Raw genomic sequence first — 72089 nt, 5'->3', positions numbered from 1 at the left:
ACCAACTGTCTCACGGTACCAAGAAACATGCCTACCAAGTTTCATAAAGATATCTCAATTTTTACTCAAGTTAGACCTTGCACGGACGGACAGACAGTCACCCGGATTTCAACTCGCCTCTTCATCCTGATCATTTATATGTATATAACGCTTTATATAACTCGATTAGTTTTAGGTGATACAAACAACCGTAAGTGAACAAAACTATTATACTCTGTAGCAATAGGTTGCGAGAGTATAAAAAAAATAAAAAAATGTTTAATATAAAAGTGAAAAAACACGAAATAAGCGAAATTTATTCATTTAATTGGAAATAAAAACTCTTATTATCTTAAAAGAGTTCAGTTACCCATAGGAGTTTGAATACGTCATTGACTTATTAATTTTTTCAAGAAAAAAACTCTTCTTTTCATAAAAGAGTTTTCAAACATATACTTGTACATATATTTCTTACATTGAAAATGTTTTTGTTAATTTCGGTACATCTTTTAAACGAGCCCAGACTCGAAAGATTCTAAAACCCCTCAGTTGCTAAAAGTTCCAAAAATGATTTCTGACGAAAAAAGTCCATGTACACCTGAGAAGCTACACGCTTAAAGCAAGGTGCTACAAAGCAAAAGAGGGGTAAAGACATTTCATACTATAAATTCATTGCTGAGAGTGACAGTCTAATACGATACTGCACTCGATTTTCATCTTCGTCGATTCAGGAGAATTCTGAATCCGTATTAGAAATCAAAAAAGACAATCTTGACAATTTTTGGTCACGTCTCTAAGCTACATATTGCGCAATTGTAGAATCTGACGACTCAGAGCTACCAGAAAATTTCAAATCTTCGGATTACACCAAATAAGAAAACTGCTTAGACGAGTTCGAAGAAACTAAGCAATGATTTCGATCAACTTAAGCTATATTAAAGCAATTGCTCCACATCAGCGAGTAGAGCTGCCACAAGTACAAAGTCAAGAGGCATGTTCAGGCATCCACCTCAAGGTGCTCGCATGTGACACAGAAATATTTCATGGTGGTTATGAACAATGGCCGTCCTTCCGGGACATGTTTACAGTCGTTTACATGAACCACCCAAAATTATCAAATGCACAAAAATTGTATCACCTTCGATACAAAAAAAAGGTCAAGCAGGCATAATAGTCAAACAGTTCGCACTAAATGACGATAATTTCAATTTGGCTTGGAAAGCTAGATATGAAAATTAAACAATAAGAAGAAAAGGTCGATAAGCAAGTAACGATACTAATGAACTTGCCTAAGATTCAAAAGAAAACAAGTGAAGAGTTTATAAAACTGCAATCCACTGTTTCTAATTGCTTGTCGGTTCTATCAACACAAAATATTCCAGACAGCTGGGACCCAATACTGGTAAATATATGCACCACCGCTTTACCAGAAAAACCATTACTTTTGTGCGAGCAATCGCTATCATCTCGAAAAAATGCCCAACGTGGCAACAGATGAAAGACTTTTTAATAACCCAATACGAAATCGCAGAAAGGGTAGATAAAAAAATGGTCAGAACGAAAACCGTTCACCACGACCTAAATACAAGCTTCCACAGACCACAAGCCAGTAGCAACAACAATTTAAATCGAAGCTTCTTTAGAAATCAAACGTTCACATCCGAACAGTACAAACAAACGTCATGCGAACTATGTACAGGGGGGCATAAGCTCAAAACTTGCGAGAAATTCAAAAAAATGACCAAATGAGTTAAAATTCCCGCCCCGAAGAAGTCAGACACACCATACACAAGACAACACTGGCACCCACCATACCTGGAAACAGCAAAACACCCACACACCACACAAGACAACACTGGCACACATACCACACACAACACCCACACACCACACAAGGATCTTTACACAACACACCGAACAAAACATCTGTCCTCGAAGCGGACAGCCCTCTTCTCTCAGCGACTGTCGAGTACGAAACACCATTTCTTTGGCGCGCGTGTCAATTTATCCCGGCTATCAACCACATTTTATTACCTCTCCACTGAATAAAGTTTGTGAATAATTTTGAAACGAAGAAACATACGCTAAAGTTAAGGTATCTTTTAAAAATCTGATATGTCTTAATCACTATTTTATCCCTATTTGAAGCTTATAAACTGAAAGATCGAAATAAAGTGCTTGTATGGAAACCTTTTTCATTTGACAAAGTATCTTGCCGAAATTTGGCATGGGGTATTGCCCAAGGCAAATCTACGAGAAAATTGTTTAGATCGAGTCACTATAGTAATCACAGTCCTTAAAAGGAGAGTTTGTGACGGGTATTAAAGTTTCGGAGCCACCGAAGTAAACGTTTTTTCTTGTTTGTTTCTCTTTTTTACATAACATGTTTTTTTTTATTAAGTTCATGCTAATTAAGACTTTACTCGGGCATAAAAATTGAGATTCAAGAACAAATTTCTAAGCGGAAGTACTCGGAATTGAGGGACTTTGCAAAGCTTGTACCTGTTTGTGAGCTCTAAAGGGATTTTTGTGATAGATTTAGGCCCAAAACTGTTCACTGATAGTACCCTGGATACCTACGCAACTCACGCACATACATATGCATATAAATTTATGGCAATAATTATACAAGCTCCAAGAAATAATTACAACTGAATATGTTTGTGAACATAATTAATCCAAAATAAGCCAATTTGTGGCAAATAAAAATTAAGGAAATTATTTTAGTACTCATTTCCTAAAAATACACATCTACAAATACATATACTCACATATAGTTGAGTTAGTTGCGTGGCTTGCGGTTCGCCGATTGCAGCTGTTGCGATCGAGCCTGCAGGAAATTTTCGAATTACAGAATTACGAATTCTGGACCCTCATACCAGCAATAAATGCATTTAAATGTGCACTAAATAAGAGTATTTGCACTGTATTGCATGCAAACGCAATAAAGACGAGTGAAAAATTAAATAAAGTATAAAAATAAATACAAAATAAAATTATTAAAAACAAAAAGAAGTGTTAAAATACACAAATCTCCGTGGGAAATAAATTTTTATTTGTTTGCTTGTGTGTGTGCGTTTTGATTACTTGTTATCTTTGAAACTTAACTGTTATTTATTTTGTTTTTGTTATATCCTGACCCCAGGGTATATTAAGTTTGCTCGTTTGTCGCAATGGCCGATATCGGACCATTATAACATATATATAGCTGTCATACAAATTGAACAATCGAGATCAAGTACGGGTATGGGAACCTTTTTTTTTTTGACGTAATATCTTCACGAAATTTGGCATGAGTAATATGTATGTAAGTGCAACCGTAGCTAACGTTTTTTGTTGTTTTTAATTCTTTTTGTATCTTTATATTTTGTCTAAGTACGTGTCTGTTGTTGCATAAACGCATATCATTTTTGACTTTTTTTTGTTGACTGTGGCACGTGGTATGACCTTGAAGTACGGAAACGTATTTTCTGTTTACAAATGCGATGTGTGTAAGCTTAGTTTTTGTTGTTGAGACATTTTCGGCATTTAACTACTGCAGTACAAAAGACTTAAGCAACGAACTCGGTCATAAACTGTACTCTAATGTAATGCAGAGGAAGTAAGTTATTCTTTTGTAAAAATTTAAGTTATTTAATATCGAAAGACCAAAATTTATAAACTCAATGAAGATTCTTTAGACTCTTACTGCTGGGGGGGGAAGATTTTCATTGACTGAGAAGTATTTCATTCTGGGTTTTTGACCGCTTTATATACAATTTTTAAAACTATCTTAACTAACTAAATATATGTGTATGTGTGTATATGAATATGTATGTTACTCATTGTTTATGTTACGTGATAGGGGTTGTTTTCTGATCACCAAAACACCACATCAACACAATCCACAAGAAGACTCCATCCACTAACATACATGACCCCTGCAGACATCACACCACTCAGACCACCCACACAACCCAACACTCAAAAGGGACTAACACAGGACCAGAGGCGTTTTTTTCGTTCGCAATTCGAACCAGCAAGACGTCCGCAAGTTTCTGCCCGCATTTTTATGAGCATTTTTCCGCCGATTGAAAGCCGTTTATATTTTTTGTAAAAACCTTTTATATTTTTCAAAAAATAAATATATTCCATATTTATTATACCGGTAGTATCCATGGTGTATCAAATTTTGGCCGGATTGTGTAAAATAAGCAAACGCAAATAATAAAAAAATGAGCGATAACTTACAAGATAAATTTAATCATACATACATAAAGGCCAATCCAATTTATAATACATATACAATATTATATTCAACATACATAAATATATACATTCTATATTAGGAGAAAACCTCCGTTTGCAGCATTAAAGTAAACATAATACTATACTTATTAATAATCGCTATATATACACATATTCCGCCCAACTATATTACGTGATATCTATACATATATACATAAATATTAAAAGGATTTCTGCGGTGAATTTTTTCCTTTTCGCGGTCTTTTCACGCTGCGTACATTTATACACGCTCAGGTATACAAACATACTTAAGTACTTCGCTTCAAAGTCCACATTGGCAAATATTCCGCAATACCCCTTGTTCTTTGTTAAAAAAAACAAGTAGAATTGCATATATTCATATAATATTCTAAGTCCACATTGGTACATATTCGCAATACCCTTTGTTCTTTGACCAAAAAAAACAAGCAGGATTGCGCAAAACATATTAAAACATAATATAATACATTGACCTCTAAGACGAGCTCTCAATTGCGCATAACGACAAGTACATATGTATCAGCTGATCCGCGTATAAGTATACCCTATAGGAGTTACGGGCGCATAATACGTACAAATACAATTAAAAATAAAAAAATATTTGCGTTTATTAATAATCGATTAAATAATATTAAATTAAACAAGAAAGGAAGGCTAAGTTCGGATGTAACCGAACATTTTATACTCTTGCAAAGTCAAATGGTATACTCGTTTGAGATTTCTTTGTGGATTGACTGATATTTTTGGTAGAAGGTCAACTATAGGCATTGGGTTCCACATATTTAGTACTTAGAGGCTTGAACAGTTTTGGTTCGATTTAGACAATTTTTGGTCACAAGGTGGCATACTTTAAACGTATAATTCACGCAAAGTTTTACCCCGATATAATCATTGTTGCTTGATATGGATAGTGGAAAGTAAAAGAATCAGATGGAACTGAAAATGGTGTTATATGGGAAATAGGCGTGGTTGTAGTCTTATTTCGCCCATTTTCACACTATAACATAAAAATATGAAAAGAACGTTATGCACCGAATTTGGTTGAAATCGGTTAAGCGGATCCCAAGATATGGGTTTTCACCTAAAAGTGGGCGGTGCCACGCCCACTGACTAATTTTGAACGCGGTTCCCATAAAGTCATCTCATACCATCCCAGAGATAAAATTTAATGTCTCTGGCGTGTTTAGTGCTTGATTTATCGAATTTTTAGTATTTTTTAACAGTGCCGTTATATGGGGAGTGGGCGAAGTTGCCACTCGATTTCAACTATTTTCACACTGTAGGTAGAGGTAATTATTTGCTTGCAGTGAATTTTGTTAATATAGCATTAGCGGTTTAGGAGATATGCACATTAAACCTATTAGGGGCGGGACCACGCCCACTTTTAACTGCAGATGCCCCTCCCTAATGTGATCCTGTGTACCAAATAACAGTCTTGTATCTTATTGCGGAGCTTAGTTATGGCAATTTATTTGTTTTTGATTAATGGCGTTTTATGAGCGTGGTCCGATTACGCCCATCTGCAATACCAACTGTCTCACGGTACCAAGAAACATGCCTACCAAGTTTCATAAAGATATCTCAATTTTTACTCAAGTTAGACCTTGCACGGACGGACAGACAGTCACCCGGATTTCAACTCGCCTCTTCATCCTGATCATTTATATGTATATAACGCTTTATATAACTCGATTAGTTTTAGGTGATACAAACAACCGTAAGTGAACAAAACTATTATACTCTGTAGCAATAGGTTGCGAGAGTATAAAAAAAATAAAAAAATGTTTAATATAAAAGTGAAAAAACACGAAATACGCGAAATTTATTCATTTAATTGGAAATAAAAACTCTTATTATCTTAAAAGAGTTCAGTTACCCATAGGAGTTTGAATACGTCATTGACTTATTAATTTTTTCAAGAAAAAAACTCTTCTTTTCATAAAAGAGTTTTCAAACATATACTTGTACATATATTTCTTACATTGAAAATGTTTTTGTTAATTTCGGTACATCTTTTAAACGAGCCCAGACTCGAAAGATTCTAAAACCCCTCAGTTGCTAAAAGTTCCAAAAATGATTTCTGACGAAAAAAGTCCATGTACACCTGAGAAGCTACACGCTTAAAGCAAGGTGCTACAAAGCAAAAGAGGGGTAAAGACATTTCATACTATAAATTCATTGCTGAGAGTGACAGTCTAATACGATACTGCACTCGATTTTCATCTTCGTCGATTCAGGAGAATTCTGAATCCGTATTAGAAATCAAAAAAGACAATCTTGACAATTTTTGGTCACGTCTCTAAGCTACATATTGCGCAATTGTAGAATCTGACGACTCAGAGCTACCAGAAAATTTCAAATCTTCGGATTACACCAAATAAAAAAACTGCTTAGACGAGTTCGAAGAAACTAAGCAATGATTTCGATCAACTTAAGCTATATTAAAGCAATTGCTCCACATCAGCGAGTAGAGCTGCCACAAGTACAAAGTCAAGAGGCATGTTCAGGCATCCACCTCAAGGTGCTCGCATGTGACACAGAAATATTTCATGGTGGTTATGAACAATGGCCGTCCTTCCGGGACATGTTTACAGTCGTTTACATGAACCACCCAAAATTATCAAATGCACAAAAATTGTATCACCTTCGATACAAAAAAAAGGTCAAGCAGGCATAATAGTCAAACAGTTCGCACTAAATGACGATAATTTCAATTTGGCTTGGAAAGCTAGATATGAAAATTAAACAATAAGAAGAAAAGGTCGATAAGCAAGTAACGATACTAATGAACTTGCCTAAGATTCAAAAGAAAACAAGTGAAGAGTTTATAAAACTGCAATCCACTGTTTCTAATTGCTTGTCGGTTCTATCAACACAAAATATTCCAGACAGCTGGGACCCAATACTGGTAAATATATGCACCACCGCTTTACCAGAAAAACCATTACTTTTGTGCGAGCAATCGCTATCATCTCGAAAAAATGCCCAACGTGGCAACAGATGAAAGACTTTTTAATAACCCAATACGAAATCGCAGAAAGGGTAGATAAAAAAATGGTCAGAACGAAAACCGTTCACCACGACCTAAATACAAGCTTCCACAGACCACAAGCCAGTAGCAACAACAATTTAAATCGAAGCTTCTTTAGAAATCAAACGTTCACATCCGAACAGTACAAACAAACGTCATGCGAACTATGTACAGGGGGGCATAAGCTCAAAACTTGCGAGAAATTCAAAAAAATGACCAAATGAGTTAAAATTCCCGCCCCGAAGAAGTCAGACACACCATACACAAGACAACACTGGCACCCACCATACCTGGAAACAGCAAAACACCCACACACCACACAAGACAACACTGGCACACATACCACACACAACACCCACACACCACACAAGGATCTTTACACAACACACCGAACAAAACATCTGTCCTCGAAGCGGACAGCCCTCTTCTCTCAGCGACTGTCGAGTACGAAACACCATTTCTTTGGCGTGCGTGTCAATTTATCCCGGCTATCAACCACATTTTATTACCTCTCCACTGAATAAAGTTTGTGAATAATTTTGAAACGAAGAAACATACGCTTCTCATTTGCGGAATAAAGTGACAAGTAAGTGGTGATGTTAACACCGATCGAAACAGATTTGTAAGAACAAAAAGACTTGGTACAAACAGTATGTCACATGCGCATTCACTCAAAGATTGCCAAAGAAAGTTCAATTGCGTTTATTTTCACAAACGACATCATTCTATGTTTCATATAAATAATTTTTCCAGTTCACCCCCAAACAAAGCAAATATGAAAAGAGCTACGGGTTTAGTTGCAACAACAAATCCCGAAGTGCGAAATTCCGAAAATTTCCAAAAAGCACCATGCTGCTCAAAGGCATTAAAAACTCAAACGCTACACAGCGAAAACCAAAGTAGGGTACTACTACCCACAGCAGGCGTCTCCATCCAACACCGAGGAGAACTGTTTAAACTTAGGGCCTTAATAGACTAAGGATCACAACGATCTTTCATAGCGGCTAGGGCACAAAATAGGCTACAACTGCCAACAAAACAATTCAATTTTGAAATTACAGGAATGGGCGGAAGAGTAGTTCAAAACTCTAATCAAAATCTGCCCTATTACCCTAATTTCCCCCCAATCAGATAAACACATTCAAGCAGAAGCCATAGTTTTACCGCAACTTACAAATATGCTTCTAAGCTATCATACAAATAGCAAGCATTGGCAAAAGGTTTCACACCTGAAGCTAGCAGATTCCAACTGAAATACCCCCGCTCAAATAGATATAATAGTGGGCAGCGACCTTATACCGGGTTGAAAAAATTTTACCGACCCTTCTAGCCCAAAATACTGTGTTCGGTTGGATTCTAAGTGAACAAGTTACAGAACCAGTTTTCACATCAACAACTCAAGTTGACGAAAATTCAAAAGAATATCTTAATTCACAATTAAGGAAATTTTGGGAGTTAGAAAAACGCCCCCTCATGTCAATTACAACCCCAAAAGATCAGTATTGTGAAGACTTCCACAAAGCCACAGCTACTCGATAAAATAACGGCCGGTACGTCGTACGACTACCACTAAAGCCACACTTTACCAACACTCCACAAATTGACACCAAAGACCAAGTTAGAGCTTCTTCTGACAACACCAGTGTTAAAAGCGCAAATATATATAATTCAACCAAATCATCTAGATATATTACTAAATATTCCAAAAGAAATATCTGACCAGTTTTCATATTTCACTGAGCCAATATTCGCATAATCCGCAATAACAATTTTGACCCCGCAGGATGGCTTTGGTCAACTATGATACAATCGAAAATCCTAATTCTTCTTCACTTAGCAAAATGGTCACAATCCTCAAACAATCTTAACGATATCCGAATCTACCGATTACATAATATCGTCCGCAACATACGAGTAATTGTCCTAGAAAGTCCAGAAATCGAAACCTCTCTTACTAAAGTGCCTCATAGTTGCCTAAATTTTCATAATCAAATACAATTTAAAATTAAAGTTAGGGGTTCACCATACTTCCAATGTGATACAGTGACGCACTTGTCGCATCTATCTAAGCGCTCATCATATGGGTAGATTATGGGAAACACTTATGAAAGTTGCAAATCTCACTTCAAAAAATCACAAATCTCACTCTCGCAAGATCCCTCTTCAAAAGTTTCAAAGGAGCACTCATTCTGGCCATATCTGAGCCAGGCGTGGAGTCGCTAACCGTAATAAACCGGTGGTAAAGAAATTTTAAACAAACAATACAAATAATAAAATTATAAAAGAAACAACCGCAAATACAATAAGTACGAAAAGCAAATACAACCTCAAAACCCGCAAAGTAAAGTTACATATCTTTTGACACTAAGACACCTAACAAAAAGGACGGGAACATCGCTAAATCATAATTCGCTATATACAATTGGACAGCGCAATCATTTCGGCTCGACACCACTCCACGCATCTTAAACATTCGTTTTGTTTACGGGCCTGAGCGCCAGATTAACTTCTCGATACGAAAGCGATCCTGCGCGCAACACCCAATCGATTCGTCAACTGTTTTTGGATCTACACATTTATTTTTAGATAACACCGATCCGATAATATAATATATAAACTTAAATTTAAGGAATTTGATTGTGCAATATTTAATAATAAAATTCGGATTGTAATCTAAATTGCGCATTTTAATTACTTATAATTATTTAAGTGATAGTGCTGCTAAAGTTGGATGTGCTCCCTAATATATTATATTAAATACAAATCTGTTCAAATATATAAATTTTGAAAATTATTTTTCCAACCAATTTATTTAGTCAAGAAATATTTTTTAGATCGAACAAAACAAAAAATTACTTTCTCACTCTATTTTCAATACAAAGAAATCATCAATCAAAGTTGACTATTTTATCATATACACGTACATTCCTTTAACCTCAAATATACTTCCAATAGCTCAAGAAAATCAGTTCAAATAGTCTTATAATTGACATTAAAGAATTCTAAATGTATGTAGATTTGAAATTAAAATTATACCAAGACAATTATTGAATAATATAATAATTAGTTGATTACCTGTTTCTCAGAACTTCAATCGTCTGAAGTTGATGTACCTATATTCATTCGATCCACTCATACAACGGACTAAATAGGCTAATTTTACCAGATTTAAGGAGTTCCATTAGTTGCTTTGGGTGATATTGAGGAAGTACCGGGCATGCGATGCGAGAGGCTTGAAACAATCCAAAGTCAGGCATATAATCATCATTTGTTAATTCGCAACCTGCTGGAACGCTTGCGCTTGAATTTCCATACCTTTAACGTTTTTCATTGGAAAGTAACTGGAGGTTAGCAGTGCTCATTGTTCTTATTAATGGTATGGATGATGCAGTTTTTAATCGTATTTGCGTAGATTCGTTAGCCAAAGATCTTAAATCTTCGTCACGTAAATTTCTTGAATCGAAAAGAGCTGTGCTGTTCACTAAAACGAGGCTTCATTGTGAGTACACATGCATTTCAGAATCCATTGCTACTACCAATATTCCATCCCGAACCCATGAAATGTGCATAGGTAGTGGCGGTAAACCATCTGCGGTATGCAAATCAATTTGACGAAGTTTCATCCAACGAATTTCGTCATTAAAATGTGGCTGAGCTAAGGAGCTAGCTTTTCGCAATATAGGTCGATTTGCTGACCTTGATACTTTGATAGCTTTAATATTGGCCTGGGCAATGTCAGACGAAACCGCAGTATACAAAAGTATTTTACTCCCTAAAGCCACTGTTAATATATGGGAACCGTCTTCTTTGGCACCCAATCCAACTGAACAAGATGTTTTTGAGTTAATGGACAAGTATTTCCATTTTCAGCGTTGCTTTTCCTTAGCGATTGTAAGGTACTAAAACTGGGTACCGCTAATAGACCAGATGTAGAAGATGGTTTTGTTGTAAGCTCCGGGGTTGTATCGCCACTTCGTGGAGATCTACCGTCTTCTTGCGTAAATGTTTGAAAAACTTGATTAAGACGTTACTTTTTTTGCAATAATCGGTTATCATGTAAATAGCTAAGATCAATCCCATGATCAATATTCATCCGAGGCAAATGTACATTTTTTAAGTGAATCGTATCTTCTAGTACCCATTCGCTTCCACCAGAACTTTCATATTTATAAATCGCTACACAAAGATTTATATACCTAGAGTCTGGATCACCTTTATATGGTCGTGTAAAGCTTTTTCCATATTTATAAGCACAAGCAACTCTACCCGAATAAGCAGCACAAAGGCTGGCCAGGAATTTCTATTGCAGAATCTTGTATTCTACTGAACATTTTCTATTCTACCCATTTATATGTCTTTACGGATAGATCATCGTCCGAACCTATTTCACATTTCCAAAAACGAGAAATTGAATCTGAACATGCTGTGACTATTATATAAGGAGCATAACAAGCTGGGTAAATTGATGACGAGCTTAAATGACCAGCAGCTGGTGAAGCGTGAACGACATCAACACCTTCCGACATCGGTAGCTCCTGTGGGCAGACTTTTTCTGTTTTTATAGTCATGTGTGAAGTGTCATTACCTGGATCATCACAATTATTATTAGCAACCGACATCCTGCGGGCGGCTAAATCTGAGTCGTCGATGTCTTGAACAATGTTGCTATCAGGAACATACATTGCTGTATCAGATAGAAAAGTTTTTTGCTCTTTTGATGACATAATAATGCGCCACATATGAATTGTACTGCCCTTTATAGTCTTTTCAATTATAACAATATAAAATGGTTCCTTAAATACATAATTTTGTTGTAAATTAACGATTGCATCTAAATCAGTTCCATTCGGTGCCCCCCATCTATTAACTCAGCTTGAAATACATTACGTTTGGCTTCAGATATCGGGTCAAGTTGAATTATACATCCAGGACATGCGGTGGACTGCTGTGATATCACTTTTAATTTTTCATGAAAATTTGTTATTCGAGTTTTAAATGCTGACGAAGCATTCGAACAAATTGATGGCAATGCCATTTTCTGATGAAGATATCTCTGCAAGTTACGTGCGAGCATCAGTTACTGCTTGATAAACACGTAGATTCTCTCCATCACTGGCAATAAAACAAGCTGATGGTGAATTACTGCTGCTTCCCAAAAATGTACTTGGAAGTAAAGTAGGAATCCATGCTACATTGCTAAATGCTGAAATTTCAAGTGAATTGATACGTGCCAATTGACTTACTCCCCCTGAATAACCTATTCATTCTCATCTTCGCCGATTCAGGACAATTCTGAATCGGTATCAGAAATCAAAAAAGACAGTCTTGACAATTTTTGGTCACGTCTCCAAGCTGCATATGACGCAATAGTAGAATCTAAGGACTCAGATCTACCTGAAAATTTTAAATTCTCGGCTTACGTCAAGTACGAAAACTGTTTAGACCAGTTTGAAGAAACAAAAGCAATGATTTCTGATCAATTAAAATTAATTAAAGCAATTGCCCCTACTCCTCAGCCGAGAGTAGAGCTGCCACAAATATAAAGTCAAGAGGCAAGTTCAGGCATCCATCTCAAGGTGCCCGCATGTGACGCAGAAATTTTTCATGGTGTTTATGAACAATGGCCGTCCTTCCGGGACATTTTACAGCCGTTTACATCAACCATCACAAATTATCAAATGCGCAAAAATTGTATCACCTCCGATACAAAACAAAAGGTCAAGCAGGCGTAATAGTCAGACAGTTTGCACTAAATGACGATAATTTCAATTTGGTTTGGGAAGCTCTTAAATCAAGATACGAAAACGAAAGAATATTGGTCAATAAACAAATATCGATATTAATGAACTTGCCAAAAATTCAAAAAGAAACAAGGAGGAATTTATCAAACTTCAATCCACTGTTTCGAATTGTTTGTCGATTTAATCAACACAAAATATTCCCACAGACAGCTGGGACCCTATGGTACTGGTAAACATATGCACCGCCGCATTACCAGAAAAATCATTACTTCTACCCAACGTGGCAACAAATGAAAGATTTCTTAACTACCCAGTACGAAATCGCAGAGAGGGTAGACAAAAAAATAGTCAGAACGAAAAGCGTTCAACACGACTTAAACATACATAACAAAACGCTAGATACAAATCCCACGATGGGTAAACTATTTCCCCGAACACAAAGTCGAATTACACGGCTTCTGTGATGCCTCTGAGAAGGCATACTGTGCCACTATCTATGTGCGCATACAAAGCGATACCGCGACCACAAGCCACTTATTAGTAGCAAAAACAAAGGTGGCTCCTCTAAAAACGCTAAGTCTACCTACCTTGAGCTCTGTGACCCGCTACTACTCGCAAAATTAGCTTCCATGGTGCAGACCCATTTAAACGTGAAGAAATATAGATTGTATCTCTGGTCCGATTCTGAAATTGTTCTAGCCTGGTTGGAAAAACCAACACATGCATGGAAGACGTACATTGCTTATTGAACGTCTCAAATACTTGACCTAGAGGAATCAGCCACTTGGTGACACGTAGCCAGTGCTGACAATCCTGCCGATCTAGGTACAAGAGGGTGCAAACAGCTGCACCTTACCATCACCACCCTCTGGTGAAATGGTTACCGATAGTTAACAGAATCTCCCGGTTCTTGGCCACATTCGCCCATGCGTAATATAATAGTCCCAGAAAGTCGAAAAATCGACTCCTTTCACTCAGCAGTGGAGGATACTGACATCCTTGAGCGATTTTCATCGTTCTCCCGAGTCCTCAGAGTAATCGCCTATATATTAAAGTTCATAGAGCGACTTAAAATTAAAGTTAAGGGAGTTCCTTCAGAATACGCCCAATGCGATACACTGATACACCTAGAATTGCAAAAGGCAAAGGGCGTTCTAATCGCATCAACTCAAATGCGCTACTTCAGCCGCGATATAACACTATTAAGAGAATCAAACCCCATTGACCAAAAGAGTTCACTCTTAGTTCTTAACTCATTCCTAGACACGAAAGGTCTGCTTCGTGCGAATGGTCGGCTTGCCAATTCAAGCCTCACGTATAACGAACGACCCTTTAATCATACCAGAGAAATCTCGACTTGCCACTTTACTCCTCAATTACATCCACTTACTTATGCTCCACGCACAACATTGCCTATTGCAACATATAGTCCGCCAAGAGTTTTATATTCCCCGACTTAAGTCCGAAAAAAAAAAATGCATTTTCATGTGCAAGATCTGCACTCTGCATAAGCAGAAGCTGCGAACGCAGATTACAGGTGTCGATTTTGCTGAAATTGTTCAGAAGTATGCTCCCCAAGGCATTAATTGGCAGTTTATCCCCCCAAGCGCTCCTCATATAGCTGGAAATTATAAATTCACTTATGAAGAATTACTACCTTATTAATCCGAATTGAAGCCGTTCTCAATTCACGGCCACTCACAACACTCCCACAAGATCCCTCCGACTTCACAGCCCTAACTCCAGGGCATTTTCTCAAAGGAGCACCCATTCTGGCCATACCTGAGCCAGGCGTGGGGTCGCTATCCTTATTACATCGAAAAATTCTTCATCATGATTTCAGCCGCCGATGGAAGGAAGAATACATCAAGGACCTTCATAAAAAGTACCGATGGCAACTCCAGAAAAGGCCCCAAAGCTTAGAGACTGTATCATCATACGCGACGATTGTCTACCCCCCACAGAATGGCGGCTTGGCCACATAGAAAAACTATATTACGGTTCCGACGATCATATACGAGTAGTTGATCTCTGTACTCAAAGCAGAACGCTAACAAGACGGCTCGTAAAATTATGTTTTCTGCCAACCGCATCTAATGATGAAACCCAAATAACGAACAAACTGATAAGCCCGCAAATGACAAAACCGTTGTAAATGCTAACCGCAATGATCGATCAAGTTGGCGATCCACATACAGTGGCACATTCGCCATCAATTTACATGCCATAAATGTAAACCATTCTAACTTATTCATACAGATAAATATGGATGTAGATATGTCAGCAACACCAACGCCAGCTGTGAGGTCCGCCATCAATGTGCCGCGCCCTGGGGCAACTCCAGCACCAGGAACCGCAGTGGCAATCGTTCCTGCAACCCCTCCCCGTAGTGGCCCGCGACTCTAACACCTTCATCAGCACCAGCAACGGTTCCTCAACGCAGCCGATGCCCATTGTGTCGACGCACACACCGGCTGCAACACTGCCGAGACATGCAGCTCATGCAACGTCAGCAGGTTGCCCAAGCCCATGGGCACTGCCTCAATTGTTTGGCTACGGCACACGCTACTCCGGAGTGTACGTCCGTAACGCTTGGCCAACTGTGCAATAGACCGCACCACACCATGCTGCACCGCATCCCAAAGCGGGGCGTCGGGCGACAACTCGCCCCAAGCCGCCATGCCGTGAGCAGATCGCAGCAGAGCAGCCATCCAGATCGCCTGCGGAGACCAGCAGCTCCACCTCCATCCAGACCGAGGTGACAGGAGACATCAACGCAGCGTCGGCAGCCCAGGTTATCATACCGCCACTTCACTGGTCTCAGCAGCGTTGTTGCCACGCTGCAGCAACTACAGTGATTGCTAGGCTAGAATTCACCTAGGGGGGCTCGGATGGCTAGATGCGCCACTGAGCGCCAACTCACCACATCAACACAATCCACAAGAAGACTCTACTCATTAACACACACCACCCCTGCAGACATCACACAATTCAGACCACCCACACAACCCAACACTCAAAAGGGACTAACACAGGACCAGAGGCGCTTTTTTCGTTCGCAATTCGAACCAGCAAGACGTCCGCAAGTTTCCGCCCGCATTTTTAAAAGCATTTTTTCGCCGATTGAAAGCCGTTTATATTTTTTGTAAAAACCTTTTATATTTTTCAAAAAAATAAATATATTCCATGTATATTATACCCGTCGTATCCATGGTATATCAAATTTTGATTTTTTGTTTCTCTCTAAGACCAGAAAAAGGTGAGTGCGCAGGTGAAACAAATATTCACAAGCAATTGCCTAATTGTATTTTTAGAACCAATTGGGTACAATGAGTACATATAAACATGTTCATGTTCTTATCTTAAATCAATAGGTTTTTACTACCGACTATTGAATGGAATGCTTACTTATTGCATGTGTATTGCATGTTGATGCATTTTATGTGATTTTATTTGTTCAAAGATATATGAACACTTTGCCAAAGAAAATCAAATCAGATTGACAAGTGACAAGTGTCAGAAACAACAAAGTTGTTAGTTGAGTTTGAGCTTAAATTGGTGAAAGATATCATAGATTGATTTGAAAGCAAATGGAGACCGGTACTTCTTATTCGCATGGGTTGAAATTATATGTATATATGGATTAGGGTGGGGCGATTAGTGAGCTGTAATTTCCAGGAAAATATATAATTGGGAGAATAATTTTTCATACACTGTGGTATCTATGTCTTATATATTAATTTTTTTAGAGATGGTTTTGGGTATATGTTTATTTCATTTTAACACTTTGTAGGATGTTTCTAGTAGAATATTTACTTTTGGATGTTTAATTTGAATTATTTTGGGTGATCATAATGTTTTTGAGTGCGATAATGAATGTAGTATTACTTTAGTTTATATTTTTAATAAGTCGTTTAGTATATACTAGTTTTTTACCTCATCTTTATATTTCTGAAAAACCCATAATAATTGTCGGACATATGTACGTAAAAACTTTTCTACTCGTCTCAAAGGCCTTATATAAAATCACATCATATCTGAAACGGAAATAGGTGCGAGCTTTATTTTTACCTGGAGTTCTAAATCAGATATATCCATTTCTTAATTTTCTTAAAGATGTATTTCTGAAGGCAGTAAATGTAGAACAGAAACCAAAAAATTAATCGAATCCTTGATATATTACATTATATTTTTTAAAGTGTTCGGCGGAGTTCACCTCGAACAACGTATTTATTTCTACACTCAACAACTTTCGTGACTTTGTCAAAGCACGATCGCATCTCAAAGCAACTTCGGAAATGTTTCCCTTATTCGCTTCACTGTTTGTGTTAGTTGAACTCTGCTACCCGATTGAATTATAGACCCTGACTAAGGTGGTAATCGATTCTAATATACCTCATGACCAGAGAGATTCCGGTAATTGTCATTTAAACTGCCCGCGCTGAAAATTCTTTTTGTCAAGTTGGTAGCACTGTCCTTAATTACTGTGCCAAAAATGAGCGCGAACTGTCAACCAGTTTGTATACAGCTGCTGTTGAAATCAGTCGACCGCAGTAGTTTTTTGCAATTTTTACAATGGAAAAAATATTGCGAAGTTTTATGAAGAAGAATGATGGACAAATAAAATTTCTGAATTTTTTCCAATATATTTTTCACAATTCTACGTCGCCGTAACTACGTCAGAGCTCATTCGTCAATGCGTACTACAATTAAACCTTTTCTTGCTTGGAATGAGGTCGTTCAGGAATTCCGTTAGAAAATAGTAAAGTGAAGCAGTGACCATCGTTTCAGAAAATTTTACAATACCCCGGAGACTTTTGTGAAGGCACAGTTGAACTTGCTTGTTGTTGCTAGGAAAGTGCTAGTGTTTTTTTGTAATAGAATAAGGTGACGAAGATTTGTTCAGTCTTTATTTTGATTGTCACCCTAAGTTGCATGTTTGTATAGTATGTGTTTTTGTAAGGATGTATATACTATTATTACAAACTCAATTGTCTAGTTAGTTTAAGTGAACAGACCTGCAAGCGGTGTAATTAACAGCAGTTTGGCAATTTCTAAAATCTTAATCACGGTAGCTCCGCCGTCTTAGTAGCTGGAAGCGTCTCTGAAAACTCGACAGTTAACTAATAGAGCAAGTACTCTGCCGTTTGCGGGTTCCAATTGACAACTTCTTATTTCTAAATGTCACAATTTCGAAAATTATTTGTACACCTCGATCAACTGGATCTGCAGGGTCTGCACTGCGTGCCAAACTGACTAATTGACTTTGCATGATATGGCGACGGCGAAATGACGCGGTAATGTACTCCCTTCAATATGAGTATCAATTAATATATATATATATATATATATGTGTGTGTTTGTCATGTCCGCACATAATACATGTTCATTTTTTAAATGTTTAATAACATTACATTAACATTAACATTTCATTAACATTAACATTAACCTTAACATTAACATTAACATCAATATTAACATTAATATTAGGATTAACATTAAGATTAACATTAACATTATTATAGCTTTGAATATGTAGTGGTGTAAGAAGTGAAACTGTACAGTGCGGTAGTGAATTCGTTACTTCCGTCTTGTAGGGTTTGTATATCAATGCTTCATTTTAAATTCAAGAAGATGAAAAACTCTTCAATTTTTCTTTTTACTTTTAGTTCTTGTTTTCTTCTGGTCCAATATAATTACGGTTAATGCTGGTTCTATAGCTTCAAAATCTGCAGACATTAGCCTTCAATTTTGTTAGGAAAACTTGTTAGACACATCAAGCTAATAAATACAATAGAGTCGACTGTTGATAGAGTACATCTATTGGGGGATTAAATAAAATGTATTGAATTTTTTTTGCCAATCTTCCGAACGCACACTCCGACTGTAGGCGGAATACGTCAGCACCTATAAAAAATATGACAATTTGCTTCTTTCAATGAGCTTACTAGTTATAGGCATTTTTATTTCTCCTTTCTCTAAATCATTATATAAAAATTCATCATGGTAAACGAAACGGCCGTATGCATTAATAACTTCGAAAGGAATAATGCTGAAGAAGCCTTCCACTGTACTTCTATGTCTGGGACCTATAGAAATTAGAACTTTAGCTTTCAACTTTTGCCTTATTGAATTATATTATTTAATAATATTACTATTTTTGTTTTTAACTAACGATTGTAATGATCAAAAATACAATAACATTTTTCTTTTTAACTAACATTTATAAGCACTACATCATTTTTCAACGCAAGTTTCAGAATGCGTCAAAAGCTTGAAAACCAAACTAAGTTTGACCCAGCTCTTGATAAACTCAGAAACATCAATGAGAGCAAACAAAATGAGTTTACAGCATTTTATGTGAGTATTGAACATCAGCTTCAAAAATTGCCGGATGAAGCAGTCAATCCACTAATAAATCGTCATCATATTCCGTCACTCGAATATCACTAACACATTTATCCAGCCAACCGAAGATGGTAGCCGCAGCACCACTAAATGCCCTATACAGTGTTTCCAATCATCAAGCACTCACTTTACATCAATACCGTTGAGTAGCCCGGTGAAGAGTGCGGCATCATTTGAAGTTTTAATGACTGCAATTACAAATGCCAATAAAGATGATAAATAAACAAGTAAGGAAGGTCTAAGTTCGGATGTAACCGAACATTTTATACTCTCGCAAAGTCAAATGGTATACTTGTTTGAGATTTCTTTGTGGATTGGCTGATATTTTCGGTAGAAGGTCAACTATAGGCACTGGGGTCCACATATTTAGTACTTAGGGGTTTGAACAGTTTTGGTTCGATTTAGACAATTTTTGGTCACAAGGTGGCATACTTTAAAAGTATTATTCACGCAAAGTTTTACCCCGATATAATCATCGTTGCTTGATATGCATAGTGGAAAGTGAAAGAATCAGATGGAATTGAAAATGGTGTTATATGGGAAATAGGCGTGATTGTAGTCCGATTTCGCCAATTTTCGCACTATAACATAGAAATATGAAAAGAACGTTATGCACCGAATTTGGTTGAAATTGGTTAAGCAGATCTCAAGATATGGGTTTTCACCTAAAAGTGGGCTGTGCCACGCCCACTGTCTACTTTTGAACAGTACTGTTATATGGGGAGTGGGCGGAGTTGCCACCCGATTTCAACTATTTTCACACCGTCAATAGAAGTGCTAAAAACATTTGCTTCCAGTGAATGAAAAAAAAATTTTAACTGCAGATGCCCCTCCCTAATGTGATCCTGTGTACCAAATAACAGTCTTGTATCTTATTGCGGAGCTTAGTTATGGCAATTTATTTGTTTTTGATTAATGGCGTTTTGTGGGCGTGGCAGTGGTCCGATTACGCCCATCTGCAATACCACCCGTCTCACGGTACCAAGAAACATGTCTACCAAATTTCATAAAGATACCTCAATTTTTACTCAAGTTACAGCTTGCACGGACGGACGGACAGACGGACAGACAGTCACCCGGATTTCAACTCGTCTCTTCATCCTGATCATTTATATATACATAACCCTATATCTAAGTCGATTAGTTTTAGGTGATACAAACAACCGTTAGGTGAACAAAACTATTATACTCTGTAGCAACAGGTTGCGAGAGTATAAACAGATGTTAATATATACATCCCTATAATTTAGATGTATATTTCGTATATATTGCAATCAATAAAGAGTGAATTTTTCCTTAACTCCCAGAACCTTTTTTTTTTTTGTTAATAAAAAAGATACATGAATTAATAACATATACATGCATCTGCAAAAGAATTGTCTATTTTTAACGTCGACGACCTAGTGAAAGCAAGGTATTGCGAGAGTCGTCGTCATGCCTACCTGCTCAGAAGGGTACAGGAGCTCCGGGCCCAACTGATTAAGCTTTTAGCTTTACTTTAAGAGACTTTAAGCTTTAACTGCCAGCAGTGGCAGCCAAGAGACAGAGGTCAGCTGAAGAGGCTAAGCCGTCAGCCAAAAAGTCAAAGAGAAAGGGCGTTCCGCCCGCTCAATCGTTTGCTGATAAGGCCCACAACCGCTTTTTCATTGGTATTCTGGATGATGGATATTCCGAATGAAAAATTCCTAGAGTCCAATGGAAGTGGGTGCCAGCTGCGCTGACAAACATGCCCGCTATAGCTAGTGTTGGGGAGATATACCCCGCAGCTGAGCTGGTAGCGGAACAAGAGCCAGGGTCTGGAATCCGGCTACACCATCGCAGCCGGACTAGATAATGCAGCTCATTAATATCTGCAACCCAAATCTGCCAATAGAGGAGTGGAAATGGTTGTTCAAGCTTTCGAGGACGGGCAGCGGAATCTGACGTGGGTACTTATAGAGCCACGATGCAGAGCCTGCAGCTACTAACAAAGGAATCCATCTAACCGCTGGAGAAAATTGGCGGGGAGATCAAACGCCGATGCTGCAGACCACCTAACATCGGAAAACGAGATGGATGAAGTCGAGGAAGACCACACGGAGTCCTCAAGTGACAACGAAGGCATTGAGCAAGGTAAGTGGTCTTCTGAACTGAGCTTAAAGACAGATTCTCAAAGTTATATACTGAGATAGAACTCTTGAGCTCCTATAGCACGTAGTATGAGAAGAATTAGGCGCCAATAGTGGTCTTCCAAACTTTAAATATTATATTACAGAACTATAGCAGAAAGCAATTTAGGAAATGAAAGATTGGAATAAGAAAAGCAAAAAGAAATTCTTGGAAATGTTTTTATAAAGATACCGAGACTATGGCAGAAAAAATGAAAAATAATATCACAGTCGGTACATAACATTGAGTACCTTCAGAAGCCAGACGAGAGCTGGACGGAATCCAGTGAAGAACTTTTAGGCCTACTAATCAATACTCATTTCCAGTGCAGCTCTGAAAACTACACGGTTGAGTACACAAAAGACAAGGGAGTAGAAATAGACTCCATTCCTGTAGATATAGTGTCAGAAAGCAATGTATATTGGGCGATAAGCAGTTTCAAACTCTTCAAATCGGTGATGTTATATTCCCGGGCATGGTGGCCAATAATGGGAAAGAAACATGGGGTAAAGGGTTTGGAATGCACAAAGAGCAGCTGGTATATGCATTAGGTAGTGTTTTTTCAGGAAAATTATGTACCAGAATCGCTATCGGACTCCTAGACTACTGCAGTGTTTTCCAAGCGGAGATCACAGCAATTAAGGAAAGTCTTCTTATTCTGTCAAAAAGTGTCTTTTTGCACTTTTTCTATAAATCTAATTGTGTTTAATATTTAGTTTATTTTGAATAAAAATATTTTTAAACATGGCTAACAAGGCAGGAATGCCTTCAAAGTCATCGTTTATACGAATTGGACTACACGTATGGCCATACAAAAAAGTGGCATAACAGTTCGAATAGTTCTAAGATCTATGTAACAAGTTAGTCTTAAGAAAATCAATCAAGAACCGCAGCTCGGCGAAACTAAAAATATTTTTCTGGCTCATATCGTATAAGCGATAATAACTCCTGTGCAAATGCATGGCGCGACACCAAAGGAGAATTTTCCGATAAAAAGCAACAAAAGTGTCGATGTGTGAATGCAATCTAAGCGCACATTCCATAACATAGGAATTAGCATTATTTTTCCCATTTAACACTGTATATGCTAAATTCGGCATTTTTCGAATCCGCTGATGTTAAACTGGCTGGCATGGATAAAATGATCCGAAATTCTTTGATTCGAGGGAGCGCTGTCAAAGTCCACATTTTTTATAACATTTGACAGTGGTACCACTAAGGGAAGAGAAATAAGTTTTGAGATTTCTTAATGTATTTCTTGGGTATTTTTCGTTTTCCATTTACAAGAAAAATATACATAATTAAAATTAATTTAACAAGCTAGATATCCTATATGACATCTAAATATATGTACGGGTATATTTTAATTACAAAAGATTTTCAAAATTTACTTTTAAAACTAAATTTAACAAAAGATTTTAATATTTTAAAATACACAAGTTTTAAATAACCTAAACATGATCCTTATTTCTTTTTTATATACTCAATTAACAAATATATTTTGATAATTTATTCGGAAGTCAAAGTTTACATAACATTTGCTGGGAATTCTAACCAATATAAGTATATACGTTGACAATTGGTACTGCTAAGCAAAACAATACTCTGCGAGAAAATACCCGCTCTTTCTTAAAAACAAAACTATATTAAAACTCTTTAAATAAAGATTACAAATATACGTAAAAGTCAACAAAAAATCTGATCTTACAAATTACCCACTGATTTCGCAATTTATTTCTGCGGGATTCTTAGTGGTAGTTCATTGTTTTGGTTGTACTTATTGCATGTGTATTGCATGTTGATGCATTTTATGTGATTTTATTTGTTCAAAGATATATGAACACTTTGCCAAAGAAAATCAAATCAGATTGACAAGTGACAAGTGTCAGAAACAACAAAGTTGTTAGTTGAGTTTGAGCTTAAATTGGTGAAAGATATCATAGATTGATTTGAAAGCAAATGGAGACCGGTACTTCTTATTCGCATGGGTTGAAATTATATGTATATATGGATTAGGGTGGGGCGATTAGTGAGCTGTAATTTCCAGGAAAATATATAATTGGGAGAATAATTTTTCATACACTGTGGTATCTATGTCTTATATATTAATTTTTTTAGAGATGGTTTTGGGTATATGTTTATTTCATTTTAACACTTTGTAGGATGTTTCTAGTAGAATATTTACTTTTGGATGTTTAATTTGAATTATTTTGGGTGATCATAATGTTTTTGAGTGCGATAATGAATGTAGTATTACTTTAGTTTATATTTTTAATAAGTCGTTTAGTATATACTAGTTTTTTACCTCATCTTTATATTTCTGAAAAACCCATAATAATTGTCGGACATATGTACGTAAAAACTTTTCTACTCGTCTCAAAGGCCTTATATAAAATCACATCATATCTGAAACGGAAATAGGTGCGAGCTTTATTTTTACCTGGAGTTCTAAATCAGATATATCCATTTCTTAATTTTCTTAAAGATGTATTTCTGAAGGCAGTAAATGTAGAACAGAAACCAAAAAATTAATCGAATCCTTGATATATTACATTATATTTTTTAAAGTGTTCGGCGGAGTTCACCTCGAACAACGTATTTATTTCTACACTCAACAACTTTCGTGACTTTGTCAAAGCACGATCGCATCTCAAAGCAACTTCGGAAATGTTTCCCTTATTCGCTTCACTGTTTGTGTTAGTTGAACTCTGCTACCCGATTGAATTATAGACCCTGACTAAGGTGGTAATCGATTCTAATATACCTCATGACCAGAGAGATTCCGGTAATTGTCATTTAAACTGCCCGCGCTGAAAATTCTTTTTGTCAAGTTGGTAGCACTGTCCTTAATTACTGTGCCAAAAATGAGCGCGAACTGTCAACCAGTTTGTATACAGCTGCTGTTGAAATCAGTCGACTGCAGTAGTTTTTTGCAATTTTTACAATGGAAAAAATATTGCGAAGTTTTATGAAGAAGAATGATGGACAAATAAAATTTCTGAATTTTTTCCAATATATTTTTCACAATTCTACGTCGCCGTAACTACGTCAGAGCTCATTCGTCAATGCGTACTACAATTAAACCTTTTCTTGCTTGGAATGAGGTCGTTCAGGAATTCCGTTAGAAAATAGTAAAGTGAAGCAGTGACCATCGTTTCAGAAAATTTTACAATACCCCGGAGACTTTTGTGAAGGCACAGTTGAACTTGCTTGTTGTTGCTAGGAAAGTGCTAGTGTTTTTTTGTAATAGAATAAGGTGACGAAGATTTGTTCAGTCTTTATTTTGATTGTCACCCTAAGTTGCATGTTTGTATAGTATGTGTTTTTGTAAGGATGTATATACTATTATTACAAACTCAATTGTCTAGTTAGTTTAAGTGAACAGACCTGCAAGCGGTGTAATTAACAGCAGTTTGGCAATTTCTAAAATCTTAATCACGGTAGCTCCGCCGTCTTAGTAGCTGGAAGCGTCTCTGAAAACTCGACAGTTAACTAATAGAGCAAGTACTCTGCCGTTTGCGGGTTCCAATTGACAACTTCTTATTTCTAAATGTCACAATTTCGAAAATTATTTGTACACCTCGATCAACTGGATCTGCAGGGTCTGCACTGCGTGCCAAACTGACTAATTGACTTTGCATGATATGGCGACGGCGAAATGACGCGGTAATGTACTCCCTTCAATATGAGTATCAATTAATATATATATATATATATATATGTGTGTGTTTGTCATGTCCGCACATAATACATGTTCATTTTTTAAATGTTTAATAACATTACATTAACATTAACATTTCATTAACATTAACATTAACCTTAACATTAACATTAACATCAATATTAACATTAATATTAGGATTAACATTAACATTAAGATTAACATTAACATTATTATAGCTTTGAATATGTAGTGGTGTAAGAAGTGAAACTGTACAGTGCGGTAGTGAATTCGTTACTTCCGTCTTGTAGGGTTTGTATATCAATGCTTCATTTTAAATTCAAGAAGATGAAAAACTCTTCAATTTTTCTTTTTACTTTTAGTTCTTGTTTTCTTCTGGTCCAATATAATTACGGTTAATGCTGGTTCTATAGCTTCAAAATCTGCAGACATTAGCCTTCAATTTTGTTAGGAAAACTTGTTAGACACATCAAGCTAATAAATACAATAGAGTCGACTGTTGATAGAGTACATCTATTGGGGGATTAAATAAAATGTATTGAATTTTTTTTGCCAATCTTCCGAACGCACACTCCGACTGTAGGCGGAATACGTCAGCACCTATAAAAAATATGACAATTTGCTTCTTTCAATGAGCTTACTAGTTATAGGCATTTTTATTTCTCCTTTCTCTAAATCATTATATAAAAATTCATCATGGTAAACGAAACGGCCGTATGCATTAATAACTTCGAAAGGAATAATGCTGAAGAAGCCTTCCACTGTACTTCTATGTCTGGGACCTATAGAAATTAGAACTTTAGCTTTCAACTTTTGCCTTATTGAATTATATTATTTAATAATATTACTATTTTTGTTTTTAACTAACGATTGTAATGATCAAAAATACAATAACATTTTTCTTTTTAACTAACATTTATAAGCACTACATCATTTTTCAACGCAAGTTTCAGAATGCGTCAAAAGCTTGAAAACCAAACTAAGTTTGACCCAGCTCTTGATAAACTCAGAAACATCAATGAGAGCAAACAAAATGAGTTTACAGCATTTTATGTGAGTATTGAACATCAGCTTCAAAAATTGCCGGATGAAGCAGTCAATCCACTAATAAATCGTCATCATATTCCGTCACTCGAATATCACTAACACATTTATCCAGCCAACCGAAGATGGTAGCCGCAGCACCACTAAATGCCCTATACAGTGTTTCCAATCATCAAGCACTCACTTTACATCAATACCGTTGAGTAGCCCGGTGAAGAGTGCGGCATCATTTGAAGTTTTAATGACTGCAATTACAAATGCCAATAAAGATGATAAATAAACAAGTAAGGAAGGTCTAAGTTCGGATGTAACCGAACATTTTATACTCTCGCAAAGTCAAATGGTATACTTGTTTGAGATTTCTTTGTGGATTGGCTGATATTTTCGGTAGAAGGTCAACTATAGGCACTGGGGTCCACATATTTAGTACTTAGGGGTTTGAACAGTTTTGGTTCGATTTAGACAATTTTTGGTCACAAGGTGGCATACTTTAAAAGTATTATTCACGCAAAGTTTTACCCCGATATAATCATCGTTGCTTGATATGCATAGTGGAAAGTGAAAGAATCAGATGGAATTGAAAATGGTGTTATATGGGAAATAGGCGTGATTGTAGTCCGATTTCGCCAATTTTCGCACTATAACATAGAAATATGAAAAGAACGTTATGCACCGAATTTGGTTGAAATTGGTTAAGCAGATCTCAAGATATGGGTTTTCACCTAAAAGTGGGCTGTGCCACGCCCACTGTCTACTTTTGAACAGTACTGTTATATGGGGAGTGGGCGGAGTTGCCACCCGATTTCAACTATTTTCACACCGTCAATAGAAGTGCTAAAAACATTTGCTTCCAGTGAATGAAAAAAAAATTTTAACTGCAGATGCCCCTCCCTAATGTGATCCTGTGTACCAAATAACAGTCTTGTATCTTATTGCGGAGCTTAGTTATGGCAATTTATTTGTTTTTGATTAATGGCGTTTTGTGGGCGTGGCAGTGGTCCGATTACGCCCATCTGCAATACCACCCGTCTCACGGTACCAAGAAACATGTCTACCAAATTTCATAAAGATACCTCAATTTTTACTCAAGTTACAGCTTGCACGGACGGACGGACAGACGGACAGACAGTCACCCGGATTTCAACTCGTCTCTTCATCCTGATCATTTATATATACATAACCCTATATCTAAGTCGATTAGTTTTAGGTGATACAAACAACCGTTAGGTGAACAAAACTATTATACTCTGTAGCAACAGGTTGCGAGAGTATAAAAAGATGTTAATATATACATCCCTATAATTTAGATGTATATTTCGTATATATTGCAATCAATAAAGAGTGAATTTTTCCTTAACTCCCAGAACCTTTTTTTTTTTGTTAATAAAAAAGATACATGAATTAATAACATATACATGCATCTGCAAAAGAATTGTCTATTTTTAAGGTCGACGACCTAGTGAAAGCAAGGTATTGCGAGAGTCGTCGTCATGCCTACCTGCTCAGAAGGGTATAGGAGCTCCGGGCCCAACTGATTAAGCTTTTAGCTTTACTTTAAGAGACTTTAAGCTTTAACTGCCAGCAGTGGCAGCCAAGAGACAGAGGTCAGCTGAAGAGGCTAAGCCGTCAGCCAAAAAGTCAAAGAGAAAGGGCGTTCCGCCCGCTCAATCGTTTGCTGATAAGGCCCACAACCGCTTTTTCATTGGTATTCTGGATGATGGATATTCCGAATGAAAAATTCCTAGAGTCCAATGGAAGTGGGTGCCAGCTGCGCTGACAAACATGCCCGCTATAGCTAGTGTTGGGGAGATATACCCCGGAGCTGAGCTGGTAGCGGAACAAGAGCCAGGGTCTGGAATCCGGCTACACCATCGCAGCCGGACTAGATAATGCAGCTCATTAATATCTGCAACCCAAATCTGCCAATAGAGGAGTGGAAATGGTTGTTCAAGCTTTCGAGGACGGGCAGCGGAATCTGACGTGGGTACTTATAGAGCCACGATGCAGAGCCTGCAGCTACTAACAAAGGAATCCATCTAACCGCTGGAGAAAATTGGCGGGGAGATCAAACGCCGATGCTGCAGACCACCTAACATCGGAAAACGAGATGGATGAAGTCGAGGAAGACCACACGGAGTCCTCAAGTGACAACGAAGGCATTGAGCAAGGTAAGTGGTCTTCTGAACTGAGCTTAAAGACAGATTCTCAAAGTTATATACTGAGATAGAACTCTTGAGCTCCTATAGCACGTAGTATGAGAAGAATTAGGCGCCAATAGTGGTCTTCCAAACTTTAAATATTATATTACAGAACTATAGCAGAAAGCAATTTAGGAAATGAAAGATTGGAATAAGAAAAGCAAAAAGAAATTCTTGGAAATGTTTTTATAAAGATACCGAGACTATGGCAGAAAAAATGAAAAATAATATCACAGTCGGTACATAACATTGAGTACCTTCAGAAGCCAGACGAGAGCTGGACGGAATCCAGTGAAGAACTTTTAGGCCTACTAATCAATACTCATTTCCAGTGCAGCTCTGAAAACTACACTGTTGAGTACACAAAAGACAAGGGAGTAGAAATAGACTCCATTCCTGTAGATATAGTGTCAGAAAGCAATGTATATTGGGCGATAAGCAGTTTCAAACTCTTCAAATCGGTGATGTTATATTCCCGGGCATGGTGGCCAATAATGGGAAAGAAACATGGGGTAAAGGGTTTGGAATGCACAAAGAGCAGCTGGTATATGCATTAGGTAGTGTTTTTTCAGGAAAATTATGTACCAGAATCGCTATCGGACTCCTAGACTACTGCAGTGTTTTCCAAGCGGAGATCACAGCAATTAAGGAAAGCCTTCTTATTCTGTCAAAAAGTGTCTTTTTGCACTTTTTCTATAAATCTAATTGTGTTTAATATTTAGTTTATTTTGAATAAAAATATTTTTAAACATGCCTAACAAGGCAGGAATGCCTTCAAAGTCATCGTTTATACGAATTGGACTACACGTATGGCCATACAAAAAAGTGGCATAACAGTTCGAATAGTTCTAAGATCTATGTAACAAGTTAGTCTTAAGAAAATCAATCAAGAACCGCAGCTCGGCGAAACTAAAAATATTTTTCTGGCTCATATCGTATAAGCGATAATAACTCCTGTGCAAATGCATGGCGCGACACCAAAGGAGAATTTTCCGATAAAAAGCAACAAAAGTGTCGATGTGTGAATGCAATCTAAGCGCACATACCATAACATAGGAATTAGCATTATTTTTCCCATTTAACACTGTATATGCTAAATTCGGCATTTTTCGAATCCGCTGATGTTAAACTGGCTGGCATGGATAAAATGATCCGAAATTCTTTGATTCGAGGGAGCGCTGTCAAAGTCCACATTTTTTATAACATTTGACAGTGGTACCACTAAGGGAAGAGAAATAAGTTTTGAGATTTCTTAATGTATTTCTTGGGTATTTTTCGTTTTCCATTTACAAGAAAAATATACATAATTAAAATTAATTTAACAAGCTAGATATCCTATATGACATCTAAATATATGTACGGGTATATTTTAATTACAAAAGATTTTCAAAATTTACTTTTAAAACTAAATTTAACAAAAGATTTTAATATTTTAAAATACACAAGTTTTAAATAACCTAAACATGATCCTTATTTCTTTTTTATATACTCAATTAACAAATATATTTTGATAATTTATTCGGAAGTCAAAGTTTACATAACATTTGCTGGGAATTCTAACCAATATAAGTATATACGTTGACAATTGGTACTGCTAAGCAAAACAATACTCTGCGAGAAAATACCCGCTCTTTCTTAAAAACAAAACTATATTAAAACTCTTTAAATAAAGATTACAAATATACGTAAAAGTCAACAAAAAATCTGATCTTACAAATTACCCACTGATTTCGCAATTTATTTCTGCGGGATTCTTAGTGGTAGTTCATTGTTTTGGTTGTCATCTGTTCAGTAGCTCATGAACTCGTGCGCATGAGCTCTCTCAGAAGGCAAAGTGAGAAGTTTCGGATCATTTTATCTATGCTGGCTGGACACCATGAATCTTCTTCAAATAAGACGTTCCTTTATTACAGTTAACTTGACACCCGAAAGGCTATGAAAATCATGTTATAAGGGAGTAGCGAAAGTGCCCATTCACAGTACTTTTGCCACCTCCGAGGCGTACGGTCACAATAAAACCAACATGGCCGCCACTGGTTAGTTAGGGTTGGGAGGGGTTAAAACGGGTTGCGCATAACAACAAACACCGTAATAATTATATATTGTCAATTTTGGTTATATTGTATAATGATGTTTAATGCTGTTACCCAAATATGATATTATACCATGTTGATATAGTTGAATAATTCATTTAAATAATAAAGAAAAATTGTAGATATATCAAAAAATAATTACTGAGCCGATGTTTTTTCTAATTTAAGTATACATTTATTTAATCACAAATTTTATTTACGTTTTATATTTCAGCATTTAGCGATGAAAATATGTACAATATTTCATTCACTTTACGTAGAAAATTACCATATTATTATATAATTCTAAGTTTAGTTTTTAAATATATAGACTTCTTAAATAAATTATTTGTTAAAGTTGAAAAAATCTTTATATTATATATATTAGCGATGAAAATATGTACAATATTTTATTACAATTTTTTACATAAAAAAATAATATATTATTATAGAGTTCTAAGTTTAGTTGACATATATAGACTTCCTAAATTAATTATTTGTTGAAGTTCCAATATGTTTATATTATAAAATACGGTAGATATATTTCTTTCCAAAAAAGTATTTAAAAATTAGCTTACGCAACACACCGCTCAGTAGCAATACTGGCAACCACGGACTTATTTTACTTTATTTACTTTGATTATTGCTTTTAATATTATTATTATTTTGTATAAATTTATAAAACTTATCTCCAGTTTCGTTGAATAAGCATTTTTGGCATTTTACATGGTTGCCTAATTGAACATTACATTAAACCGTGCTGAATATTTACCACAGATAAAAAAAGGCATAAATATATATCTTAATTATTCTGGAATTTGCCAATGATAGTCGCTCCTTTAAAAATATATATTAAAATAAACTGATTTTATTTTGAAAAAATATTAAAGTTTTACATATGACCAATATTTTTGGGATAACTTTTTTATATAATATATTTATATAATTTTTTATAAATTATAAGAAAATAACAATATGCAACCATTTTCCATTTTCTAAAAGCGGCCATCTTGGAGCTGTTGCTTTCTTTACATCTAATCAGCTGATAGTTTCTCTACTCCCCCTTTACGATGATGAAAATAGGCGAAACACAAACCGCTAATGTCAAAAATGATAAAACACAAGATTACGCCAAGAAGCATAATGTGACGTGATTCTTTTGAGTTGAGAAGAACAAGCATAGAACACCATGTAGATTGTAAACAAAAACGTTAACAGTTTCGTTAATTCGTGAAATAGACTTAATAAATTAGTTTTAGTGAAATGACTAGAATGTTGCGGGAAAATATTTTGGTAATTTTTTAATACATACTGTTATCTATCTATTGACAATATAATTGCAAATAGTAGTTTATTTAGTATACACAAATATACACACATATATTAATAACAGTTCAGTACGTATATAAGTGAAATTAAATTGAAAAGATTTTGGAAATATGATTATTATGATAATGTAATTCCATTTTCCTACAAAATATTACCCATTTTTTGGAAACTTTTATATCCGCAGAAAAATTAAAAATAACTCGCTTTTAGTGGTTTATTTGCATACTTATTGCAACTCGCAACTGCATACTGCATTTTTCAAAATCAATATATTTTATACTTAAAAATATAAATAAATACAAATCTTAATTGGCAATTATATTGTCAATAGATAAATTTATTTATTTGAAAATGGGCCAAATATTTTCACGCAAGATTCATACATTTCCCTAAAAATTTTGCACCAAAAACTAATCAAATTTTAATGGACAAAAGAGTTGAGAAAGGTCATCCCTTTATGCGTAAACAACTTTAAGAGCATATTCGTCTTTATGTATAAACTACTCAAGGAGACACTGAGGCATTGTATAAATCTACAAGTAACAAATCCTAAGATTTTCACTAATACACATGCTAAAATATCCCACTTGGTACGGGTTGCCTCGAAAATTCTACTACTAAAATCACACTTGGTACGGGTTCCCAACCAATATTCTGCTACTTAAGTCACACTTTGTACGGGTTGCCAAACAATATTCTACTACTAAAACGTCCAAATGACAGAAATCTGCTATAGTGTGTTGCCGTGTTATGTTCTAAAATTTATAACTTTAAGAATGTTTTTATTCCATATTCAAATATTTTTTGGTTGTTTTAATTCCTAAAGATTAAATTTACATATAATTATTTAAATTAATATTTATTGTATTGAAATATTATTAAATGTTTCCAATTTTATCAAATATATTATTGTGTAACGGTTTGTAAATTCTATGAATTTCGTGCAACTGTGTGATGTCAAAAATCATTTCAACGGACATTTTTTTAAGCATAAGAAGCTTTGAAATAAATTAAGTTTCACTCATAATAAATTAAGTTTTCAATTAAGTTTTTAAATATTGCAGTTTTGTGTTTTTAGTTATTCAAGGAGACAGCCGGAGTAAGTATAACAACATTAGTATATTAGATTTGTTAATATTTGTGTAATGATTTTAAGGATGCCTAGAAGAAAGTGTGTTGCTGGTTGCGATTTGGAGGTACCGCTGTATCCCTTCCCATCAGAAGGGGAAGTTGTGAAAATTGTAATTCCGATACTATAAAATGTCTATTCATTAGAATTAGAACATATTTCTTAAAAAATGCTTTTAACAAAACAGTGAAACAAAGTGATTTTAAAAACATTAAGTTCTTGTGTGTTACACATAAATAATCACGTCCGTTTGTCTGCCTATATGTGTCGGAATTTACATATATGTCTGTCAGTCTGAATTCTTTTACATTTGTCAAAATGTTTATCCGAAGACCGCATTAACCACCATAGTTACCTGGATCTATGATTTTGAAATGAGAATTTTTGTGATTAGGTTTGTACGCTTATTACATATTTTTTTGTTTTCTAAGTATTTTCGTGTACCAAGTATAGGACCCTTCTCTTCACCACTATTCCTTTGATAGGGTTTTTTTTATGTAGTATTTCGCTGTGGGTGATTTAGAATATTTTGTAAATATTATTTATTACTTAGTAGTTTGTTTTGATTATTGTTATTGTTACTGAATTGTACCTAATTTTTTATATATATTTTTGTTTTTGCTAAAATTATTACAAGTAGATTGTTTTCACTTATATTTGTTCATGAATACAATTGAATTGTACCTGATTTTTATATATTTATTTTCGTTTTTGTTCAAATCAAGTTGAATATTTCAACTTATATTGTTCATGTAATTAATATTCATGAACCTGATTCATGTACCTGAATAATTGTTATGAAAAGTAGATTGTTTTAGAAGTGTATATATATTATATGGGTGAATATAGGTCTCCTGAGGAACCGAACACCCAAAAAAGATCAGTAACGCGCCTATATTGCAACCTCAGAGGTGGTGAGGAAAAGCAGTAAATATATAATAATATTTTGTTTTGAAAATATTATTGAAAGTTTTCATTATTATTTCCATTACAAATACATGTTCATAAACAAATTGTTAAACTACATCCTTTTATTTAAAACTCTGTGTCAAAAAAAGACATATTCGATCAGCTGATCACGGCTGTTTCATACACATAGGAAAACAGCTGATTGTTTGGCTACTTGTAGGCTTATACAATGCACTGAGGTTTTCATTTCTGCTTAAATTTTTTATTTGATATCAGTCCATCGATATTACGATAGATTTTTATTACCTTCAGTTGCATGGTTTTTGTTTGCTGTCAGCTGACGACGTTCAAGTTCAATTAATGAAAGTGAGGTAATAAAAAACTGTCACGGTATTGCATATTGAAAGCAATTTTATGTCGTGTTACGTCCGGGTATACCTAATTAAAGATAGAGTTTACACGTGAAGACTTTTATTGCTCAATATCAGAAAATTCTCTTTTCGATATGTATCTTTCATTCACAGCGGCCGATATGACTCCGTCAATTCGCATCGCAAAAAATTCTACCTTTCTTTTCATATCACATTTTCAAATTGGGAAAACTTTAGTATAACGTCTCACGCTTTCGGGGATAAAATGGGTATGGGCGGATAGAGGAGATCCTCCAGATTTAGAATAGCCGCGGGAAACCTATGGTTTTAGAGATATTTCGGTTTGAAGTTCAAAATTTCGACTATTTAAAGTACGTATATTTTCGTTATAGAATGAATTATACACTTATATTTTTAACTTTTACATCCACTAACACTTCACTAATTCGTTTTTACACATTTTTTTTGTTTTTATATCATAAAAAATAGCTTTATTTCAATATTTTAATTATTCTTAAATTTTTGTGATTTTCACAATAACAAGATGGTTGCAAAATGTCAAATAACCAGTGTTACCTTATCGACGTCTTTTGTAAGTGAACTGAAAGAAATGAAAACAGATTATACCCCAATTACAGGAATCCAAAACCCAGAAAAATAAAAAGTTAAGAAATTATTTCAATAAAATAAAAATATTTTTTTTATGGTTTGTAAGTGTGTATTATTGCTTCAATTAATTTCACAAAAGGATCTTCATGCTTATTTGCAATATTTTTTCGCCACACATATTCAATGATAAGATTCGCAAAGTTTTCTGGATTGCTGTAATTATCCTTTGAGAAAAATCTTTTCATTACCCGCCACTGGGATTCAATTCGTTGGGTATGCGTGCCGTCTTCCGCAACGAACGGATTGTCAGGATCGCTATGGTTTACCCGACGGTGCTCATACCCGTGAGTTGATAAGCAATCATACGCCTTCCAACAATCGGTGCAAATGTTTGAGCCGGGCGCAACGTGTTTTTCGATCAGGGGTATGAGCACCTCAGCAGACCTGACATTGTAAGGACATACCTCCAACCGCAAGTCCTCACTGCCATCTTCCACCATTCCCAACACCCAGTGACCTTCCACCCTCCTGCCTGAAATAAGAAAAATATATAAGTAATTATGTATTATTGTTTATTTTTAATATTACCTTTGTTGTATTTTCTCTTTTCAAATTTGCTTTCGTCAATTTGTACTATTTTCCCAGGGCCACCAATTTTACCCAACTTCTCCTGATGGTCCACTTGGTATAATACTACAGCTTCGCGGCAGTAGTTATACCAGTCGCATATGGTAGCGCTGGATAAAATCGGTTCCCTGACAAAGCTATTTTTTCGCACCTCCTCATGCGACCAATGCGACGAAAAACAAAACATAAGGTAAAATATCTGGTTTAAGGGTATTTTGGCGTTTTCGAACCAAGTATCCTTTGACCTAGATATTGCTGAACGCGTACGGCACGATACTTTTCGGCATCTAAATATGCCGACGATACTAGTCCTCGCCATTGATAATACCATCGGGATTTGATGCATCCTGCCAATTCTGCCACTGTCAGAACATTAGTTCTACGCATCACGCCACGGCTGGTCGATTGTTCATCAATATCTAAATACGATTATTAATAAATATTTAAAAAAATATTAAAAAGTATAATAACTTACCAGTTGAAATTCCACTCATTTTTAAAATAATAACTTTTAAAATTTATCTTTTCCAAAATTTAAGCACAACTCACTTAACGCGTTTGAATTTTATTTGACAAATATGAAGTAAATAGCAAATGGAAAAAACGAAACGGTACTTTTCTTCAAAAGTAACAGTATTATTATCCGTTAGAGAGCATTGATGTTAAGGATTATGTTATACCCTCTATGACAATATTACTTTTTCGCGTAGAACTCCTTTTTGCGTTGGCGGCCTTCGGCCGCGCTTCAAAAAAAATAACCCTGGTCGATCCAACACCAGGGTGTACCAAGGTCTTTTCGCGTGGAACTCCTTTTTACGTTGAAATAAAGCTATTTTTTATGATATAAAAACAAAAAAATGTGTAAAAACGAATTAGTGAAGTGTTAGTGGATGTAAAAGTTAAAAATATAAGTGTATAATTCATTCTATAACGAAAAAATAAGTACTTTAAATAGTCGAAATTTTGAACTTTAAACCGAAATATCTCGAAAACCATAGGTTTCCCGCAGCTATTCTTGATCTGGAGGATCTCCTCTATCCGCCCATACCCATTTTATCCCCGAAAGCGTGGGACGTTATTCTAAAGCCGACCCTTCAAATTTTTGTATGCTTCATGTTTTTAGGTTTTATCCTTGTTCGCCCTTTTACTATTACTAGTTGTAATATTCGCCAATTTCCAAATTTATTATAATTCTCAGATATATTCTTACAAATATTAAACTAATAGTATTATTAATTAATTATAAATAATTATTTAATTCCATGTCCGTCCCGGTCGTCGTCACCCGACATCTAATTCATATGAGGTCTTGCCAGGCACGTTACATATGAATATTTATCATTGCTGAGTTATAGTCACTCTCCCCTACAGGTTCAGACCTCCGCACCCTTCTTTTTTCTCCAGACGGTGTTTTAATTTCTAGCTTGGCATCTGCTGATCCTCAGATGTGGAGGCTGCCTGTAGCATCACAGTCTGCAAAGACGTAGTTCGAGAAAAAGAACCGGCGTTGAGACAAACTAGAGCTGTAGGATTCGATGGGTTTGTGATCACAATTTTTTTCAAATTACCAACATTCCTTGTGTACGTTTTACCGCCCCCGGAAATCTGCACCACGTTTCCTTCTTGCTTTACTACTCATATGTGGTAGTATCAAATGTGGATGTCAACTTATGCGGAAATATAACGTTCTTTAAGAGTACTCTATCTCCAACTTTGATGTCAATATCTCCCGCAATTCTAGCCTTGTCTGTCAACTGTTTCCATTTATCTTTTTCCCGCATCTCCTTATCTTTCTCTTATGAGTCGCCATTCTCCCAACGAGGTCTTGAATGCAGGGAATATTGTCCCTTATTACTCTGTTAAACATTAGTTCTGTCGGTGGAGCGCTCGTGGTACCATGTGGAGTAACATTGTACATTAAAACGAATCTGAATTTCTTTCTTGTACCTGTTATGTTGGTACTTATCATATTTTCTTCTTCACCGTTAGCCTGGAGCCAGTATGAGGCGTAGTCATTAGCCGAATACCGTTGATGTTGCAAAAACTTTTAAACTCAACGCTTATGAACCGCCTTCTAATGTCACTCGTTAATGTCTCTAGAAATCACAATCTTGAAAATATCTCTTTCATTTTATCAATAATGATTTTGTATCGTATCGATTTAAACTCTTTTAACTCCATATATTTGTAGTAGTAATCAATTGTATCCCTATTATATCAATATATTATTCCCATTAGGTAAGGGGCCCAAAATATAATATTAGTTGCTAGGCATTTCAAGGTCCATTCAAGAAAGTGTTTCTCTCCATCAGGGCTGGTTTTGGTGACATTGACACTTTAAGACAATCTTGACACGTCTTGACGTATTTTTCAGCATCCTTGTCCACACAAGGCCGCCAAACTTTGGAGCGTAACCTCCGCTTTATTGCACTTATTTCTGGATGCCCCTCATTAGGTTCACTACTAGTTTAGTGCCCCGTAATAGGATATTATCAACTATTGACGACAGGTCCAGAGGAAATGGATAATATGAGCTAGACATATTCCCTTTCCACGAGTCCTATCATATGTCACGAGTCATATGGATCAGCGTTATTTTCTTGACAAAGCCTTGATAGTGAATCAGCAATATTTTCTTTCTCTGCTTTATATATCACTCCGAAACGATATGATTGTAAACATAAGACTTCTTGTAGTCTGTGATATTAAATCAAAGTGTGGTCCAGCCAAATAATAATCAAAAATTTTCAACAGCCCACACCAAGGCAAGACTTTTGTTTTCGGTTTGTCAATATCTTTTTTCCACCAGTAAGTGACTTTTACTGGCAAATGAAAAGATCCGCGAAGTGTTTGCCTTATCAAGTTACACAAATACGACACTCAGGGTCACCAGACTAGCATTTGCAATTGCATTAGTTTCGGTACCACTCAATTTTCGCTTTTAATTCTTGAAATGCCTCGTCCTGCTCTCTGCCCGAAAATAAATGTCTCTTTGCTCTTCATTAGTTCCCTTAGAGGCTCGGTACTGCTAAGTAAACTACAAACTTCCCCACGCATGTATGTAGATAAAATTAGAAAATTGCGTACTTCTTCCTTGTTTTTGGGCGCTCTGAATGCTGTTAATATTAATTTTAATTTTTTTGGGGTCAACTTCGATCGCCTAACCCGACAGGATGTGTTCCCGTTTCCGTAACAGTCGGGTCTACGTAACCGGAACGGACCCGGATTGTTTCGGACCAAGGAGCGCTACAACAACAACAACCACAAGATGTGTTCCAAAAAAGTTCTTATAATGCATTTATTTTTGTTCAGCATTATTATCACATTATTACTTTTAAAAATTGTATTAACCATGTCCAATGCTTTGTCATACATATTCTTCAAGGTTGCTTCCTAAAATTATTACGTCGGCATTCTGGCAAGGAGGCAATAGTTCTTCCATTAGCTTCTAAAATATCTCTGGGGCCGCATTTCCGATAAGAGACATGCCCGTAAAAATATAAAGACGCCAGGAATCGTAGAGCAAAATTCATGCTCGACCCTTGCTTATCATGCGGTATTAAATCTTCAATAAGGATTTTGGATAACGATTTCGAGAATCAAACTGTTTATATAAAAATAGAGTCTTGCAAATTAAAAGGATCGCTTGTTTAATGTTAATACATACTTACATATGTATGTATCTGTAATGTTGATATCATCGTCGAGGGTGAGTAGAGGAGAGGGTCCATGAGAAATGTCAAGTCCGTCTAGGGGTTAATTTTTTATTGGCATCCAAGATGGCCGCCTTTCGACCGGAAAATGGTTGCATATTGTTTTTTTTTTTTTAATTTATGAATAGTATTGCTTATATGTAAAACTTTACTTTTTTCAAATAAAATCAGTTTATTTTAATATATATTCTTCCAGGAGCGACTATTAGTGGCAAATTCCAGAATAATTCCAGAACTTTGATAGTTGCCTGAGTTCAGGAGTTTTTGACGTTTAGCAATTGCGCTCTCATTTCCAGTGAGAGATGAGTTGGGAATCTCTTTATCTCTGCCTAAACGCTCCAAATTTTCTATAGAAATGAAAACACCACTGTTAAATCAATAAAATGGCAGTTCATAAATGCAAGATATGGAAAGATACATCAGAAAATGTAAAATATAGAGAAGGTCAAACTACGACCCAGCGTGTGAATTGTCAAAACCTATCAAAATACGATGAGCGTGTTTCACTACAGCTAGCTCGGAAGGAGAAATTTTAACAGTGGCGTATGAACAGAGCTGAGCATTGAATAAAAATTATGCTCAGAGACTTGCTTTGGTTATACAGCCGTATGTTACTCTTTTGGCTTATATTTTTATACGCGTATATGCAATCATATATGTATATTGATATGAATATCATTTGCGAATTTTAATGGATGCATGTAAAACTGAAAAAAAAAACAAAGTAACATTTATAGTCAATGTGAAAAAAGTAAACGCCATACACATCTCTTCGAACATGTCTTTCCCTACAAGTGTCTTTTCGCGACGAAGGTAAAAGCTAAAAAGCAAAAATTGAACAAATTTCTGAAGTTCCTTCCATAAGGGAAAAGGTGCAACCCCGCAAGCATACAAAATACAGTAAAAAAGTGACAACAACGCTTTTGTCGATTTAAAATATTTTTCCATGACAAAAATCTCCGTAAATATGTATGCATGCTCATACATAAACATACATATTTACGATAGTTTGTACGCAAAGCTGCTAAAGCGGCGACACCCGGTGGCCGTTCGTTAATTTTTTTCGGAACAGCTCGCATTTTCTACCAACAACACAATGTTGTGAGACTGTATTCACAAAGTCAGTCTTTCGTAACATTGACTTTTTGACATGAAAACAAAAAACATGACCTTCCGCAATTGGTTGTCCGTGACAACGGATATTTCACATGAAGCAATTAGTTTATATATTTACATACATATGTTGTTTGTAGCAAATTTACAAATATTTATCTTTCATATTGTTTTACATGTACTCATAACTATGTAAAACTTTTTAAAGAAAATATTCAATATATTGTTAAAAAATGTTCGTAAGTAGATATGTATGTATATTCCAATATGCTTTTTATACGTAATATATGTTTATACAAAAAATTGTATGTTTGTACTATACTATAAATCAAAGACAAGTGTATTATTTTTAGAAAATATCTGCAAAATTTATTGATGAATTTTTTTTACTTAAAGCAATTAAAAACAATTTAAACAATTTTTATAAAATGCTGAAATTAAATGTTAAAAAAAAAATATTAATGCCATATTACGAAATCGTCCATTTGCAATTTCCCTAGTAAAAGATATATTAGACTTAAAAAATATATAACTACTTGCATATAGTACACAAGAACTTTTCAAATCAAAAAGCAGAATCCCCTTACAACTTCCAATTTGGCGCAATAAAACATATACATATATGTATGTGTATTAGACTTAGAAAAAAATCTAACTACTAGCATATAGTATACATGAACTTTTCCAACCGACCAACAAACACCTGCATATAGATACACATTTACTTATGTATATATTAGCTTTGTCAACATTGATACTCTTCGATTTATATATTAACATTTTATTTCTCAATTACCCCTCAATCCACATTTATGTGCTCGCCCTAAAATGTGCCCTACGAAAAGTGAAATATTTTGCTAATGGCCGCACTGTGAACATTCTCTATATATTACATTCTCTGGATATATATTTAGAGATATATTGCTTGACTTTTGACTTTAGCAATGTGCAATATATTTGCCAATATTGCTAGCAACAGATTTTTATAAATATAAATTGCCTGTCTAGATGCCCCTTAAGTAATACGAATGCATTCGCTTTTCGAACTGTTATAGGCATGTGTAACCGCAGAGTCGGTACACTATCAATCGATTGTGTTCGTATATCGATTTAAAACTTGGTATTCTAAAGGTCGGTAATTAGAGTTTATTAACAATTAGTATAGTTATGGATATATAAAAATAAATTTAGTGTAATTGCGTGTGTTTGTTTCTAAAATTTGAACGGAAGTATATGCATAATAATATTTTGGAAATTTTTTCCACAGAAATTATTACACCAGTGAACAAGAGGCTGTCTATCGGGATTTGATTTATTGAAACGTATGTAGTTAAAATTTATATTCCGGATAAATAAATTGCTATGTTTAGTAGAACCAAACTTTATGTTATTTTCCATTACTTCTAACAGCACTCTGTAATATATAGAATTTCGTGTTAAATATAATCGAAATAAAAATAAGCTTTAGAATTAGAATTAAGCACTGATAGAAAAACAGTATATTAAAACATCAGGTTAATAAAGTTTACATACTTAGTAGCAGAAAGTTACGATCAAATTAGTATCAATTATCCTTCCATATAAATTTTTTGTTGATCAGATTTGTGGATCTTTTGGTAGTAATATATACATATGTATGCAACAACATATTTTGTGGAAAAATATATTTTGATATTATATATTAGTGTACTCAATTATTTAAAAATTGCTGTTATGATATTTTATTAATAATTGGATGTAGAAATTTTCTCCTAGCCACAGCATCCATGTTGTTCACCACAGTCAGCCCTCTATTGCAGTGTACCAGCTGTATTGATTTTTTTTTTAAATATTCTCCGGAGGTAATTGCTGGTAAGATATACTTACATATGGAGAAATTCCCCGAATTAGGGGTTAACAGGCTCATTTTTAACTGCGATTTAGAATAGAAACGCCGAACTCGAAAGCTAATATGCAGCAGTGCACATATAAATAGAACAAGTCGGCTTTAGTATACCATCCCATATTAAAAGGGCTATGGCTGGATTGTGAAGATTTTCCATATTAATAATATGTATATTGTATTTTAGGTTGAAAATTTTACAAATTCTATCTTGCAAGTTCTCGATTTATAGTTATTTTTTTTTATATTATACATTTATTATACACTAATACTTCACTAAATTGATGCGAATGGCCCAATGACCACGCCAGTGTTGGATCGGCCAGGGACATGTTTTGAAGAAGGCCGAAGGCCGCCATTACAAAAGGAAACCCGCGCAGAAATAAAAAGGATATGGCATCACTTATTATTTGTCAATATGAAACCGTTGTGATATTGTGTCTACAACAAAAATTGTGTAAAAAGAAAATGCTTATTTAAAGCAAATATTAAGAGATTAAACAGCAAATACAGGAAGCAATTAGTTGAAGAATAGTAATTGGTACAATGAGAGTTATAATTTCCATGACATTATTCGTCGATGGTCGATCCAACACAGAGATATTCAGAGTTCTTTTGCTTGTTGTTGTTGTAACGGTTATCTAATCCCCTCTTCGATGATAAGTTATAGTTTGGTTGTCCTCTGTTTCTGCGAAAACATCCCAGCAGAAATGTCAGACTGGGAGTCATGCTGCCTTGAGCTCCTTAGGGCCGTAGAGGTCCTTTCTTGGCCACTCGACTGGAGGGGCGGAGCAGTGTGCGAATATGCAGCAGATTGAACCCGCTTCAAAAAAATAACCCTGGTCGATCCAACACCTTGTTCAGAGTTCTTTCGCGTCGAATTTCATTCTGCTTTCGCGGCCTTCGGTCGTCCTTAAAAAAAATAACCCTAGTCGATCCAATAATGTTGGTTTTCTTAATCCTATTACGTCGAATTACTTTCTGCAATGACGGCATTCGGCCATTCTTCAATAAAATTGCCCTTGTTAATACAACAAAGGGATTTATCAAGAGAATTGAAATACTGACAGATTGGACATAACCCATCTCACGATTTTGGATCCTATATTTGCGGTATAACATTTCTCTTTTCTTCTCTTTTTCTTTTTTTTGTCTTGCAATATGTGGGTATGTGAACACTTACTATTTGTTTACATGCAATCATTTTATAATTGTGTTAATCAGTCAAATTTAAGAATACTTTAATTACGATTTAAGAGGGTCATCCCATGTCTTAGGGATTTGTATTATCTTTTTATCACTTATTAATATATATTAGGTAAAGTAAAAAGTTCGTTCGATTTTTTTATTGATTTTTCAAAAGATGATAACTTTGTGTACATTTGTCCGATTTAAGTCAAATATGCGCCATTTTGTTCGTAAACTTGTTACCAACGAAATTCCAAACTCATTATACCCCTCTCGTAGAAGGCTGCGTCCCTATTGCCAAAAAACTCGGAGAGCTAATTTTCACAGGCCTCTCTTGAGGCCAACTTTTCACCATTAAGCGCGTTTGCCATGGACAGGAAAATATGGTAATCACTTGGTGCCAGGACTATAAGGTGGGTGCATTAGGACCTCACATCCGAGCTCTCGGAGCTTCTGGCGCGTCACTAAAGATGTGTGTGGCCTGGCGTTGTCCTGATGGAACACAATTCGGCCTCTGTTGATCAAAATGGCCTCTTCTGAATGAGTGATGCCTTCAAGCGGTCCAGTTGTTGGCAGTAGAGGGCCGAATTGACCGTTTGGCCATTGGGGAGCAGCTCGTAGTAAATGATTTCTTGCGAATCCCACCAAACACGCAGCAAAACCTTCCTGGCCGTCAATCCGGTCTTGCCCATTGTCTGGGCCGCTTCCCCGAGCTTTGACCACGACCGTTTGCGCTCGATATTGTCGTAAGTGACCCATTTTTCATCGCCAGTCACAATCCGCTTCAGAAACGTGTCGATTTTGTTGCGATACAGCAGTGATTCGCAGATGGAAATTCGGTCCATCATGTTTTTTGCGTTAGTTCGTGTGGCACCCAAACATCGAGCTTCTTTTTGAATCCTAGGTTATGCAAATGGTTCCAAACGGTTTTCTGGCTTATCTTTATTTCCTCAGCAATTAAATAAGTGCTCACGTGACGGTCTGTTTCCACTATTTCCATGATTTTATCGCAATTTTCGACGACAGGGCTCCCGACGCGTGGTGCATCTTTGACATCGAAATTACCGGAACGGAACCTAGCAAATCCCTTTTGTGCTACACGATCGTTTACAGTATCGGGCCCATAAACTAAATTAATTTTTTCAGCCGCTTTGGCTGCTTTTTCGCCTTGATCGAAGAAAAATTGTAAAATATCCATCCATCTCTGACGAGCGCTCACAACGTACTGAGTCAATCAATCGAAAAACTGTCATGGACAATCTTTTAGCGCGAATAAACGCCGTGTATGATATGATGCGACACGTAACACTAGTACTATGGACAATAACGACATCTCTTAAATAAAAACCGAACGAATTTTTTACTTGACCTAATATTTCGACACCATAAAACATGAGTTACAGCGTTATGAACACTCCCGCCTCAAAAAAATGACCTCGCACTTCCGGTTGTTTGGCTTATCTCAAACAAAAAAGAAATTAGCGGCGTTTTAATATGTATGCCTATGAGAATGGACTATTATCAAAAAAATTTGCGAGTTTTGCATATTTGCTTTTTGCTATAAATTATCTAAATTTTGGATTGATGATAGTTCATTCGATGCGTTTACATGTGCTGAGTTACCCTATTCGGTGAAGCCGTTTTAACATACGATAGAGAAAGGTTTGAAAAACACAGTTTTGAGAAAAGCGCATATAAAGCTTCAAGTCCGCAACTCAGCGCTCCACACAGCTCCTTCTAACTGCTGTATTTTTGAAACGAGTTAGAATTAGATTAGTTAGAATCACTTTACTAACAATAATTGAACTTTTGGTAATTTTAAGTAAGAACTTTTTGATTGATAATAGTTCATTCCATGCGTTTACATGTGCTGAGTTACCCTACAAATTTCAAGTCATACGGTCAAGCCGTTTTTAAGATACATTAGAGGAATGTTTGAAAAATTCAGCTTTTAGAAAAACGCGCTTAAAGTTTTAAGTCTGCAACTTAGCGCTCCGCACAGCTCCTTCTAACTGCTGTGTCTTTGAAAAGACTTAGAATGTTTAAAAATCACTTTACTGCCTTATTCTAGATATGTTAAGAAACCAATTTATAAAAAACAATCGATTTTTTGAGCCCATCACATGGAATGACGCCATTAAAACTCAATACCCACGACAGCCGGTTCTACATTACCGGAAATGACTCGGATTTCATTCGACCAAGGGCTGTTATTTCGGTGTTCTAACCCTTGGATCGGTAAGTTTTTGGTTAAGACTGACTTCATTGGCATTGAGTCCTACCCGGGCCCGGAGAAATTTTTGTGCTGCGTTTGCGCCAAAAGGCTCCTTCTAAACTCCACCTCGGTTAGATGTAACACATGCAATGGATGGAGCCATCTTAAGACCTGCTCTGGCTTTAAGACACATCGGGAGTGGACCACAAGTTATGTGGCCGCATGCTACTAACGCAATACTGCGACATCAGCCTTTATGAGCGTGCAAATCGCAACCAGTTCGCGCAATGCGCCGCCACTCCAGTCGAGTGGCCAGCAAAGGTTCTCTACGGTACTAGGAAACTAAAACAGGCAGCGTGACTCCCAGTCTACTAATCAGACAGGATCGCTAGCGAGATCGCAAATAGTGGAGGCTTAGCCTTGATACTGCACAACACTGTGGAATATCGTCTTATCGGTATTGCTATTCGGTCAGGCGATGTCGAGCTCGAACTATTTAATACTTGTATATACATCCCCCCTGTTACATGTTGCCCATCAGGATATCACTCGAACATAGGTGCGCTACTTCGTGGTAAAAACCGTTAGGTACTAGGCGCCTTTGACACCCCTGCTTGTAAAACAATCGTGGGGTGATGGAGCTGGCGGAACTTATAGACGTTTCAACACTCGGCACAATGAATGGCGAAGACCCCAACAAAATTATGGGCAACTGTAATAACTCGCCGGATATTTCAATTGCTAGTGGTGATCTGATGAATAGCATAACCTGGAGACCTATTCTAACCCTCGCATCAGCCCATCTGCCCATAATTATCTTGATAGAGATACCTCCCAACTTCATTTCTGTGGACAACCGCACCTTTGTTAACTTTAACAAAGCCAACTGAGTTGGCTTCACAGAATTTACCGAGAGCACGTTCACTCGTTGGCGAGTGTCAATTCCGCAAATTGATTGCAGTTGCTACTGCATGCATTATCCCTTTTGGAAGAATCGTGAAACTCTGCCCCGATTTCACAGCCAAACCATCTGTTTTATCTAACGAGTGCGACACCTCAATTTGGAAATTCGGTTAACAGGCATAAGCGGACAAAATGAACACCTGAAGTTTTGTAACCTCTTCACCGGTGTGAATCAGCTTTGGACTACTGTTAAGGCCGAGTGCGTTTGAGATGGCAATCACGACAGCAGTGTTGCAAATTTGTCAAAGTATCACGTTCTGCGTGAATTTTTGGCAACACTTGCAACAGCATCACGTTCTACTGTCACTTTTTGCACGCAATTTATGCAAATAATCGGCAATTAAATTTTTGTCTGCACGTCAGCAGGGTATCAGCAAATATGCAACACAGTAGCTTTACTGCTGCAATTATTAGGTAGCTCGAACGCACCCGCCTTGTCAAATCTGAAGAGACATGACGACTGAGTTCGATGGCCATGCCGCCTCGGACTTTTCGATAGACAAGGCTAAACGATGTGTTATCCGACGGCTGCGGAAAATGCCAAAAGACTGAGCGCCACTTAGTTTCACCGATAAGGAGGTTCAGATTGTCATCAACAAGGCAAAATCATTAAAGTCCATTGGCCCAGGTGAAATAAAAATGCTGATGCTAAAGCACCTAGGCTCGAAGGGAGTAAGCTACCTCACCAAGGTCCTTAACTTGTCGATGACCACTCTTCAAATACCCGATGTGTGGAAAGTCGGAAGAGTGGTCCCACTACTGAAACCTGGGAAACCCGGCAACTTATCGTCCGATAACTCTCCTTTCCCCAGTAGTGAATACACTTCGAAGCCTTACTATGTACTCCCGACATTCACAGTAAATGGGTCTCCCGTTAGATGACCTCGACGACAACCAAACTATAACTTATAACCCAAGCGGGGACTAGGTAACCGTTACAACAACAACAACCCCTTTAAAAATGTTTGTGCACTATTCAATATTAAAGAAATGTGTACAAGCTATTAAGTGATGTGTGAGTGGATATAATAGGGAATAATATGAGTGTAAAATTCATAATACATAGAAAAATAAATACTTTAATTTGTGACTTTTTGGACTTTTGTATATATGTGTACCATATATGTATATTCTTGATCTGATCATATATGATCTGGTGCTATATAAAAGCCCAGTCAGATTTTGTGTCAAGCTCATGTTTTTAATATTATTTTTTTTTTGTGTGAATACTTTGTAATAATGGAACTGGTAAAACATTGCCGAAATAATGTTATGCTTTATAAAAATATCAGCAAAAAAGACATTAATTGTGTCAAAAAAGGAACGCAATTAATAGGCTTGAGTTAAAGAGGTTTGGAATTACATCGCAAATGGACGATGTCGAAAACTCAATACCCACGACAGCCGGTTCTACATTACCGGAAATGACTCGGATTTCATTCGACCAAGGGCTGTTATTTCGGTGTTCTAACCCTTGGATCGGTAAGTTTTTGGTTAAGACTGACTTCATTGGCATTGAGTCCTACCCGGGCCCGGAGAAATTTTTGTGCTGCGTTTGCGCCAAAAGGCTCCTTCTAAACTCCACCTCGGTTAGATGTAACACATGCAATGGATGGAGCCATCTTAAGACCTGCTCTGGCTTTAAGACACATCGGGAGTGGACCACAAGTTATGTGGCCGCATGCTACTAACGCAATACTGCGACATCAGCCTTTATGAGCGTGCAAATCGCAACCAGTTCGCGCAATGCCCCGCCACTCCAGTCGAGTGGCCAGCAAAGGTTCTCTACGGTACTAGGAAACTAAAACAGGCAGCGTGACTCCCAGTCTACTAATCAGACAGGATCGCTAGCGAGATCGCAAATAGTGGAGGCTTAGCCTTGATACTGCACAACACTGTGGAATATCGTCTTATCGGTATTGCTATTCGGTCAGGCGATGTCGAGCTCGAACTATTTAATACTTGTATATACATCCCCCCTGTTACATGTTGCCCATCAGGATATCACTCGAACATAGGTGCGCTACTTCGTGGTAAAAACCGTTAGGTACTAGGCGCCTTTGACACCCCTGCTTGTAAAACAATCGTGGGGTGATGGAGCTGGCGGAACTTATAGACGTTTCAACACTCGGCACAATGAATGGCGAAGACCCCAACAAAATTATGGGCAACTGTAATAACTCGCCGGATATTTCAATTGCTAGTGGTGATCTGATGAATAGCATAACCTGGAGACCTATTCTAACCCTCGCATCAGCCCATCTGCCCATAATTATCTTGATAGAGATACCTCCCAACTTCATTTCTGTGGACAACCGCACCTTTGTTAACTTTAACAAAGCCAACTGAGTTGGCTTCACAGAATTTACCGAGAGCACGTTCACTCGTTGGCGAGTGTCAATTCCGCAAATTGATTGCAGTTGCTACTGCATGCATTATCCCTTTTGGAAGAATCGTGAAACTCTGCCCCGATTTCACAGCCAAACCATCTGTTTTATCTAACGAGTGCGACACCTCAATTTGGAAATTCGGTTAACAGGCATAAGCGGACAAAATGAACACCTGAAGTTTTGTAACCTCTTCACCGGTGTGAATCAGCTTTGGACTACTGTTAAGGCCGAGTGCGTTTGAGATGGCAATCACGACAGCAGTGTTGCAAATTTGTCAAAGTATCACGTTCTGCGTGAATTTTTGGCAACACTTGCAACAGCATCACGTTCTACTGTCACTTTTTGCACGCAATTTATGCAAATAATCGGCAATTAAATTTTTGTCTGCACGTCAGCAGGGTATCAGCAAATATGCAACACAGTAGCTTTACTGCTGCAATTATTAGGTAGCTCGAACGCACCCGCCTTGTCAAATCTGAAGAGACATGACGACTGAGTTCGATGGCCATGCCGCCTCGGACTTTTCGACAGACAAGGCTAAACGATGTGTTATCCGACGGCTGCGGAAAATGCCAAAAGACTGAGCGCCACTTAGTTTCACCGATAAGGAGGTTCAGATTGTCATCAACAAGGCAAAATCATTAAAGTCCATTGGCCCAGGTGAAATAAAAATGCTGATGCTAAAGCACCTAGGCTCGAAGGGAGTAAGCTACCTCACCAAGGTCCTTAACTTGTCGATGACCACTCTTCAAATACCCGATGTGTGGAAAGTCGGAAGAGTGGTCCCACTACTGAAACCTGGGAAACCCGGCAACTTATCGTCCGATAACTTTCCCCAGTAGTGAATACACTTCGAAGCCTTACTATGTACTCCCGACATTCACAGTAAATGGGTCTCCCGTTAGATGACCTCGACGACAACCAAACTATAACTTATAACCCAAGCGGGGACTAGGTAACCGTTACAACAACAACAACCCCTTTAAAAATGTTTGTGCACTATTCAATATTAAAGAAATGTGTACAAGCTATTAAGTGATGTGTGAGTGGATATAATAGGGAATAATATGAGTGTAAAATTCATAATACATAGAAAAATAAATACTTTAATTTGTGACTTTTTGGACTTTTGTATATATGTGTACCATATATGTATATTCTTGATCTGATCATATATGATCTGGTGCTATATAAAAGCCCAGTCAGATTTTGTGTCAAGCTCATGTTTTTAATATTATTTTTTTTTTGTGTGAATACTTTGTAATAATGGAACTGGTAAAACATTGCCGAAATAATGTTATGCTTTATAAAAATATCAGCAAAAAAGACATTAATTGTGTCAAAAAAGGAACGCAATTAATAGGCTTGAGTTAAAGAGGTTTGGAATTACATCGCAAATGGACGATGTCGAAAACTCAATACCCACGACAGCCGGTTCTACATTACCGGAAATGACTCGGATTTCATTCGACCAAGGGCTGTTATTTCGGTGTTCTAACCCTTGGATCGGTAAGTTTTTGGTTAAGACTGACTTCATTGGCATTGAGTCCTACCCGGGCCCGGAGAAATTTTTGTGCTGCGTTTGCGCCAAAAGGCTCCTTCTAAACTCCACCTCGGTTAGATGTAACACATGCAATGGATGGAGCCATCTTAAGACCTGCTCTGGCTTTAAGACACATCGGGAGTGGACCACAAGTTATGTGGCCGCATGCTACTAACGCAATACTGCGACATCAGCCTTTATGAGCGTGCAAATCGCAACCAGTTCGCGCAATGCGCCGCCACTCCAGTCGAGTGGCCAGCAAAGGTTCTCTACGGTACTAGGAAACTAAAACAGGCAGCGTGACTCCCAGTCTACTAATCAGACAGGATCGCTAGCGAGATCGCAAATAGTGGAGGCTTAGCCTTGATACTGCACAACACTGTGGAATATCGTCTTATCGGTATTGCTATTCGGTCAGGCGATGTCGAGCTCGAACTATTTAATACTTGTATATACATCCCCCCTGTTACATGTTGCCCATCAGGATATCACTCGAACATAGGTGCGCTACTTCGTGGTAAAAACCGTTAGGTACTAGGCGCCTTTGACACCCCTGCTTGTAAAACAATCGTGGGGTGATGGAGCTGGCGGAACTTATAGACGTTTCAACACTCGGCACAATGAATGGCGAAGACCCCAACAAAATTATGGGCAACTGTAATAACTCGCCGGATATTTCAATTGCTAGTGGTGATCTGATGAATAGCATAACCTGGAGACCTATTCTAACCCTCGCATCAGCCCATCTGCCCATAATTATCTTGATAGAGATACCTCCCAACTTCATTTCTGTGGACAACCGCACCTTTGTTAACTTTAACAAAGCCAACTGAGTTGGCTTCACAGAATTTACCGAGAGCACGTTCACTCGTTGGCGAGTGTCAATTCCGCAAATTGATTGCAGTTGCTACTGCATGCATTATCCCTTTTGGAAGAATCGTGAAACTCTGCCCCGATTTCACAGCCAAACCATCTGTTTTATCTAACGAGTGCGACACCTCAATTTGGAAATTCGGTTAACAGGCATAAGCGGACAAAATGAACACCTGAAGTTTTGTAACCTCTTCACCGGTGTGAATCAGCTTTGGACTACTGTTAAGGCCGAGTGCGTTTGAGATGGCAATCACGACAGCAGTGTTGCAAATTTGTCAAAGTATCACGTTCTGCGTGAATTTTTGGCAACACTTGCAACAGCATCACGTTCTACTGTCACTTTTTGCACGCAATTTATGCAAATAATCGGCAATTAAATTTTTGTCTGCACGTCAGCAGGGTATCAGCAAATATGCAACACAGTAGCTTTACTGCTGCAATTATTAGGTAGCTCGAACGCACCCGCCTTGTCAAATCTGAAGAGACATGACGACTGAGTTCGATGGCCATGCCGCCTCGGACTTTTCGATAGACAAGGCTAAACGATGTGTTATCCGACGGCTGCGGAAAATGCCAAAAGACTGAGCGCCACTTAGTTTCACCGATAAGGAGGTTCAGATTGTCATCAACAAGGCAAAATCATTAAAGTCCATTGGCCCAGGTGAAATAAAAATGCTGATGCTAAAGCACCTAGGCTCGAAGGGAGTAAGCTACCTCACCAAGGTCCTTAACTTGTCGATGACCACTCTTCAAATACCCGATGTGTGGAAAGTCGGAAGAGTGGTCCCACTACTGAAACCTGGGAAACCCGGCAACTTATCGTCCGATAACTCTCCTTTCCCCAGTAGTGAATACACTTCGAAGCCTTACTATGTACTCCCGACATTCACAGTAAATGGGTCTCCCGTTAGATGACCTCGACGACAACCAAACTATAACTTATAACCCAAGCGGGGACTAGGTAACCGTTACAACAACAACAACCCCTTTAAAAATGTTTGTGCACTATTCAATATTAAAGAAATGTGTACAAGCTATTAAGTGATGTGTGAGTGGATATAATAGGGAATAATATGAGTGTAAAATTCATAATACATAGAAAAATAAATACTTTAATTTGTGACTTTTTGGACTTTTGTATATATGTGTACCATATATGTATATTCTTGATCTGATCATATATGATCTGGTGCTATATAAAAGCCCAGTCAGATTTTGTGTCAAGCTCATGTTTTTAATATTATTTTTTTTTTGTGTGAATACTTTGTAATAATGGAACTGGTAAAACATTGCCGAAATAATGTTATGCTTTATAAAAATATCAGCAAAAAAGACATTAATTGTGTCAAAAAAGGAACGCAATTAATAGGCTTGAGTTAAAGAGGTTTGGAATTACATCGCAAATGGACGATGTCGAAAACTGGATTAAAAATGGTGGCTGTAGTACGAAATACTATTTTTGATAATCGAATATCTATTGCTTTTCCGTTTTCATAATATGAAACTGAATAATTTTTGGCTGGGATTTAGAATAGCATCACCCAATATATAGCTGCCGCTCTTATGGGCTTTAAGATATTTATTCGTAAATCGTTCTCTTGATAAATCTTGATAGTAGGCCGACTAGGGTTATATTTTGAAGCCGAAGGTGAAAGGAATTCTAAGCGAAAAAACTGATAATGTGTTGTATTTTTCCCTGGATTAAAGTGTAGGCTGTTTTCTTTTGGTTCGTTTGCATATGTAGATAAGTTCACTGATTATTTGTTAATATGTAACATTTTGTTATTGTGTGAATAAATTTAATTGAACAAAAACTAAAATATTGAACTAAAGTTATTTTTGCAATAATTATTATTATTTTTGAAAAGTGCATTACCTCAATATATTGTAATTTAAAAAAAATATACATCTAAGCTTATGAGCTTTAAATAACGGGTGTTTTTTTTGTCAAGTGATTTATTCTCAGTTTGGTTTGGCAATTCATTATGAATAGACTCACGCCTGAACAATGCTTGCAAATAGTGCAATTTTATTCCGAAAATAATGGTTTTGTGCGGAATACGTATCGCGCACTACGTTCATTTTATCGTTGTTGTTGTTGTTGTTGTTGTTGTTGTTGTAACGATTACCTAATCCCCGTTTGGGTGATAAATTCTAGATTCGTTTTCGTCGAGTTCATCTAACGGAAGGCCCAGGAAACGACGAAACTGTTTCGACGGGGTCGGACCATAGGGAGAGGGGTGTTAGATGAGTGGGGTTTGTTGGGCATGTAAAGAGGTGGTTAGTGTCATGCGGAAACTCATTGCATGCAGGACATGTGTTTGGTATGTCAGGGTCTATTCTGGATAGGTAGGAGTTTAACCTGCTACAGTATCCAGAACGAAGTTGCGCGAGGGTCACTCTAGATTCGCGAGGCAACTCGAGCTCTGTGTCTGCAATGGGTGGTGGTTTGACTCGTATTACGCCATTCACTGAGAGGGAGTCGGTGAAGGTGTTAATGGCTCCACTGTGAATGGCGGTCAGTGCCTGTCTGAAGTTAGTTGCGTCCGAAGTCTGGTCGGCGTACTGTCTAATGTCGTCGACGTAGTCAAGGATGGACCTCTTGATGTTCCTAGGAGGCGGCTCCGCTACAAGCAGGCGACTGCAGGGGTGGTTTCTGCGAAAACATCCCAACAGAAACTGCTTGGAGAGGAGCTCGTTATGTTCCTTAACCGGAAGCATACGGGCCTCACTATGTAGGTGTTCGATTGGAGACATCAAGAGGCATCCCGTGATAGTCCGGAGTGCAGTGTTCTGACAAGTCTGAAGCTTCTTCTTCTGCGTGTCACTGCATCCAGGCGACCATATTGCGGCTGCATAATTAAGGACCGGCCGGCCGATTGCCTTGTATGTTGCCAACAACGTTTCTTTGTCTCTTCCCCATGAGCTGCCGGCAAGCGACTTGAGGATTTTGTTGCGGCTCTGTACTTTGGCAGTTATCGCGGTCGTATGAGGAGTGAAAGAGCACAGACTGTCCAAAGTGACAGGTTATTTACTGTCGGAATTTTTGTGCCATCGACTGAAATGTTCAGGTCCAGTCTGTACTCCTTCGTCCAATTTGTGAAGATGGTCGCTGTGGATTTAGTGGGGGATAGTGTTAGGTTCCTTGCAGAAAAGAAGCGAGAAAGATCGGAGAGATAGCCGTTTACTTTCGAGCACATGCCATTGATTCCATTCCCAGAGGTCAATATCGTGCAGTCATCAGCGTACGAGGTCATTGAAGTTCCCGCTGGTGGCTGGGGGAGTTTTGAAATATAGAAATTAAACAGTAGCGGGGAGAGGACACCGCCCTGCGGAACCCCCTGTTTAATTTTCCTGAGTTTCGAGTTTTGACCTCGAAACAGTACGGATGAGTGCCGACCGCTCAGGTAGTTCATAGTCCACCGCTTCAGCCCTGGAGGGAGCGTTGATTGTTCCAGGTCCTCAAGTAGCGTTGCGTGATTGACTGTGTCAAAAGCTTTTGACAAGTCCAACGCTACGAGGATCGTCCTCTCGCAGGGTGGCTTCTGGTTCAGGCCATGAACTATCTGGGCGTTTATGACGCTAAGTGCTGTGGTGGTACTGTGCACTTTACGGAAGCCATGCTCATGGTCTGCTAGGCTCAGGTGGTGGGTGAATGACGGGAGTAACAAGGCCTCAAGTGTCTTCACTACTGGGGAAAGGAGAGTTATCGGGCGATAAGACTCCCCTTTGTTGGCGGGTTTCCCAGGTTTCAGCAGTGGGACCACTCTTCCGACTTTCCACACATCGGGTATTTGAAGAGTGGATATCGACAGGTTGAGGACCTTGGTGAGGTAGTTTACTCCCGTTGAGCCTAGGTGTTTTAACATCAGCATGCTTATTCCATCAGGGCCGATGGATTTAGACGATTTCGCCTTTTTGATGACTTACTGAACCTCCCAATCGGTGAAAGTAAGTGGTGCGCAGTCTTTTGGCATTTGGCGCAGCCGTCGGGTACACATCGTTTGGCCTTGTCGGTCGAAGGGTGCAGTATAAACTGCCGGCTAAAGTAGCTCGCGCACTTATTCGGGTCCGAGGAGGCATGGCCATTGAATTGAATTTCATCCCGATCGTCATGTCTCCTCGGATTTGACAGGGCCTTGACAGTAGTCCAGAGCTCACTCACACCGGTGGAGAGGTTGCAGGACTTCAGGTGCTCTATCCATTTTGTCCACTTATGATGATTTACCATTTGCCGAATCTCCAAATTGAGATCCCTTATTCGGGGATCACAGGGATCGGCATGGCGTAAGGTGTCGCGCTCATTTGCTAATACAGCTGCTTCGGCTGGGAAATTGGGGCGGATTCTTCCAGCGATCACCTTGCGGAATTGACGCTCGCCAACGATGACGTCCGTAGGAATGGATAGTGCGTTGAAGGTGCTCCCAGTAAATTCTGTGAAGCCGACCCAGTTAGCTTTGTTAAAGTTAACATAAGTACGGTTGTCCACAGAAATAAAGTCGGGAGGTTTCTCGATCGAGATAATTATGGGCAGATGGTCTGATGCAAGAGTTAGCATAGGTCGCCAGGTTATACTATTTATCAGACCACCGCTAGCGGTTGTAATATCTGGCGAGCTATTACAGGTGCCCATAATTCTGGTGGGGGCTTCGTCATTTATTGTGCAGAATGTCGAATCGTCTATCTGTTTCGCCAGCTCCATCCCCCTACGATCGTTTGACAGGCAGGAATGCCAAAGATCGTGATGCGCGTTAAAGTCGCCTAGCACCAGACGGTTTTCGACATCGCCTGACCGGACAGCTATACCCTGACATTCTAGGGTGGTGTCCCTGCGGTCGATGTCAACATCGATTAGACGATATTGCACAGTGTTGTGCAATATGAAGGCTAGGCCTCCACCATTATCCCTCTCGCGATCCTTACGTAAAACGTTGAAATCTGCACAACTCAGAAGATCTGAGCGGCTGTTTAACTTGGTTTCTTGGACCGCAGCTATCGTTACGCGCTCCCGGCTCATAAATGCAACTATCTCCTCGATCTTGCTCTGGAGTCCGTTGCAGCTAAATTGTAAGAGTCGCGTTTGTCGCGGGTGTCCAGTCGTGATCCTAGGGGTGAGTGGAGTGCGTGTAGATGGTGGTTGTTGCAGCTGTGCTATCCGCATGGGCGGTTGTCGCACTGTGGTGTTGGTTGGCGACGCCACTGTATGTGATTGCGGGGGCAGACTCCTACAGCATGAGGCAACATACGACGCACTCCACTCTCGTGTGGTGGTCAGACCAGAACACGACAGAAAGTGACACCAGCCAGTACAAGAGTTGCACTTGACTGATGTGACATTCCGGCGTATTGTGGTCTGACACACGGAACAGACTGTGCAAGGAACCAGGAGTTGCTGGGTGGTTCTCGCACGGGGATTGGAGCTGGATGAAGGTTGGGGGAGAGGTTGGTCACACTGGGAGTCATGCTGTCTGTGTGAGCTCCTTAGGGCCGTGGAGGTCCTATCTTGGCCACTCGACTGGAGTGGCAGCGCAGTGCGCGAACATGGTGCAGGTTGCACAGTCGTTGAGGCAGGTGTCGCATTATTCCGTTGACAGCATGGGGCCACGTAACTCGTGGTCCACTCCCTGTGTGTCTTAAGGCCTGAGCAGTTCTTAAGATGGCTCCATCCATTGCATGTATTGCACCTAACCGAGGTGGAATTTGGATGGAGCCTTTTTGCGCATACGCAGAAGTAGAATTCCTCGGGGCCCGGGTTGGACTCTATGCCAGCACGGGTCAGGAGGATACGGAGCAACCCTGCTGCTGGGCGTTGCTCCAATGACGACAAACTTAATCTAAAACTTACCGATCCAAACAGGGTTAGATCGCCGAAATAACAGCCCTTAGCCGGATAAAATCCGGGTCAATTCCGGTATCGCAGAACCGGCTGTTGTGGGAATTGTTCATTTTTATCGTCGAGCGTTTTGGTTGAATGGCTACGTCAACAAACAAAACTGCCGCATTTGGAGTGAAGCTAATCCTCAAGTGTATGTCGAAACACCGTTACATCCAGAAAATCTCACTGTTTGGTGCGCTTAATAGGCTAATGGAATCATTGGTCCTTACTTCTTCAAAAATGATAATAATGGCCAGAACGTTGCAGTCAATGGTAATCGGTATAGAGCCATGATTATTAACTTTTTCATTCCTGAATTTAACAACCATGATGTCCAGGAGCTGTGGTTCCAACAAGACGGCGCAACATGTCACACAGCTCGTGCCACAATCGATTTATTGAAAGACACGTTTGGTGACCGCCTAATTTCACGTTTTAGACCTGTGAATTGGCCTCCAAGATCTTGGGATTTAACACCGCTAGACTGCTTTCTGTAAAGTCATTGGTCTATGCGCTTAAGCCACAAACGCTTAACCATTTGGAAGACAACATTCGCCGTGTTATTGCCGATATCCGGCCACAAATGTTGGAAAAAGTCATCGAAAATTGGATGTCCAGATTGGACTACATCCGTGCCAGCCGTGGCGGTCATATGCCAGAAATCATATTTAAAATGTAATGCCACAAGATTACCTTTAGGATAAATAAAATTCATGTCAATCGAATAATCCATCGTTATTTAAAGTTATACCTCTAAAAAAACACCCGTTACAAATATCCCCAAAATCATGAGTCAACTTCAGCTATGTATATATTTTTAATCTGGGGACTTTCTCTATCAGCCCATACCCATTTTAACTCCGGATTCGGTGATAAAATAAATATAGAATATATATAATTTATACAAACAGAAATGCTCAATAATACAAACAGAAATGCTCAAAATAATAGGGCACATTTGGGATTGAGGAAAGGTGATAGGCTTTCAAAAGTAAGTGCTATTCAAATTTAAATTAACATGCTTTCGGATACCATTATATAGACGAATAGCTGCATACTTACTCCGGGGGCCACGCCGCACAACTTACTATTCAAAAATTTCAAGTGTTACGCATAATTGGCAACTTTTATGGCGGTACTTTTTCGAATTTTTTTTGTTTAGAAATAAGTAGGTGTTATTTATCAAAAATATTACCAATTAAAAACAAAACACATTCAGTTGTAGACTAAATCATTTTAAAAGTTAGTGCAGCTAACAAAATGAGCTAAAAATAAAAGAGACTGACGCGATGAAAAAATTATAATTTTTTAAATTAATTTATTTATAATTAGAATTAATTTTTCTTTTATTTTTTTTGAATTGAAATAGAAAGTTTAGTCGCGTTATTAATTTAAAAACAATAAAATTGAACGCTTTTGTTTGAGCAAAGAAAAGCTATTTTATATCTTATTCATTAAACGAAATAAAATAAAGACTGTAAATATAGTTATTATATTTATATGTATATATATATATAAGTTCCGCGTGGCCGCAGGTGTATATAAATTACATTATGTTTATACACGTTCTTTCGACAAAGTTAAAAAGATTTGAAATATAGATAAAAATGTGTGGTCATAAAACTTGCAGTGAATCTAAAATATTATTCACTAAAAAACTAAAAATTTCAATCATGAGCAAAAATAATATAGTATAATAACACTATTCAACAAATCTGAAGGGAAAATTTTGAGACTAAAGTGCTAAGAGATCTATGGGGGTATTTGAGGTGTCCTGATTACGAATTTGAGTTCAGAAATATTCCATCACGAACAGCTATTTTTGTCATTTAAGTAAATAGTGGTGGTTTGACCCCTACACCCCTTGACTACAACACAACAAAAATTCTAGGTGTTAGGCAATTTTTACTATCATTTGATTTTAGCAACCCAAAATTAACGAGAAACAGCCGCTAACATTACAGTCGCAAAATTACTATACACTAGTGTAATTAAACTAGTATTTTGTCGAATAGGCTATAATAAAGAGCGACAATCGGTCAGTAGTAAGTAGTTAAGTCAGGATGATAGGTGGTTAAGTTTAATGGACGCCATCGGTGGCTCATCTTTGCAGCATAGCATTGAACTTATCTATCTATTATGCATACTTAGTACTGACCGATTGTAGCTCTTTATTCTACTACTGACTGTTTGTCGGTATTTACTCTATTAAAAGCTTTTATACTCTTACAATATGTTGTTACAGAGTAAATAGTTTTGTTCACCTAACGATTGTTTGTATCACCTAAAACTAATCGAGTTAAATATAGGGTTACATATCTTTATATAAATGATCAGGATGACGAGACTAGTTGAATTCCGAGTGACTGTCTGTCCGTCCGTTCGTTAGTGGAGGCGATAACTTGAGCAAAAATTGAGATATATTGATGAAACTTGGTGCACATTTTCCTTGGCACTCCAGGTTGGTATTGCAGATGGGCAGAAACGGTCCATTACCACGCTTACAAAACGCCATTAAACAAAAACCTTTTAAAGTGCCATAACTAAGCCGCAAATTAAGATACATAACTGTAATTTAGTAGAGTAGATCGCAGTAGCCAGGGACACCTGTGGGTAAATTTTTTTTTAAATGGGCGTGGCTCCGCCCATTGTATGTAATGTACATATCTTCCAAATTGCTTAAGCTGCATCAACTAAAGCTGCTGAGAAAAGGTCTTTTTATTACCTCTTCACACTCTGTGAAAATTGGTAAAATGTAATAATAACCAGACCGACCCACTCCCCATATAACGGTTATGTTGACAACTATTAAAAGTACGATAACTCAATTAATAAATGAGCCACAAACATTAAAATTTGCAACCAGGGTGGTAGTGAAAGTTCTTTATATGATCTGGTGTAAAAATTGGACAATGGGCGTGGCACTGCCACATTAATGTGAAATCCTATGTATATCTCAGGAACTACTCTACCGAATCCATTAAATTTGTGGTGTGAGATGAGAATGTTTGAGTATTCCAATTAAACACTGCAACAATGGAAACCACGCCTAATTCCTATATAACAAACTTTTTAATTCCGTCTGATTCTTTTACTTTACAGTATACAAATCAAACATCAATAAAGTTATAAACTTTGCACCAGTAGTGCCCTCAAGGTATTTCATCTTACGTCTAAAAATTATCGAAATCGGAATATAGCTTGTTCCAAAAATGTGTAAAAGCAGGTCAACACTTCCCTTAGCCCCCGTATACCTAGGTAGGTAAAGTGGCTGTCATTCGACACACCTAGGCCTTTAGGAGGCCCATTGTGATACCACTGGAACTGTGGTCCCCTCACTCTATTGGCTCCTCTCTGAACCACCCCGTACTTCTGATGAACTTCATCAGTGAGACAAGTTTTATCCGAGACGTCAAGAAACCCACGGCCGATGGTTGCGATTCTTTTCCTATATAGTGCTGCGCAATCGCATAGAAGATGTTTAATGGTAGTTTGATATAAGGTTTTGTCAAAACCTGAAGGTGTTCCCCCGGCTTTGTTCCTTGCAAGGTGCAAGAGTATAAAATGTTCGGTAAAACCCAAACTTAACCTTTCCTTACTTGCTATTAGACCGTTTTTCATAAAACATATTAAATGAAATCTTCCCACACATTTTCAAGTTAAGAAATTAAATAGGCTTCGTTCAGTCCTCAATATTGTTATTTAAAAAAAAAATTCTATGCTCACCCCTAGTATGCTTCATCTCCTTGTCAAATTTCTCCCCTTATATACTGAAGTATAACATATTCTATTAGTTGGATATATTTAACGATAACGCGTTAAATTTTATATATAGGCCACCCGACACTGTATGAGAAACAGTGTCTAAGCATTAGTTAAGTCCGTTCCCACGACAGTCGGGTCTACGTAACCGGAACAAACCCGGATTTTTATCTCTGTCAACTCGGCTGCTTTCTTCAAATTTATTTCAGGTATGTTTTTATCCGCTGCAACAAAAACATTAGTTAGGGTCCTGTATTCTTCTCGGTTCAAACAGTATACGGAGACATATTAGATTAGTTTTGATGATTAGAGCATATTGCTGGCAACATTTTAACCTGAATAGTACTACTTTACCTTCATTTGTTCAGGAAAAATTTCGTCATTTTGACTTTAATTAACCACTTTATGTGGGTATTTGTATAAATATGTAAATCTGTTTTTCTAGTGTGGCATAGTTAAAGGTTATAAATTTGAGTTGCTGTCTTTTAAATTGGGATCTAACAAATAAGTATTTTATGACTTTTCCTATACATAGTGGTTAAAATCGCCCTTTTAAAGCTAATATTTGGGTACAAGGGTTGCAAATAATGCCTTAAAAAATTTAATTAACATTTGATTTAAAATTTGTTTTTATTTTATAATCCCAAAATACGGAAAAAATAAAATTAAAAAATGCAATATACCGGTTAAAAAAATAACATCTTGGATTAAAAGAAAATCTAAGTTATAGTCCCACATCACATTAAAAAATGAATATTTAATTTTTAATCCAAAATGTTTGAATTAAAAAATTCGCATCCCTGCTTCTAACTAATGATTTATCGGTCAGTTTATTTGTCTGCCTCTTCTTTTTGACCATATGTGTTTAGTATATTACTCAATTTTAGGCAACTCGGGGCTTATTTCGTCGACTACCAGTTATTATTCGTATATCCTTTCATATTTTCTTTTAAATCAAAATTCAAAAAAAAATTTATTAAATATATTGATCCTTCGACGTAGGGCTTGAAAATGACATTTATAAGTAACTTAATTTAATTCTTTGCATTAAACAATTGTAATTAAGTTGTCTTAACTCACAAATAGAAAAATTAAGGATGGCTCTACTATTTTTATGAACAACTGAAAATGGTGCTAAAGGTAAAATGAGCTCGTAAATAGAGTTACATTTACTTTCAGAAAATTTGAATTAGTAATGATTTTCCGTACCATTATGCTTATATGAAAACACAGTTTTATGTGAGTTTGCAAATACATACTTTAATTGCATTGAAGCATATAAAACTCGCATTGTTAAATATCAACGTAACTATTTAGAGCTGCCGCAGACTTTTCAGTATGTATTTTTTCTATTTATAATGACGACAACTCTTATAATTTTATTATATTACGTGCCGGTGTAACTTAGTTGTTTTGTTTTTACAGATAAAAAATGTTTGACTGTTAAAGAAGTTTTTAATAAGTAAAACGATAAAATCTACGCATAAACTTTCCAAGACGCAAAAAGCCTCTTCACTTTTGTGAAAAAGGGGGTAAAACTGGGACAAAAGTGTATAAGCAGGTGTGGTAAAGCAGTTAAGCAATACTCTCTCCGATGAATAGCATAAGAGGTCCTGCTCCAGCACACAACGCAAATACACCCAGAAGTTGTTTATATGAGGGTTGCTTTTTATATTTCGAGACGTTTTACGTACGGGAATAAAAAGAAATCATTCGGTGCCAAGTCAAGACTACACGGTGGATGATTCATCAAATCTATGTTTTGAGTGCTCAAAAATGCAGTTGTTTCAGTCGTTGTGAGAGCTCGCATTGCCATTGTGCAGAGTGATCTGCTTGGAAGTGCTTCGTGCGCAAACAACTTTTTTTGGACTCGGTTATCTGGATCTAATACTGTCGTTTTTCAAATTATCGTTTAAAAAAATATTGAAATTAAATGGCTTTATTTCTATTCTTAAATTATTGGCATATGCAGGCGTTTTTTTTATTTCGGACACTAAAATTTCAATCTGCTTCGCTCTCAATAACTACAATGACAAGAAACGACTGTTACCATATTCGTTTCAAAAGGGAATACAAATTTATGTTTGATAAATGTTGATAACGACAACGGGAACAAAACCGATTATGTGAAATACAATATGTTCGTCCCTCTATTGCCTATAGTTGTCTCAATCTCACGATAGGTCCCATAACGATCTTACAATATCAGAGGGTCACTCCATTTAAAGTTACTTTTAGGTTTTCATCTTTACCTAATAAAAGAAATTATTTTAGTATGCTTAAACTACTAATAGGCGCTACGAATTTACATTATTTGTCTGTTGCATGTGCCAGGTTGATGACGAATCAGAAAATTAAACGCACCAGTTTGACACTCGAAACAGAGTAACCCCACAGCACCAATAGTTTTCGGAATAATTTTTTATTTTGGACGACCTTCACGAAATTCGACTTGATGTGAGCTACGACCTTGGTTGAATACACCATACCATCAATAAACACTGGTCCTTGATGAAGCTTTCTCTCCAAAAATTTAATTAAGTTGATGAGCTAATCCATGTCAAAAGTTGAAAAAAATAATCTGGCGAAAATGTTCGCGATTTAGTTTCATTTTTTAGTCGAGATGAATATTTTAAGTTACTGTAATTAACATAAATATCACTCGTATCTCAAAACGTTCTGAGTTTGTATAATATCAAAAATGTCAAACTACGATAAAGATTTGAGTTGCCAGGTGGCAACCCTAGCGCTGCCGAATACCGAAATATAAAAGCCAACCAACATAAGCAATAATTCTGGTTTCATAGCTGCAAATGATTGCGCCGTCTCATACTAGCATGATTGTGACTCAGATTTGTCTCTTGTGACTTTTTTCTGTGTTCGAAACTGCAAAATCTTTTTTTTAACAAAAGAAACTAAATATTTGTTTGGGGACAGATTTTTGCTTTGTGGTTTTTTTTTCTTTATTTTTTTTCCTGATCTAGCTTTTTAGCCAGTGAAGTTCTCGTTAGATTCTATCAATATGTTTAGTTGCGAACCGTATTTATTTACTTATTAACCATTAGTAAGTACTTTAATACCAAATTCTATAATTACTGCTTTCTTTCAAATTTAGATATCAATGAATTCTATGAAAAAGGAATAATGTTGGGACTGAATCGCCGTGGTATTAATACTGTTACAACAATGGCGTCTCAATCAGGAATGGACGACAGCAATTGGAAAAACATAAATGTAGCGGAAAATTCGTCACTTTTAAACAATTCTAACAACTCTAATTTAAACTCCGATGGATCAAATCAAAGTGGATTTCCACAAAACAGTATTACATATAATTCTAGTAACAGTCAATATCCACAAGGAGGTCAGTCTTCTCCTGCCGGTAATCAGTCAATAATATTTCAAAATACGAATCCGCCAGGTTCTAATACTCCTCAGTATACGTCTTCGCCTGCCCCGTCTGGTTCTTCGACTCCAGGACCAGTTGTACAACAAGGCATTGGCGGTTCTTATACTCAGTCTGCAAGCTCGGGATCCTTTAATGGTCCTGTTGGAGGTCCATTTGGCTCTCCCTCTTCAAATTTAAATCAATTTAATAGACCATCAAATGCGGGAACTCCTTTTAATTCTGGACAGGGCAGTCACTTTTCTTCGCAAGCAGTTTTTGGAAGCCAATTCAGCACATTATCAACTACTTCTCCATTTAGTCATACAGGCAGCCACCCAATGATGGGAAGTTCTCAACAAATAGATCGTATGGAGCAAGGCTTTAGAAGGCATAACTCTTATTTTAGTCACACTGAACACCGTGTTTTTGAATTGAATAAGCGACTTCAGCAACGTACAGATGAAAGTGATAACTGTTGGTGGGATTCCTTCACCACTGAGTTCTTTGAAGATGATGCTAGATTAACAATATTATTTTGTTTAGAAGACGGACCAAAAAGATATACTATTGGACGGACACTAATACCACGATTCTTTCGCAGCATCTATGAAGGAGGCGTATCTGACTTGTACTTCCAGCTTAAACATGCAAAAGAGTCATTTCATAATACAACTATTACGCTAGATTGTGACCAATGTACAGTAATAACGCAACATGGTAAGCCATTTTTTACTAAAGTATGTGCTGACGCAAGACTTATACTAGAATTTGTGTATGATGACTATATGCGAATAAGATCATGGCACATGACAATTAAAGGCCATAGGGAACTTATTCCCCGGTCTGTAATAGGAACATCGATACCACCGGACCCAATGCTATTAGATCAAATAACAAAGAATATTACAAGGGCAGGAATTACAAATTCCACTTTGAATTATCTCCGTTTATGTGTTATACTGGAACCAATGCAAGAATTAATGTCTAGGCATAAAGCATATGCACTAAGTCCACGTGATTGCTTAAAAACTACTTTGTTTCAAAAATGGCAACGAATGGTGGCTCCTCCAGGAAAAAAGGATCCACAAAGACCAGCGAATAAGAGACGTAAACGGAAAGGATCTAATTCTGGAGGAGCGGCAAATGCAGGCACGCCTCCGGTTACCAATCAAAAGAGATCTCCGTCGGGTCCAAATTTCTCATTATCTTCACAAGATGTAATGGTTGTAGGTGAACCCACCTTGATGGGCGGTGAGTTTGGTGAAGAAGATGAAAGATTAATTACAAGACTAGAGAATACTCAATATGATGGAAGTAATGCTGTGGAACATGAAAATCATACAGGCTTTGGTCATGCAGACTCGCCTATATCAGGATCAAATCCATGGAATATGGATCGAACGGGAAACATCCCTTCTAGTCCTAGCAATGCTTCTGTACAACAAAATAATTCTAATATATCTGAAATAGACAAAAAAAGTCCAATAGTTTCACAGTAGATGACTTGGTATGCCAGTACTTCTAGGAATATATAGGAAAAATGCAAAAGCTCCCAATTAAATATAATATAATAACACACCTATGTGGTGATTTATAATTCCATTAATTTATGATTATTTGGAGTCGAATTCACACTTATTTGAGGCACTTAAGGTTTTAGATTATATAACACATGAATGAAGGCAATTTCCAAATAATAGAATACACATGGAATATTGTATGTATTTCCCCATATTTATTGTAATATAATGTTATAATGCAATATAATATAGTTTTAATATAATATATTTCAAAATAATGGGTTTTACAATGTTGTTATGGGCAAATTATTTAAAGTCTTAAATTGCCGTTTCGCGTGCAAGACAACTGAATAAGTGTTATAAGTAATTTATATGGTATAATATGGAAAAAATAATTTTTAATGACTGGGCGGAAAATTTTTTTAAACATTAAAATAATCATTTGTGTTGAAAAACATGAAAAATTGGTAATATGCGGCGTTTTCGGTAATGCAAACTACGCAGTATGCATGATGCAACCAGTTCGAAAAAGAAAACGTGACATCTTTGCCAAAATTGAAAATTCGAAAAAGCATTATTGACATAGCTGTTACGCAAAAACGTCAAAACTTGCCACATGTGAAAAGTAGTTGCCCAAAAAATTACATCAACACCAATTGAGCTAGCTAAAATGTCATGGTAAGTTATTTATGTTAAATATAATGTTAATATAACTGTTTTATTATGTGTGGATTTTTTTTTAATGTTTGTAGGATATAGTAGAAAGAGTGCGTCAAGTAATCTAAAGCTATCACTTTTGCAATAATCCTTTAGACTTTGAAGCTGTTCGCAAATAAATAAATTTCTTTTTTTTTTCACGATTCATTCTCTTTTTGTACTTTTCTAAGAAAAATCGATAGTTGTTGCTATCTAACTCATCAGGGCGAGTATTAATAAGAAATATTTCGCACATTTTTTATGTTTTAAAACACAAATTATCAAATGCGCAGTTTTTAACAGTTTTATGCAATGGCAGTATTTACTGCATTACCGATAAAGCCCATTGTTAAAAAATAAAAAGAAAATACGGTGACAGTCAACACCTGCGTAGCATAATATACCTTTTTTATGCTAATTAAATACAATTTTAGCCATGAAACATTACGCTTAGTAGTGGCGCAGTCACCGTCTTGCAGAGCAATTGGAAACTGCAGACTTCCTTATCGAGAGTCACTTTATCACTGCGCAGTGACGCGAGAAAGTGAAGTTGCTATAAAGGTTGAAGAGATAATTGTTGCGTCTTTGAACACATGTCAATTCCAGTGCCCATCAACATTTTAACCAAATATTAGTAAAAATTTTTTTTAATCTCTTATTAAAAAACATAATTTAAAAAGAAAATAAGAATAATAATTTAATGATTTTTTTCATTACGATAAATATTAAACTGGTAATAGTCGCCAAATATTTAATACTATTTAAAACATTAATTGAACCGATACAATTTAAATATTAAAGATATTCTGCAAGTACTGCAAATGTAGGTTTCAAATTATGTATTTTTTTGATGTTGAAGAAGAATTTTGGGGATTCAAATTTATAGACACATTTGAGTAGGACGCCAATTTTCCAGTGGTTGTCAGGACTAGAAAACTTACAATCTGGATCAACCGGCTATTTCCGGTTAACCCATTTACAGCTAATGGTCGATTTTTTGACCAGTAACTGAAAAATCATGAAGTTGAAAATAAGCGAGATATGTCCTGAAAGCAATATTTGAATGTAATGTTGCATCTTTCTATGCTTGACACTATAAATCTAACAGCAAATTGTTCTGTGGTTTTTCTTGATTACAGCGTACTTTTACGAAAAAAGTGACATAAAAAGTATAATCAAAGCACACAAGACGGGTAGTCTTGTAATGTCCGGAAAATGTAAAAATCAACTGAAAACTTATTTCCAAGTCATGGAATATTCGAGAACTTTTTTTCTAAATATTTCCAGAATAGAATTATCCAGAAGCTGCCTAGGTCATGAATATAAAAAAGAACCCTTCCAGGCAAAAGTTAGTCGGTTGTTGTCCACGAGCCCGAAAAGGTCTTCATTTGTGATTCGCAAGTACGCCTGCCTACTGCGCGGCAGTAATGTTACGCAAAAGATACCGGAGTCAAAAAGAGATTGAGGAGATAATGGGCACGCTGATCATAAATGCGAGTACTTAGTGGTCTTGTCTCTAGAAACTACAAATGTCTCATCTCGGAAAAAATCTATGATCAGCAGCAAATACTGAACAATGAAAGTGTGTTTCTACCTCACGCAATAGCTAGCCACATAGAATTAAGGGCGTACAATGAAGATAATTCAATAAACTGATGAGCCAACTCACCTCGTTGGGATATTATGCCACCGGGACCATTCGTTACAATCGCGAAAGAAAGCGGCCGACTACGGAACGACAATTCTCTTGCTACCATTGCATCGAATCATGAGGCAATTGAAACACTGCATCGTGTGAAGCTATGGAAAGGCGGCAAGAAAAATGATGTTGGTATGCCACACAGCGTAAGAGCATACAATAATCGAAAGGGTGGCGTTGATCTCTTCGATAATGCCATGAACAAGTATCCAATTCATGTTCGAGGCAAAGGTGGTATTCGTCACTAACAATAAATGAGTTGGATGCCGCAATGGGGAATGCTTGAAAGATCCATTGCGCTGTTCTCAAATACGAGAAGGGAAAGTCACGCACCACCGAAGAATCTATGACACAAACACCATAACCATTGGAACAATTACAGCTCCGTATTTACGTTGCAGAATATTTGCTGCCAATGGCAATACCGTCGATTTTGATCCCGAGACGTTTACTCCGCTCTGGCGGAAAAGGCGCCGCTCTGGAGAGTGTTCGTTAAGACAAAGTTGGCCATGACATTGACAAATTAGAGAAGTCTCTTCGTTGCGATATAGCATTACATGTATTGTGTTTCAATCAATTCTAATTAAAACACTTTGAAAACTTTTTTCTAATATGCATCTTTTTTCATTTTGTAAAAAATTTAATGTGAAATTGAAATATTAAACAAAATAAATTATAAATACTAATAAAACACTGATTTATATTAGTGAGTCTCGTTTTCGACTTTTCCACAACATTCCCGTGGCTAAACGGCTTAATGTCAAAATCAAAAAAAAATTAAAACCGTCGAGTTTTTTTCACTATAAGCAGAATAAAAAGTTTGAATAAAATCAATGCAGTGTAAGGTTAAGTAAATTGTCGAAAATCGTCAGCACAAAAGAGAGAAAGAGTGGGTTTGGTTTTATGAATTTGATCCCCAAACGAAATTTTAATTGGGTTGCTCTATACAGACCTCTGTAAATTTATTTAGAACTCATGATTTTGGGCTTTTTGGGTAATGCAGTAAATGCTGGCAACACTGCTTAGTTTGCACTGCTGATTTAATGTTCGGTGCCTTTGCATAAAATTTCTTCTTAATACTCTCATTGGCGAGTTAGATATGTAGAAAAAATTATAATTTTTCTAATAGAAAGGTACAAAAAGAGAGTTAATCGTGTAAAAAAAATTAATTTAGTTATTGGGAATTCCTACAATCTACAAATATAGTAACATAAATAACTTACAATAACATTTTAGCTAGCACAGTTGGTTTTGATGTAATTTTTGGTCCAACTACTTTTCAAATATTACAAGTTTTGCGCGTTTTTGCGCAACAATAATGCTTTTTCAAATTTTCCATTTTGAAGGTTTGTTTTTTCGAACTAGTTGCGTCCAGGCCCGACGAGAGGGGAGGGGGTCAGGAGTGATTCGTCCCGGGCCCGGAGTTCTCGAAAGGGCTCCAAGAAATAAATAGTTAAAAATTACAATGCTTTTGATAGGTAATTAATTCGAACATTTATTTAAACGTTGTGATTAGCGATAAGGCGTTCTTGCGTGCATTTACAAAAAAAAAACAGACCCGTACATTCGCACAAACTGGTAAAGTAAGTAAGAGTCGGCATCAATTTGCAAAACATTGAAAATGTTTAACATTGGAAGATTGCCGTGGATAATGGTTGTAATATGAGCTGTAAATATAAAGGAGTGCAAAATCACATCCAACGCAAATATAAGTATGCCGTTCTTTTGCCCTGTGTGCTCACACGCCGAATTTGGTTCGAGTTGACTTAAGCCGAGTCCCCGAGCAACAATTTTTTTTCGTGTCGTTCAAAAATCTTTCAATATTTTCAGTAGCAGCACACATCGTTGGGAAATTCTGAAATCCAAAATACCCAATTCACTAACACAAGGTGGTTTGCCAGAATCAAGCCATTTGCGGAAAATCTTTCCGGATTGATAAACTCACAAAAATTTGTTCCACCTAACATCAACAAGAGAGTTAATTTAATACAGAAGTGATGAGAGTATAAAATACTACGTCGTATTTGACTTATTATTCCAAAATATTGAAGTAGTAAGTGGGAAGATAGTTAATAACATTAATAAAGTATTAGAAACATTTCTTTAGGGAGGGCGCGCAGAACAAAGTTTTTATCATTTTCTTAAGAGCCTTATGCAAAAACTGATGTAAACAAACGTATGTGTGTGAGTTTGCATCTCTCTTTAACACATGGGTGTTCGCAATTGATTGAGTTATCACTGAAACGCTATCATAGTTGTAATTTGTCAATTATGACTGTAAATCTATCACAAGTGAAAAATTCTTTTGCGCAGTTGATAATATAATTTATATTTCTTTAATAAATTGAAACCTTTTAATTTTAAAAATTTATATTATAATAACATACATAAATATAAAAAAAGTGTAATAAAAATATAATTAAACAATAAATTATGAAAAGAAATTTTCAGTTAATTCCATTCTTGCTCTCAAAAGCTCTGCTATACATATTTCTCCAGTTCATGAATATTTCGGGATATAAAAAGGCCTAAATAAAAATTAAAATTAATTAAAGATATAATATTATTTTAAAATTAATAACTTACGTATATTATAATTGAGCCTTTGTTATTTATTTATTTTTAATAAAACAAAAATAGTTATTGCACTGAAGCACGCAACACTTGGTTCATCGCACGAAATAACAGCTACATAAGAATTTCACAAACTCTCAAAATTCTTTGGAAATGTATACTGTCTCCTTTGCATGTATACAGAATTTGCTTTTGGAAAAATCGTAAACATTGACAGTCATTTTACTGTTCATATGACATAATAAATGTGAGTGTATTGGTGTACCCATCAGCAGTTTCTTGTAGGGTTGCTAATACTCAATGTAGCTTCATTACAATCTTACCACTGGTGTATAACTCAATGTATGTGTATGCGTGCGTGTATATTAGCAGTTCTCGCTAACGACAAGCGACTTTTAACAGAGAACGTATATCATAGAGAAGGTTCATGGTGTGCCGATTGTCAAAATGTTCCTCTTGACGGATTGTTACTCGCCAACTTAAGAGGATCTCACCTCAAACAAATTATAAGCGGATTTCACCAGAATTTTACCCCTGCGGAGCGCAAAATAGCAGAATTGAGCATTTTGAATGTTAAATGAGAAAAATAATGCTAAATTCAATGTTAAGAAATGTACGCTTACAGATTCGTATATTTACAATGCGCAAACGACTTTGCATATAATTTTAAGATATTCTGCATATACAGGGCGGCTCACGAATCGTGCTACAAAAATTAACCGTAATAACTTTCTTTTTAGTCAATGCATTACATACATTTTTTTTATTGTATAGAAAATTTTATTTTATTTAAACAATTAATTATTCCTCCATGCTCAACCACGCATATGCGACACCTAATTCGGGATTGCATCATCTATCTATTTAATGGACTGCTTCAGTTCAGTCAGATTTCTGGGTTTGATTTTGTACACCTCTTGCTTGACATAACCCGATAAGAAAAGACGAAGCGGTCCCAAATATTCTTATACATATATATGTAAGGATATGTATAATTATGTGTGCATGTAAACAAATATTAAAGTACCCATTATAATTGTTAATTTGTCTATATGCAACGTATGTATGTAAATATGTACACTCATTGTTTCATGGGATATCAGAACCATACACACTCTTACAAACATACATCGTATATGGCAAGTGCAAAAT

General features: G+C 36.9%; 2 protein-coding genes and 1 long non-coding RNA gene across 6 annotated transcripts; 1 reads left to right on the top strand and 2 right to left on the bottom strand.

Annotated features, from left to right (window-relative positions):
- Positions 1 to 35008: 35008 nt before the first annotated feature.
- Positions 35009 to 35771, bottom strand: LOC118680227 (uncharacterized). Its single transcript, XM_036358970.2, has 2 exons — positions 35505 to 35771; positions 35009 to 35448 (listed from the first exon to the last, which is right to left on the bottom strand). Exons 1-2 carry the CDS (start codon positions 35728 to 35730, stop codon positions 35009 to 35011), a joined length of 666 nt encoding a protein of 221 aa, XP_036214863.2. The 5' UTR covers positions 35731 to 35771.
- Positions 35772 to 41404: 5633 nt separating this feature from the next.
- On the top strand, positions 41405 to 66246 carry Chi (LIM domain-binding protein 2 Chi). 4 transcript variants are annotated; one of them, XM_014241122.3, is made up of 3 exons: positions 41405 to 41500; positions 41637 to 41691; positions 64176 to 66246. In XM_014241122.3, exon 3 carries the CDS (start codon positions 64205 to 64207, stop codon positions 65945 to 65947), a length of 1743 nt encoding a protein of 580 aa, XP_014096597.1. In that variant the 5' UTR covers positions 41405 to 41500; positions 41637 to 41691; positions 64176 to 64204; the 3' UTR covers positions 65948 to 66246. The 4 variants fall into 4 exon arrangements, with proteins under 4 accessions (XP_014096597.1, XP_014096598.1, XP_014096599.1 ...); XM_014241124.3 differs by lacking the exon at positions 41405 to 41500 and having other exon boundaries at positions 41518 to 41691; positions 64176 to 64424; positions 64482 to 66246; XM_014241123.3 differs by lacking the exon at positions 41637 to 41691 and having other exon boundaries at positions 41406 to 41500.
- Positions 66247 to 70715: 4469 nt separating this feature from the next.
- LOC138857143 (uncharacterized) lies at positions 70716 to 71401 on the bottom strand. The gene is made up of 2 exons (XR_011396145.1): positions 70950 to 71401; positions 70716 to 70891 (listed from the first exon to the last, which is right to left on the bottom strand). It is a non-coding gene; the product is annotated as an uncharacterized lncRNA (long non-coding RNA).
- Positions 71402 to 72089: the final 688 nt, after the last annotated feature.

This window comes from Bactrocera oleae, chromosome 4, assembly GCF_042242935.1.
Source record: "Bactrocera oleae isolate idBacOlea1 chromosome 4, idBacOlea1, whole genome shotgun sequence".
In the NCBI taxonomy this organism is placed as follows: domain Eukaryota; kingdom Metazoa; phylum Arthropoda; class Insecta; order Diptera; family Tephritidae; genus Bactrocera; species Bactrocera oleae.
The sequence above is the reverse complement of the archived record's forward strand: the minus strand, read 5'-3'. Positions and strand labels throughout refer to the sequence as shown.

Coding starts and splice junctions, on each gene's coding strand:
- LOC118680227 (XM_036358970.2), bottom strand. CDS start 35,730: ATGTTTTGTTTTTCGTCGCATTGGTCGCATGAGGAGGTGCGAAAAAAT. Junction 35,449..35,504: donor AAAGAGAAAATACAACAAAG/GTAATATTAAAA, acceptor TTCTTATTTCAG/GCAGGAGGGTGGAAGGTCAC.
- Chi (XM_014241122.3), top strand. CDS start 64,205: ATGTTGGGACTGAATCGCCGTGGTATTAATACTGTTACAACAATGGCG.